Genomic DNA, 72,089 nt, shown 5'->3' on the forward strand with positions numbered 1-72,089 from the left:
CATTGTGTCTCTCTGGGATGTGGGCTGCATCATCCACTCTTGATGGGGTTGAGACAAACACACAGGGTTGGGAGCAGGTGCATAAGATACAAAAAGGTGGGGAAAAATTGCTGATGTATCAGAACATTCCTCACAATTCTTCTCCGGACACCCACACTCCAAGTGTAGTGCTTGGGGAAAATTATAAAATAAGTAAAGGGGGTCTTTCTATTTCCCTAAGAGGGCAAGGCTCTGCGCTAGGTTTTGTGGCGACTGAAGGATGAATCAGAGGCATTTCCAGCTCTCCAGAGTGTCACTGAGTGGAGACAGACTCGTGCATGGAATCACACGCAAGGCAGACAGTGTAAGTGATGTCATGGAAATACAACCATGCAGACAGATGCAGTTTCACCCTCATAGCTCTGCTATGAGGTAGGCAGACCCTGCCCTATATGAAGAAGTTGAGGCATAGAGAAGACGAGTAATTCGCCTGTGCCACAGCAAACAACCAAAGAAGGCGAGTGCCCACCCTAGGTCAGGGGCAGAGCCTCTCTGTGGGGACGGTCGGTTGGGGGTGGGGGTCACAAAGCCCACGTCTGATGGAGACGTGCTGTTGGGATGATGTTGAGAAAGGGTGGGAGTGCAGAGAAGCCCCAACATAGCAGGCACCTGCAAGGGGCGTTATTTAAGATTCCAGGGTCAACTTGGTGACAGCCCCATTTGGATTTGCACCTGTACTGCCTCTGAGCTCTGTCTTCTCCTCTGCAGATAGAGTAACCAGGGCACCTGTTGACTGGGGGCCTCACCAGCAGGAGCTCCTGGCAGCGGCTGCAGGGGGTAGCAGCACAGGGCAGACGGTGGAGGTGCAGGTGCAGAGGTCCTGGGGTAGGTCCTGTGGATGACACAGCACTTACAGAATATTCCAAAAACAAAATAAGAGAGAAGGCTGGTGATACCATGTGAAGTTAGAAAAAAGAGAGAAGGCTGGTGATACCATGTGAAGTTAGAAACAAGAGAGAAGGCTGGTGATACCATGTCAAGTTAGAAACAAGAGAGAAGGCTGGTGGTACCATGTCAAGTTAGAAACAAGAGAGAAGGCTGGTGGTACCATGTCAAGTTAGAAACAAGAGAGAAGGCTGGTGATGCCATGTCAAGTTAGAAAAAAGAGAGAAGGCTGGTGATACCATGTCAAGTTAGAAACAAGAGAGAAGGCTGGTGATACCATGTCAAGTTAGAAACAAGAGAGAAGGCTGGTGATACCATGTCAAGTTAGAAACAAGAGAGAAGGCTGGTGATACCATGTCAAGTTAGAAACAAGAGAGAAGGCTGGTGATACCATGTCAAGTTAGAAAAAAGAGAGAAGGCTGGTGATACCATGTCAAGTTAGAAAAAAGAGAGAAGGCTGGTGATACCATGTCAAGTTAGAAAAAAGAGAGAAGGCTGGTGGTACCATGTCAAGTTAGAAACAAGAGAGAAGGCTGGTGGTACCATGTCAAGTTAGAAACAAGAGAGAAGGCTGGTGATGCCATGTCAAGTTAGAAAAAAGAGAGAAGGCTGGTGGTACCATGTCAAGTTAGAAAAAAAAAATATAGCACAATAGGATCCAGGTTCTATTTGAAAAAGAAAGAAAAATCAAAAAACAACTTAGGAACAATATTAACAGTAACTTTTCTCTGGCTGATAAAACTCTTGAGTGCTGCTTCCTTCCTTACTCACTTTATATTTCCCCCATTTCATTCCATAGACACTGCGGTGTTGTAACCCAGGTGTGGAGCGGTCATTGAGTTAAAAGACACAGCACATTTCCTGGCAGGTGCCTCCTGACCCCCTCCCTTGTGTCTTCACCTCCCTGAAAAGTGGATGTTTTTGTACAGGTTGTGCATATCGGCGGCTCTGTGGCCAATCCAGTACTATCCTATCACATGCTGGGGACACGATGTGGTCAGACATAGCGTCGTTCTCATGGTCTCAAGTTCACATTGTCTCTCACACAGGTACTTGGATCTGGTATAGACGGCCACGGGCCTCCTGGATTTGGTATACAGGGGTCCAGACACCTTGGATTTGATATAGAGGGTTTTGGGCCTCCTGGATTTGGTAAAGAAGGATTCAGAGTTCCTGGGTTTGGTATAGAGGATTCAGGGCTCCTGGGTTTGGTGTAGAGGGATTCAGGGTTCCTGGGTTTGGTATAGAGGATTCAGGGCTCCTGGATTTGGTGTAGAGGGATTCAGGGCTCCTGGATTTGGTATAGAGGGATTCAGGGCTCCTGGATTTGGTGTAGAGGGATTCAGGGCTCCTGGGTTTGGTGTAGAGGGATTCAGGGCTCCTGGATTTGGTGTAGAGGGATTCAGGGCTCCTGGATTTGGTATAGAGGGATTCAGGGCTCCTGGGTTTGTTGTAGAGGGATTCAGGGCTCCTGGATTTGTTGTGGAGGGATTCAGGGCTCCTGGATTTGGTGTAGAGGGATTCAGGGCTCCTGGATTTGGTGTAGAGGGATTCAGGGCTCCTGGGTTTGGTGTAGAGGGATTCAGGGCTCCTGTATTTGGTATAGAGGGATTCAGGGCTCCTGGGTTTGTTGTAGAGGGATTCAGGGCTCCTGGGTTTGGTGTAGAGGGATTCAGGGCTCCTGGGTTTGGTGTAGAGGGATTCAGGGCTCCTGGGTTTGGTGTAGAGGGATTCAGGGCTCCTGTATTTGGTATAGAGGGATTCAGGGCTCCTGGGTTTGTTGTAGAGGGATTCATGGCTCCTGGATTTGTTGTGGAGGGATTCAGGGCTCCTGGATTTGGTGTAGAGGGATTCAGGGCTCCTGGATTTGGTGTAGAGGGATTCAGGGCTCCTGGGTTTGGTGTAGAGGGATTCAGGGCTCCTGTATTTGGTATAGAGGGATTCAGGGCTCCTGGGTTTGTTGTAGAGGGATTCAGGGCTCCTGGGTTTGGTGTAGAGGGATTCAGGGCTCCTGGATTTGGTGTAGAGGGATTCAGGGCTCCTGGGTTTGTTGTAGAGGGATTCAGGGCTCCTGGGTTTGGTGTAGAGGGATTCAGGGCTCCTGGGTTTGTTGTAGAGGGATTCAGGGCTCCTGGGTTTGTTGTAGAGGGATTCAGGGCTCCTGGGTTTGGTGTAGAGGGATTCAGGGCTCCTGGGTTTGGTATAGAGGATGCAGGGCTGCTGGATTTGGTATCAAATTTCCTGTCTCTTAGACTCTCTTTTTCTTTTTCCATTCTTCCAGCTTGCCTGGCTGCCTCTTCCCTGTATCTTACTCCAACAGGGGTCAGTGCTGGCCATGGTTATGTGGAGAGTTTCAAAAGCAGTCATTGTCTCACAGATGACCTCTCTTTCTTACCCTACAAGGACTCCGTGTAACATGAGGCATTCCTTTTAACATGTGGCATTCCTTTTAACACATGTTGAGGTGGTCAAAGAATACTTTTTGAAATAACTCATTTAATACAATATTTTATTTGGCAGACGCATGTTGATATTTCTCCTAGGAAACAAAAATTTGGACATAGGTTATTATTTCTCACTGTGGTTTTTAGCAGGCATAAGAATTGGGCATCTCAGAATAGAATGGAACACAGGAGCTTGATGAAATTTTAGAGACGGTCTAGCTCAGATGCTCTGCAGGAGACGAAACTGAGACCCAGAGAGCTGGGGTCGCACATCCAGTACTCGTGGTGCCCACGGAGGCCCAGAGTGTGGGAATCCTTCTGCAGCAATTCCGGCTCGTGGTCTAGTGACGTTCCCATCTCCCAGCTCCTACGGGAGGAAGTAAAATGAGGTGTTCATGAATTTCCCTTTTCTCCTGTGAATATGCTCTCAGGCTACAAGATTCTCTTGGTTTTCTAAAGGTTATGTTGATAAGTGTCTCTTTTTCAACATTTTAATTTGCATGTATATATGTGTATATATATGAATCTTAATCCATGGCTAGGCTCCTAAAGACAGCAGTTTTCTGTCAACAATATTTAAATAAACTCAAGCAGCTTCTACTCTCCCTCTATATGACAGAAATGCATTAAAAAATCTTTGTATTATGGCATTTTGCAATTCATATATTCAGTAGCAATAACAATTTTCCTTCACAGACACAGAAGGTTTATGCTTTCTCTACCACAATTTTCAGACTTTGCCGGGTAGGACTTCATAATCATAATGATAAAACAATCTCCCTGCTGTAGTCCATGGCACAAATCCTCCTGGAGACAGTTTGTGAGCCTTGAGGAGGGACTCTCATTCCAACAAATAGTGACAATTTTTGCTAAATAAAATATTGCCTTTATTTCATTGAGCTGGGAATGCCCTAAGCATGAGATGTTGCTGTCTTTCCTCATCAGGCACCTGGAGCCCCACTGATGGCTGTCTGTGTGCCTTTCTGTGGCCCAGTGACGACTGGCCCTTAGGGTTGGGGCCCAATGGTTTTCCTCCCATGGGCTCACCACAGTGTCAGGCAGCTGAGGACTTTGCTAACATGTCCTGTCCTCGTTCACAGAGTCCTTGGCTCCGTCATTGTGTCTGTCTAGGACGTGCAGGGATGGCTTAGGAAGAGAAGGCAGACAATGGACAGAACCAGACAAGGGGCCAAGCACAGGGCTGGAAAGTCACTCAGACAGATGAGCCTGTACCTGGGTCTCCTGATGTGTGTGCTCGAGGGTCTGGGAACCGAGGCTGACATGCCTGGTGTCAGGTTAATTTCCTTCTGTGTTTAATATCCTACCCCAAAATACATCTTTCAAGACTTTATTATTATTATCATTCTAGGACTTTTGTTGATGGGACATCTCTGTATGATCTTATGTGGCTCATTAAGGGATTCCTATTTATGACTTTAGCCATAGGGCAGGGGTATCACCTTCCTTTTCATTCTCTGATTACTCACTCACCCACTGAGAAATGCAGTGATTACATCCGGTGCCCCATAGGAGGTCAGGGCCACAGTTAAGGGATGGGGGAAGTAAAGTCAGGGGAAGAGGAAAAAGACGGATCCGTAAGACATGGGACGTGGCATAGAATTGTTTAGGAAATCCCAGTCTTCCTGAAAACTTATGTTGTTTTTAATGACACATTTATTGGAGACAAGCCGAGTGAACTGAAGGAACCTCTTTTCTTCTGCCTCCATTTTTTTTTTTTTTTTTTTTTGAGATGGAGTCTTGCTCTGTCCCCAGGCTGGAGCACAGTGGTGCGATCTCGGCTCACTGCAACCACCAACTCCCTGGTTCAAGCGATTCTCCTGCCTCAGCCCCCCGAGTAGCTGGGATTACAGGCACCTGCCACCACGCCTGGCTAATTTCTGTATTTTTAGTAGAGACTGGGTTTCATCATGTTGGCCAGGGTGGTCTCAAACTCCTGACCTTGTGATCTACCTGCCTTGGCCTCCCAAAGTGCTGGGATTACAGCTGTGATCTTCCTCCAATTTTTGTGGCTACTGCACAAATATGGATTTAGATGACAAATATCACGTATTAAAAAATCGTGAGACTTGGTCCTTCCAGGAGTTTAAAAAGATGCCGTTTTGAATAAGACTCGAAGGCACAGCTGGGGGTTGAGATGAGGTCACCATGCTGTTGCCAAAGTGATGTCTGAAGTTTTAAAATGGCACATCAGTGATGGAGCTGCCAGACTTAGCAAATAAAAATACAGGTTACCCAGTTAAATGTGAATCTCAGATAAATCACACATGATATTTTTTGTGCTATAAGTATATCCCATGAAATATTTGGGATATACTTATACTAAAATATTATTTATTATTTATCTAAAATTCAATGTAACTGGGCCCTTGGCAATCCTACCGATGACTATTTTATATAAGCGGAAACACAAACCATGAAACGTGTTTAGAGTAATGTCTTACCCAGAGCCAGGTCGTCTGAGCCCCAGTCCCTAGGAGGTGCCTCTGCTCTGTCACTCTTCACCGGCAGGTCACCCCTGGACCCGTCGGCTTTGCTGGCTTAGGGATGGGGTGTGTGTGGGTCAGGAGGCAGGAGGCTGGAGTATGAAAATGAGGAAGCCGAAGGTATTAAGCGGAAGGGAAAGGAGAACAGGACCGGGATCTTTTGCATCCCGTCTGGATGATCACGCTTGGGGGATTGATTCATGGATGGATTGATTCATAGGATCGTTTATGTATTCAGGGGTGGTTGAGGACCAGGTTCTGTGCCGACCGTCGAGTGGTGGAAGCCGATGTTGCATAGGGAGTTACAACCCAGTGTGGGCATCTCCTAGAGGAGGTTCAGGGGCCACTGAGCATGTTGCAGTGGGGTCATGCATGCCAGCTGGGGACCTGGCATCGAGTGGAGAACTGGTGGATGATGAGGACAGTGAGGGGCAGAGGGTGCCGTGGCTCTCCTAAAACATCCATGTGAATGCAAAGAAAATCACGCCAAGTTGGTCGGGCACGGTGGCTCACGCCCGTAATCCCAGCACTTTGGGAGGCCGAGGCAGGTGGATCACAAGGTCAGGAGTTCGAGACCATCCTGGCTAACACAGTGAAACCCCATCTCTATTAAAAATACAAAAAAATTAGCCGGACGTGGTGGCAGGCACCTGTAGTCCCAGCTACTTGGGAGGCTGAGACAGGAGAATGTCGTGAACCTGGGAGGTGGGGGTTGCAGTGAGCCGAGACCACGCCATTGCACTCCAGCCTGGGCGACAGAGTGAAAAAAAAAAAAAAAAGAAAGAAAAAAAGAAAAAAAATCACGCCAAGTTAATATCGAAATTAGACACAATGGCCCGGTGCCGTGCTGAGCCATATTGGAGACATAGGATAAAAAAAAAATCCAGTATCAGCAATTCTGTCTTTAAAATTGTGATATTTTGTCTGTCATGGGTTTTTGTACTAACTTTGGTTTTTAAAAACATATTGCATTAAAATGTAGTTGGCCTTTACCTTCATGACTGAGATTTTGTGGCCAGGGAGGCGGCTTGCTGGCCTCCCCACACTCGAGCTCCTGTTTGAATAGAGTCTGTGGGTTGTCTTTGGGGTTCGCCTGCCTCCCCAGACACTCTCCTGCTTCTCCATCTCTCAATGGTGGCAGCAGCAGGCTCTGAGGTAGATGCAGACGCCAGAGGTTTTATTTGCACAGGGCCAGGGACACGGCAGATAGGAAGTGAGCAGAAGTCTCGTGGCCTCTTTATATATGATATTTATCATCTAAATCCATATCTGCACGGTAGCAACAAAAATTTGGGGAAGGGGAAAAGAAGTTTCTTCAGTTAATTTGACTTGTCCCTAAGAAGGGAGTCATCAAAAGACAATATATATTTTCAGGAAGATGGCAGTTTCCTAAACAATCCCGCGCCACGTCTTGTGTCTAATGGATCCGTCTTTTTCCTCTTTCCCTGACTTCACTTCCCCGTCCCTTCACTGTGGGCCCCATGTCCTGTGGGCACGGGGTGGGCTCAGCACAGTTCTCAGCGGGTGAGTGAGTGATCGGAGAATGAAAAGGAACGCGATACCCCTGTCCTGCGGCTTAAGTGGTGAATGGGAATCCTTTAATGGGCCATAGAAGATCGTAAACAGATGCCCCATTTGTGACTCATAACTCCTCTAAATCCACCACTAGATGAGAGGCACAGAGCCTCGTCCTCCACAGCCGTGTGATGAAAGAATGAATGATCCCATGAGACCCTATAGCTTTGGACTGTCCCCATTCCAAGACTATCAAAAGTTTTAGAACAATCAACTCATTCATTCATTTGTTCAACAATTATTTGCTGGTCCCTGGCATTGGCGGGTTCCAATCTGGCTCTGGGACCATCTCCTCCTTCCTGACCCCATCACTTTCCCTTCTAGAGGCAGAGGCCGTTCTCCGTCCCCTTCCTTGGTCCTGGTATTATCCCAGCCAGGGCACTCAGGCCCTGTTTCTTCCTTCCTTCTCTTCCAGGCCTTGGCTGGCGGAGCAGGAGAGCAACAGGCCTTTGGCAATGGCAGGTTGACCTGCTGCTCTGCCTCAAGGGTGTGCTGGTTCTGGGCCCAGCAAGGCCACCCTCCAGGCCTGTCACCCGGCTCCTGCGTGGGAGTCGCCTGACCAAGCTGGAGGGCAGCAGGTGCAAGTCCGGCAGAGATAGGGTTATTGCGTTTGCTCCCCGTCAGCCCTGGCTGCAACACACTCCTGCGGTAGCAGGGTCACTCGCGTGTCCTTCAATTGTTGGCATGGATTCGGGCGCCTGGAGGTGGATGGACTGGGGGCTACAGCTGTGCAGCCTTGGCAAAGAGGAGAGACTCAGACCCTCAAACCCACAGCCACCCTTTCTTCAAAGTGGGGAGAAGAAAACACAAGGACTTGAGTGTTGATTTGGGGTTGGATTTTCCAAGAAGGAGGCAGGTTCATTCCAAGTGAAGAATTTAAAAGGGGGCTGAAAGAGGGCTTTCTCCCTCTGGAGATCGGGAAAAACATGTTCTCTGATTCAAAGGGCAGCGCTGCTGTGCACAGCTCATGCATTATTCATGAGCCATCCCACTTCTAGGTCTGACGGACAGTTATTTATAGCATATCATCCTTTTCACAAAATGACACTACCCAGGCTGCAGGCTGAAGTACATTTAAGGTAAGTGTCCTGAACTGGGTGGAAATCCTATTGATGTTTCAGAATATATATAATGTGTACTTGAAAATGACTATGTATAACTTGTATTTTGCCCCATTTCTCCACAGTGAAACAGGTTTTCCACAGCCAGACCCAGGAGTGAGCTATGGCTGCGAATGGAACGGCCTGACATCTATATCTGTTTTAAAGCAGCAGGAGAAACACCTCAAGCCCGTCCTGGCACTTGAGGGTGGCTGTGTGATGGGAGGCTGAGGAGACTTCGTTTTCCTGTTGGTGTAGTGTCTGGATTTTCTCTGCATTTCCAGCCTATTCACAAACCAGTGATGACAAACCAGGCAGGTGCGGCCAGCCAGTGCGGGTCTGCCCAGGCCACTGGCCCCCGCCTTCTGGACATTTTAGCCAGGCGTTAGTCACTCCACTGCACGCAGGTGCACTTCTGTGCAATGATGGCTATGGCCTCCATCCAGAGGAGGCAGAAGTCAGCGCAGAGCAGGTGACTCAGGCCTCAGAGGGGACCCAGGGACCAGGTGGGGGCAGAACCAGATCCAGCCAGCTGCGTCTCTGCCCGAGCGATAATTTTTAGAAGGGGGCATTGTGGCAACAAGTGGATTCTATGCATACAATACAGATAACGCTTTTTCAGAAAGCATTAAATAGCAACATTTTCTGGGCAGACAGCCTTCCACCAAGTAGGGAAGTCATACTCAGCTTTTAAAATGGAAAACAGCTATTGCATAATTATCATTTTAATCAGAGAATTCAGGGGAAATGGAAGAATCCAATTCACATCGATAGCCTTAGAATAGGCTAGAAGGTCATCTCTTTCCCGGATTGTTCAATGAGACTGATTTCAAGACACAGGCCAGCCAGGCATTCCTCCCGGTACCCTGCTGCAACCTGCTCACCCTGCCTGGGTTCACTGGTGTCCTGGCAGCAGCGTGGGTGCCGGGGCAGGCATCTGGAGATGGAGTCGGCAGAGAGCATGGCTCTGGGCTCCGCAGACCCGGCAGGAGCCCCGGCTGCAGAGAAGGAGATGTGGGGGAAAAAGCCTGCGCTAGTGTGGAAGTGGAGTCTCGAGCTTAGATTAGAAAGTGTGTTGACAGAAGGAATTCCCCATCGCAGTCCCATTCCTGGCTGACAGTTCTCCCAGCAGCAGGATCTGCGGGAGCGGGACTCCAGTGCACTCGGGTCCTCGGTGTCTGTCCTTCCAGGGGTATCCAGGTCTCAGAGCACAGGTGCACACAGGTACAGTGGCTCTGTGACACAAGAGGAGGGTCACTCACAGCGGTCCCACGCACGGCGCCGACCACACAGACCGCAGAGGACACGTGGCGCTCTGGGCCTGTGACAAGCACAGCAGCTGGAGCAGGTGTGTGTCCGAGCTGGAGCTGGGCGGCCCTGCCCTGAGGCTGCGGGAATAAGAGGAGACAAGGGGCGGGCAGGTAATCACCGAGGAGCTCTTCCCAAGAGCAGAGACGTTGCTGTTAGAATACAAAGCTGGTCCAGGAAGGGCACAGAGGGAATCGCGTCTCTGCTTGGCCACCCTGCTGTCCCTTTGTCCCTCTCTTACACAAACATCGTCCATCCCCCCGGGTGCTTCAGACTGGACCTGGTGCCCAGGGCCGCTGACCACAAACCCTAAACACACCCGGGGCCCCTCCAGCGCCGAGTCCCCCACGCTTCCTCACCCTGCTCAACACACATCTTCAGTCTTGCACTTCTCTCTCTCTTTTTTTTTTTTTAATTTTAGATGAAGGGAAAATGGTTTCACTCTATAAACCACTTCTTGTTTAGGGATATGTCGAAAACACAGTTAAAATTCATTCTCTTCTTTACAGTGAAAATTCCAGAACAGATGGAACACATCTTTTCCCACTTCAGAGCGCGAGGGGGGACGAGGAGAAGCATCCTTTTTGTCTCAGGAAGCTGCCTCATTAGTTCGGGGTCAGGATAAAGGGGAAGGATGAACGCATTTGTGTGTCAGGCTGCAGGGCACCCGCACGTGGAGAGAGTCTGCAGGCCGTCAGTCAATCACACCGATGTGAAAGCGAGGATGGAAGGGGAGGGAAATTACATTTACCTGTGTCCTGGCCACAGCCCCACTGCAGCCACGATGGGTGCTGGGGAAAGTCAGGAGGACTCGGGATGAGAAAGAGGCAGTAACTCCCAGTGTGTTCTGTCTGGGGGACCCAAGAATGTCTACACCATCACTTCTTGGTTCTCGCTGGATGTAGCGTGGGGCTCACTGGGGTCACACACCCTACGGGATTTTGAAGTTTCAAAGACCTCTGGGTTTTATTTGTCTCCTGACCTGCCCGTGTTCATCCAGGTGTTAATCTGCCACCATGCACTGCCTTGCAGCGCAGGAGAAGACCGCAAGGCCGCAGCACCCTACACCCCGGGGGACCCGCCGCACAGGTGTGAGGCCGTCGCACCGCGAGGGAACGGTCACTAGGTGTCGCCGTCTTCCTCGGAATGGAAGCCACGTTTCTCCTGCACCGTTGAAATGGACTGGAACAAAATTTTCTAGACTTCAAGGAAACCATCCTTTCTAATAATAATGAGATGGTAATTAGTAGGGGAAGTGGCATAAAATTATTTCGCCATTTAGTGAAACCATGATTCTAAACTACAGAAAAAACTGTCTTTTTTAAAGCTCATTCAGCCGGGTGCAAACCGCCTTGCTGGCGGGCGGCGCCTGAAGGTGACCTGGCCTTGTCCCCACCTCCATCCCCCCAGTTTCCTCTCTGTGGTGCACGTGGTCGGGGTTCACATCTCACCCCCCGTGCAGACCCCAGCAGATCCTGAGGGCAGCGTGTGGACCATGTCCGAAGGGTCCAGAGGAAGATCCCACACGTGTGCAATACAGACCCATGGCCCCTGGGAGAGTGAAGGACGGGCAGATGATTGGCAGCGGCCACTTCTCACACAAGCAACCCCTCTCTGTTTTACTGATGAGAAAACAGAGGCTTAGAGCGATTGTGTAACTTTCCCACAGCCAAGTTCAAACTCAAAGTGGGTTTCAAAATTTAGGTTTGTCCGGCTCCGAGACCTGTGTTCTCTGCAGGGCACTTAGAGGACTCCTGTGCTGACCTCTCAGGCAGCCTTCTATGAAGGGACGCGGAGAAGAACAGGAAGGATTTCCATTTCCTTTTTCTAGGAAAAAACCAAAAGGCAAGAGGTAGGAATTCAGAGCTAGAGTCGCTTTACGATTCAGTTCCATTGTCGAGATGGAGAGATTCCACGACCATGACAGAAAGTGAGACTATTTAGGATTTGCCAAATAGGATGTTTTCTGAACCAATCAACATAGAATGGAAATGAGTTGGGACAAATGGCAGTGCAGTGAGAGGAAAGGTGCGTCTTCCAGCAGCCCTGCCTCCCTCATCCTGGGAGGAAACGTCCGCAGAAGCCGGGCTCCCCTGTGCCTTCCCCAGCCCTGCCTCCATCCAGGGAGTACCATCAGCGGAGGCCGGGCTCCCCTGTGCCTTCCCCAGCCCTGCCTCCATCCAGGGAGTACCATCAGCGGAGGCCGGGCTCCCCTGTGCCTTCCCCAGCCCTGCCTCCATCCAGGGAGTACCATCAGCGGAGGCCGGGCTCCCCTGTGCCTTCCCCAGCCCTGCCTCCATCCAGGGAGTACCATCAGCGGAGGCCGGGCTCCCCTGTGCCTTCCCCAGCCCTGCCTCCATCCAGGGAGTACCATCAGCGGAGGCCGGGCTCCCCTGTGCCTTCCCCAGCCCTGCCTCCATACAGGGAGTACCATCAGCGGAGGCCGGGCTCCCCTGTGCCTTCCCCAGCCCTGCCTCCATCCAGGGAGTACCATCAGCGGAGGCCGGGCTCCCCTGTGCCTTCCCCAGCCCTGCCTCCATCCAGGGAGTACCATCAGCGGAGGCCGGGCTCCCCTGTGCCTTCCCCAGCCCTGCCTCCATCCAGGGAGTACCATCAGCGGAGGCCGGGCTCCCCTGTGCCTTCCCCAGCCCTGCCTCCATCCAGGGAGTACCATCAGCGGAAGCCGGGCTCCCCTGTGCCTTCCCCAGCCCTGCCTCCAGGAAGCTCTCTGAGCATTTCCTACAGACCCTGCCCCATGCTCTTCTCCTGCCGGTTTTCTCCACGTGGTTTTCTCCATGTGCAGAAACCATGATTCGGGTCTGGCGCGGTGGTTCACGCCTGTAATCCCAGTACTTTGGGAGGCCAAGGCAGGTGGATCACCTGAGGTCGAGAGTTCGAGACCAGCCTGACCAACATGGAGAAACCCGTCTCTACTAAAAATACAAAATTAGCCGGGCGTGGTGGTGCATGCCTGTAATCCCAGCTACTTGGGAGGCTGAGGCAGGAGAATCGCTTGAACCCGGGAGGCAGAGGTTGTGGTGAGCTGAGATGGCACCACTGCACTCCAGCCTGAATAACAAGAGAGAAACTCCGTCTCAAGAAAAAAAAGATGATTCGGAGCTGCCTGGAACATGGAACAGCCCAGCGAGTCGCTGGCTGCAGTTCTCAGACCCAGGCTCTGCCGATCTCATCCCAGGCTGGAAGAGTTGCCACCAAGGCGTGTGGGTGCCATTTGCTGCAAAAGTTCTTATGGAGAACCATGACACATAACTGTGACAGATTCTCATGCCGGGAGACCGCAGCGCCTCTCCACACAAGTGGGGCCTTCCTTCTGCACTTTTATTCTGCAGTTGGGCTCCCGCTCCAGGGGGCTCCGTGTTTCTAAGAACCACAGCCCAGCATCATTAAAGAAGGCATTATTTTGTGTTTAGTAGAGCACTAAATTGGTAAAATATAGTTGTGATTCTGGTAGTGAATATCCCTGTTGCCACGGTAACGATATTATGTCATGGGAGGCTGTCTCGAGTGCTTCTGGGAGCAGCCAGGTCTCTGTGAGCTCCTGTTTACTCTAAAGACTCCGGCAGCCCACATGTGTGCACGCTGAATAAAATCGCGCTTGCGGGACCACAGTGCGGGGAGGCACCGACTCTGTCATGCTGTCAATGCACCGCACAGTCACGAACATCAGCATTGACATGAAATGGACGGTTAGGGAGCTGCAAAGGACTCATGCTCCTCTGTTGCACGAATTTGTCTTTTCATATTCAAAGTACTTGTAAGAGCTCCAAGTTCCGCGTACTCAGCCACTAACCTCAGGCATCTGCACGGGAGACTTGGTACACAGGCTCACATGCATGCACGCACACAGGCACACGTACAAGCGCCCGTGTACACACAACAGTGTACACATGCGACACACATTCACACACATGTGCAGATGCACACACACAGATCAGTGTGAGGAAGAGTCAGGGGTTCATGGAACAGCCCCTGCTCTGCAAGCCATGTCTGGCCGTGTAGGGGAAAGAGACAAAACAACACGCTGGTTACCTTGGAAGAGGAAAGAAAGGGAGAGACCTGCAGGTGTTGGGCGCGACACAACCCAGAGCCACCCTCGTCAAGGGACCCTCTCCCTGCTTGATGCATTCCTTCCACCCGACATTCAGTGAACACAGGGAGGCTTAGTGTGAAGGACACCTGCAGTGTGTGTGTCTGTGTGTGTGAATGTGTGTCTGTGTACATGTGTGGTGTGTCTGTGTAAGTGTATGTGATGTGTCACTGTGTGTTCTATGTGTGGTGTGTGTTTATGTGTGTAATGTGCATGTGTACTGTGTGTGTGGTGTGTCTGTGTGTGTCTTTGTAGTATATGTATGTGTTGTGTGTTTGTGCATGGTGTGTATGTGTCTGTGTGGTGTGTGTGTGTCTGTGTGTATGTGTCTCTGTGAATGAGTGTGTGTGTGTGCATATGTGGTATGTGTGTGGTGTGTGCAGCAGTGTGTGTGTGTGCGCATATACACTGTGTGTGGTATGTGTGGTATGAGTGTGTGTGTGAAGTGTGTGTGTCTGTGTGGTGTGTGATTGTGTGTCTGTGTGAATGTGTGTGTGCATATGTGGTGTGTGTGGTGTGTGTGCGTGTGTCTATGTATGTGTTTGTGTGTGTGGTGTGTGTGTATGTGTGAGGGTGTGATGTGTGGGGTGTGTATGTGTGAGGGTGTGTGTGTGGGTGTGTATGTATAAATGTGTGCATCTCTGTGTCTGTGTATGTGTGTGGTGTGTATGAATTGTGTGTGTGCATGTGTGCCATGTGAGTGTGTGGGTCTGTGTGTGTGGGGGTGTGTCTGTGTCTGCGTGTGTGTGGGGTGTGTATGTGTGGTTTGTGTGTTGTGTATGAGATGGAGAGAGGCAGGCCAAGGCGGGGAGATTGAGGAGGAGGAGGGGCTGGTGGGTCGGTGCTGCCAGCACGATGCTAGGAGTGACCCGGGCGTGTGGGAGGGGTCCTTTGCCACCTGGACGCCATCGCATGCCCTGAATCTCATTTTTGAACCCAAAGCTCAGAACACTTCCTGGCTGTCTGCCCATCAGTTTCAGCCTTACCCTGAGCAGAAAGAGCTGCCGGGGTAGGGGGTGGGGGCGGGGGGGTTCTGCATTCTAATGGGGTGGGTACGGGTGACTTCAACAGTGAGTCTCAAGTTATTGTCTCTCTGGGAAAACACGCCCCCGTGACCTTCCCACCAGCACTGGGCACTCCAGGGGGTTTTGGGACAGGGCTTTCTGCAGGGTCTTGAGCAGCTGGCATCTCACCGACAGGTGTCTTCTGGAAACCTTCCGTGAAGACCTTCCCCTGAGGAAGCCAAGTCACCTGAGCTTTCTTCCTCATCGCTAAGTATAAACATCAGTGAAAAATAAGTGAATGTGGTAAGCTTTAAAATGGCAAACAAATGAGCCGGGCGTGCTGGCGCTCCTGTAGTCCCAGCTGCTCAGGAGGCTGAGGCGGGGGAATCACTTGAACCTGGGAGGCAGAGGTTGCAGTGAGATCGCACCACTGTACTCCAGCCTGGCGACACAGCGAGACTCCGTCTCAAAAAATAATAATAATAAATAGCAAACAGCAGAGAGCATTATCTTAAGGTTTTGAAAATACATACGTATTACTATTATGTTTAATACAGTCATACCAGGAGCACAGGTTAAATAATTCTGTGACTTCACAGGTATTCCCTGTTTCCCCTCCCAATGCCATTATGTGAATCAATAAAAGTGCAAATGGTTTTATCCATGGTGGCCCCAGAGTCTCGAGAAGCTGAAAAAATTCCTAAGTTGCCTACAGGTTACAGTGATTCACAGAGAGAATGGGCATCTTTTAAAGTTAGTAAGCTAAGAAGGAAATATATGAAAATGAAAGTTAGGAAATTAGATAATTTCTTAAGGTCATAGAGTACACCTGTGCCCACTGATAATATTTTGAATGAAAACGGAAACGTACATCCCAATTATCAATGTTTTTGTTCTCACAATGCCAAACATCTTGATACTTGGACCCACAACACTTTAGCTTCAGCGGCTTACGTTTCCCTGGCATGATGGGTGCCAGCCATGGGTCCGTCCCGAAACATGCTCCAGATCTGATGCTGAATGGCACTTTGGGCCCGGGCCACACCCCACCTTGTGTGGATTAAATGTGCTATCCCTTGTTGTTGGTTGTGTAAATTTTCACACTTTTTCATGCGAGAGAGCTTTTGGAGTAGGAGAAGTTCTGGCCTTTGAAAACGTACAATATCCTTTCTCACAGGTAAAAGCCAGAGGGTGCCCTGAAGCCCCTCTCAGGTTGTAAGGTTGTGGCATCCCCCTTTGGCGAATGAGGGGATCCCAGCCCAAGAAGGAGGGATTCCCAGGAGATCACACAGCTCCTCACCACCCCGCTCTCCTATCTCCTAAGTGTGGTGTGCTGAGGAGTCCACAAAGCTGCCTTGGGGATTTAACAAAAGCCTCTTCAAATAACACACAGGACAGGGCTCCCGGGTTAATCATCTTTCTTTGTCTAAGAAAGAAAGATCTTTCTAGGTTTTATATTCACACATATTTGTTGTGACTTCCTTTTGTGTCCATCAATCAAAGCTGTTCCCTCTCTTGGTTTTGGGTAGGTCATTACCCACAGGGCACTCGGTGGAGGTGAGGTGGTCATTGGCTTCTGTCCTGTTCTTCAGTGGTTTTTACTTAGTGATTACCAGCAATTTCACCATTACTGCAGGGCACAAATTTGTTTATTTTAGCACATTTTCTTAATAGTCTTAATCTGCTGTCAAGTCAATAATGTGCTCCCCAACTTCCATGATAAAATCTTCCCCCAAAAGAATCCCGATGGAGTGCTGGTCTCTAAGGACGTAGAGACACCAGAATGTCTTCTAAACCTTTTTGTCTTGTGTGCTGATGCTCAGAACATGGTCATTCGCAATCACTGAGCTTTGCAAAGCTTTTGCACGAGCTGACCTAATTCTTATCCCTGCTCCTTTGAAGAAGATGGACTTTTAGTTTGGTAGTGTTCGGTGCTACAGAGCCAGCCTCAGATGTACCAGGTGTTATAGAGCCAGCCTCGGATATACCAGGTGTTCCCATGTTCAACTGGAATGGGTGCTGAAAACCTGTTTACAAACGTGTTCCCCTCCTTGTTTCAGGGGACAGGTGTTCCCATGGGTTGACTGGCTCCTTCAAACCCTAACATTCAGTCTTTAAAGGCACTGTCTATGACTAAATGCCTTACTCACTAGTAGTAGCCCACTGAGTGATGGGGCTATGCTCCTCCCTCCTCCCATGGGCATTGGGACTGGGATTCTTAGATTGGAGCAGGGAATTTCTCATCAGTCACTGTGTAATGTGAAAACCAAGGGAAAGCCCAGTCCCTCCCAAACCCTGGAGCCCCAAGTCATGTGAGGAAGCTGAGATCTAATCAGAAGGCACTGGCGAGATTGTGTTAGACAGATGGGGTCACCCAACGTACAGGGTGGCCAAGGCAATGATCAAGGCCAAGGAGAAGTGAGGGACTAAATATCGCAGCACCAGGATTGCTGGGAGCCGGGTGTCCTTCGCCTACCTGGAGTTGATGCTTGAATGGAGGAAGCTGGGGCCTGGCCCCAGGGATGGCGAGTGTGAGAGGGTCAGCCCCAACATGAGAACCGCGGAGCCTCAAGAGAGGAACTTGGGACACCAGCAAGCCCCGTGCAGCGTGGGTGAGCAGCTTTCTGATTTGCTGGGGCCCTTCTTGTTGCCATGAACAGGAGTCCAGGAGTGACTGCATATGGTGTCCCAAGGAGCCTGGTAAATAAATGTGCGCTGGCTTCCTGGGAGTGAGTTATGAGGAAACGCTAAGGGCAAGAGGAGAAGATGGCTGGACATCCACAGCCCCTTGGTCCCGGGCTCTGACAGCTCCTCAGCATAATGAGTGGAAATGAAGGGCCTGGCATAGTGAACTGGCTGATTGGCTTTCTTCTATTCTTATTGCTAAATTAATATTGCCGTTAATGTTTGCCAATATTTCAACCTCGGTGGACTGGCATCTAACAGTCTTGAGCTTGCAGAGGCCATTTCTGTGCTGGAGTTTTGGTTTTCGAGGTGCATTCATTCATAAAAGCTGATGTTCCCCAGAAAGCAAGCACTGAGAGCTACTATTTCCTTGAGCATTCATTTTATTTAGGTTCTAGAAATTTATGTGATATCGGATGAAGAGATTCAAATAGTTTGTGAAGGAGTTAGGAATATACAACCTCTTCCTTTTGAAGACATTTATAAACCCACTGAACATATCCTGGAAGCTGGTCTGCGGACAGCCCAGTGCTATACACTGGGGGAGTGAGAGACAGCAAAGCCATCTCCCTCCTCTGCTGGAGGTTTTACCCTCAGAGGAGAGGCTCACATATTAAAGCCCTAAGACAAGAGAAATTAGGAGTGGCAATGTAATACTGTAAAGTACAATCAGAGCATGATGGAAATAGATAATAGCTTCATTATTTTTAATGAATGCATTGATTTAAGAATATACAAAGTTTCCTGCATGACCAGCTGAGTCTCCATGCACAGAGAACAAACCCTAAACAACACCAGTACTTCGTGAGCAGTTGCAGGGATATTCTTTAATGCTCCTCTAACTCACTTAATCTTGATTTGACCTTTCAAATGTAAAAGAGAGTTTTATTGTTCATTTGGATGTCTAGTAAATTCAATAAATAAAATGCAGAAGACCGATGCCTAGATGAGAAATAGAAGCTGATGACCTTTTTTTTTTGGCCCCAGCCATGGTGACCACACAGGACCGGGGGGTGCTTCTGGCTTTGGCCGTCCCAACGCCTTTGGGTCTGGATGAGCCCCAGGTAACCAAATGATGGACAATCGCTTTTATAAAGTGACAGTTTACTTCTGAGATCGCTGTTATTAAAATGAACACTGGATAGGGCTCTCACGAAAGCTAAAAGCCTTTGTTTGTTCTGGTCTCAGTTCTCAGGGACCTAAACGCGACACTGTTCGTGTCAACCTCCATGTACTTTGCCCAGTCATAGAAGATGCAAAACATAGCAAATTGTTTTTCTTTTGACCCTTGATCAAAAGGGGGAGCACAGCAGTCAAGAGTTTAGAAAAGTACTCTCATGTTCACACCTGTGTCCTACAGAGTTCTGCGATTTGGCAGGCAGGCTGTGGGAGTGGGCCCCTCTCCTCACTGAAAGACATTCTTGGTCCTCAAAGGTGAGGTCCATGGCTCCAGCCCTGCCTCGCCTCCCCTGGCCTCTATGTTGACTTTCCATTACGGATGGAGAACCGCTTCTGGAGTCAGAGTATTCGCAGGCAGTAAGGCTCATGAGAGCCTCAGTGCAAGACGAGCCATCTCCATGCACTGATGTGGTTTTTCTGAAGTAAAGTAAGGACTAATTTCCAAACTTCACGCAAACAAGGCAAAGATTTGCCAATGATGGTGGCAGTGAAACTGCGGGATTGTCAACATCAGATAGGGTGGACATGGGGGCCGGGAAAAGCCACGCAGACACTAGCTGTCTCAGGACCCATGTTGTCTGGATTTTAAAGGCCTATTTTTCAGCCTTGCTTGGTTTGAAACAGTTCATTTCTACCTTGAGCCTTTCCAGGGAGTCTAGCGACCAACTGACAACCTCAATAAAGATCCATTCCTGGGTCAGTAGCAATTCAATGATGGGTTGAGCTTCTGAAGTTACCAAAGCTTTCATTTCCTGTCCCTTCCCCACATGAACTAAGTATTCCTGGTCCAGTCAAGATTACACCAGACCTTCATGTCAGGGGCCCGGGACCTTCTTGCTGGTTAACAGGCTACAGTAGCTGCAGCGTCATTCTCTTAGGCAGTGTTTTTCAAATTTTGGATTAGGACCCATTTGGCTCATGAAATTAATGTACTGAGCCTCTGCAAGCAAGCACTGAGGAAGAAGAAAAGAAGGAAGGAACTGGAAGAGAAAATATTTCAATGCAATGCACATAATGATGCATGGTCTCCTAAACTTTTCCGTGTGTGTGTACGGGCTCGATCATGGTGTAAAAATCTATTAAAAGGTTATCATAGCCACTACTGTACTGCAATATATTCCAAGCAACATAGACAGAGGCTCCCACATCTGGATTTTTTTTCCTGTAAAAATAAGAAGAGGCCGGGTGTGGTGGCTCACACCTGTAATCACAGTACTTTGGGAGGCTGAGGTGGGTGGATTGCCTGAGCTCAGGAGTTTGAGACCACCCAGGGTAACATGATGAAATCCCCTCTCTACTAAAAATACAAAACAATGAACTGGGTGTGGTGGCACGCACCTGTAGTCCCAGCTACTTGGGAGGCTGAGGCAGGAAAGTCGCTTGAGCCCCAGAGGCGAAAGTTGCAGTGAGCCAAGATCGCACCACTGCACTGCAGCTTGGGCTACAGAGTGAGACTCCAACTCGAAAAAAAAAAAAAAAAGAAGAAGAAGAAATTGAGTCACAGATTTTGTAAAAAAAAATAAAATAAAAATATTTATTAAGATTTATATTTATTTGAATCACCTTTTAAAACGTCAAGTGGGAAAACGGGATTTTTTCCCATCAAATACGTTCCTTCCTTCCTCCCATTCCTCCCTCTCTCCCTCCCATTCTTTCTTCCTTCCTTTTCTGTATTTTAAAAAATATTTTTAATATAAGTAGTGTTTTTAGTAGTAAAACAGAGCCAACATTTGTATCCGTCCAGTAAGCATTTTCCTAGCAGGCAACATACAGGTCTGTGCTGTTTCCATTCTTAAAAAGATGGAATGAATAATACAGAGGCTAGAAGGAAGTCAGGCACGGGAGAAAGTGAATATTAGATTCAATTTCCTCTGTCGGGTTGCATGCCTCTGAGCTGCTGCGTTGGTGAATGAAGACCTCTAAGCTTTTTACTGCTTTCCCTTTATGAGGTTAAATTGTATTTTTTCAGTATTTCACCCCAATCATGTGCTGTAAATCTATTCTTACTTTAAGAAAGAACACATTTCACAATATATTTGCTTGACACAAGCCTGGGATTAGGGCAGTTTGCAAAGATTTGTTCTCCCTGATTTTTTTTTTTTTTTCCCTGTGAGTAAGTAACAATCTGGAGAGTAGTTAATGGAGTCGGTGACTCAGCTCACTTTGCCGTGGTTTCTGCTCTGTCATCAGCATGGATGTCTGGTCATTTTCGTAGAAACCAAGGAGAGTCCTGGAAGAAATGATGAGGTAGGTGTGGTCCTCCATCTCCGAGATGCTCCAGCCCAAATTTCAGTTTAAGATTATTGTGCTTTCACAGTTGCTCAGATAAAACAGTTTTCACTTCCCACAGACTCAGTGTTTAAAAATTAAGCTTCAGCAAGAGGAATAAATGTTTTCTTACACAATTCTCTAATTCAACTTGTTTTCTCTCTGTATAGAAAAACCCTGGAGCAAAATACTTTACCAAAAAAGGACAAAATAAGGCTTGTGACTGCAATTTAAAAATTGTTAAAGGACACCGTTTCATAGGGAATAAATGAGAAGTGGGTAATGACTGTTTCTTTGAATGATTCAATGCAAATTCCCTGGAACAGTAAATCTGGCCCAGTTTGTTTAAAGTAGAACATGTTTGACCTGAAACTTCTCGGAAATACAAATAGTTTGTAAGGTGAGATCTGATTTAATAGATTTCTCTTTCATTACTTTTATTCATATAAAAACCAGAGTATTGTGACGTTCAAAAATCAAGTAATTTGATATTAAAACCACAGCAATATAAACGACAAAAACAAGCCGTTCTGAGAGGCAAAGTAGCACTTGGTTTCCTAAGCCTGTAAAACTACTTGCGCTCGCTGGCTAGATTGAATTTTCGAAAACTACACAGTGATGTTTAGCTACTAGTTAAATGGTTTTTTATAGAAATCTAGTTAGAAAGTGCAATTGAGCTGTGTCTCTTCATTGCTATTTTCAGTTAAGAGCTTCTTCCAAGGGCCAGTCTGCACCAGGTGTAAGTATTGGAGCTAGTAGGGTGATCGATAGCAATTGAATGATTAGTTGAGCCTCTGAAGTTACTCAAGCAACTATTTTAATGTTACAGATTTAAGAACATTTCTTGCTGCAAATGTTTGATCACAGGAGTCCATAGCTGAATAGGTGTGAGGCTAGGAGTCTTTTGGATATAGTAACCTCCTTACTGTCAATCATGTTTTGCTATATATATAGTTACACATGGAACATAGCCATGTATAAAATGAATATTTGGTCCTCACAGTGAAGAGGAATGTGCAGTCATGCTTTGTAACTTAGACACCTTATTGTCATCATCATCATTTTTGCAAAGGGCTTTTATCCCACCTTTGGCTGGAGTCTGGTGTGCCCCCCAGGGTGATGGGCTTGTCCACAAATCTCTGGTCTTACTCATTTTCCTCTCATGGCTAAAGGCTCAAACATCACATACGGAGGCAACAGACACAAGGAGGACAGTATCAACCAGCATTTGTGAATATATGTGTCTAAGAAATAATAATCACAGAGCTTCGTGTTAAGTCCATACTTTCCGCAGAGCTGCAAAATTTACTAAGTGTTTTTGCCTTATTTGATTCTCACAAAAATCCTATGAGAAGAGCAGGCAGACACCCCCGTTTATAAATGAGGAAATGAGCTGGGCACAGTGGCTCACTCCTGTGATCCCAGCACTTTGGGAGGCCGAGGCAGGTGGATCACCTGAGGTCAGGAGTTTGAGACCAGCCTGGCCAACATGGCGAAACCCTATCTCTACTAAAAATACAAAAGTTAGCTGGATGTGGTGGCACATGCCTGTAGTTCCAGCTACTCAGGAGGCTGAGGCAGGAGAATCAGTTGAACCCGGGAGGCGGAGGTTGCAGTGAGCCGAGATTGCGCTACTGCACTCCAGCCTGGGTGACGAGAGCGAAAACTCCGTCTCAAAAAACAAATAATAATAATAATAATAATAATAATAAATGAGGAAACGGTTGCTCAGCACTGTTGGGGCATGGCCAAGAGCACACAGAGATGGAGCTGGGATTGTTTGGAGGTTTCTGGTGATAAGTCCGAGCTCTTGTACCACCACATCCCTATAGGACCCCCAGGTTTTCTGAACGGTATAAATGATCTCACAGTCAGGAAGCAGGACACCATAGCTCAGCTGAGCAACCGGAGAGCAGGCAAGCAGTTAGCCAGTTTGCTGTCACCCTCTTAGCCCTCTGGTTCTGGCCCTTGTGAGTGAATGTGAATAGGAAGAAGGTGAAAGGAAAATGATCCTAATAACCCATAGTAGTTCCCCATCCAAGCACCCTTTCTCTTCAAACCTCCTAAAGCTTCGACAACCACCTGGTGCTCATGATCTCCTCTCTCATCTCCTCAGAAGACACGGTTCTTGGGTCTTCTCTCTCTTATTCTTCAGAATGAGTCTTCCCTCCAGAAACTCCTCTGAGATTTGGCTGTGGTCTCCCACGCCCTGTCAGGCAGCGACTGCAGGCTTCTGTGGTTCTCGTTTCCAAACCTCAAACCATGAGAGACATGGAGGCTCTTCGAAATGATGGTGACACCGCTCTCCTGGGGAGGGCTGGACACGGATCGTCCTTTCCCAGCTCCGCTTAATCTGAAGCAGGAGGATCTGGCTGAGAGATGGGATGAATTTCAATCTGGTTCTGCCGGATACAAAATCGACTGAGAAATGATGCCACCAACCAAAATGGTTTCTGAAGTTTGGGAATGCAAACATCTTTTTCTTTCTTTTGGAGATTTTCAGATAATGGAGTCTGGTCCCTCTATCCATGGGCCATCTGCACCTGCAGTTCACACCCCACATCCCAGGGACGGAGGCATCTACAGCACAGCACCCACTGCAGGAACAGCACAGATTCCCACATCTACAGCACAGCACCCACTGCAGGGACAGCGCAGATTCCCACATCTACAGCACAGCACCCACTGAGGGACCGTGCAGATTCCCACATCTACAGTGCAGCACCCACTGCAGGAACAGCACAGATTCCCACATCTACAGCACAGCACTCACTGCAGGAACAGCGCAGATTCCCACATCTACAGAGCAGCACCCACTGCAGGAACAGCACAGATTCCCACATCTACAGCACAGCACCCACTGCAGGGACAGCGCAGATTCCCACATCTACAGCGCAGCACCCACTGCAGGAACAGCACAGATTCCCACATCTACAGAGCAGCACCCACTGCAGGAACAGCACAGATTCCCACATCTACAGCGCAGCACTCACTGCAGGAACAGTGCAGATTCCCACATCTACAGCGCAGCACCCACTGCAGGAACAGCACAGATTCCCACATCTACAGCACAGCACCCACTGTAGGAACAGCACACATTCCCACATCTACAGCACAGCACCCACTGCAGGGACAGCGCAGATTCCCACATCTACAGCGCAGCACTCACTGCAGGAACAGCGCAGATTCCCACATCTACAGTGCAGCACCCACTGCAGGAACAGCACAGATTCCCACATCTACAGTGCAGCACCCACTGCAGAAACAGCACAGATTCCCACATCTACAGTACAGCACCCACTGCAGAAACAGCACAGATTCCCACATCTACAGTACAGCACCCACTGCAGGAACAGCGCAGATTCCCACATCTACAGTGCAGCACCCACTGCAGGAACAGCACAGATTCCCACATCTACAGTACAGCACCCACTGCAGGGACAGCACAGATTCCCACATCTACAGAGCAGCACTCACTGCAGGAACAGCACAGATTCCCTCATCTACAGCACAGCACCCACTGAGGGACAGTGCAGATTCCCACATCTACAGTGCAGCACCCACTGCAGGAACAGCGCAGATTCCCACATATACAGCACAGCACCCACTGCAGGAACAGCACAGATTCCCACATCTACAGCACAGCACCCACTGCAGGGACAGCGCAGATTCCCACATCTACAGCACAGCACCCACTGAGGGACCGTGCAGATTCCCACATCTACAGTGCAGCACCCACTGCAGGAACAGCACAGATTCCCACATCTACAGCACAGCACTCACTGCAGGAACAGCGCAGATTCCCACATCTACAGAGCAGCACCCACTGCAGGAACAGCACAGATTCCCACATCTACAGCACAGCACCCACTGCAGGGACAGCGCAGATTCCCACATCTACAGCGCAGCACCCACTGCAGGAACAGCACAGATTCCCACATCTACACTGCAGCACCCACTGCAGAAACAACACAGATTCCCACATCTACAGTGCAGCACCCACTGCAGAAACAGCACAGATTCCCACATCTACAGTACAGCACCCACTGCAGGAACAGCGCAGATTCCCACATCTACAGTGCAGCACCCACTGCAGGAACAGCACAGATTCCCACATCTACAGCACAGCACCCACTGCAGGGACAGCGCAGATTCCCACATCTACAGAGCAGCACTCACTGCAGCAACAGCACAGATTCCCTCATCTACAGCACAGCACCCACTGAGGGACAGTGCAGATTCCCACATCTACAGCACACCACACACTGCAGGAACAGTGTAGATTCCCACATCTACAGTGCAGCACCCACTGCAGGAACAGCACAGATTCCCACATCTACAGCACAGCACCCACTGAGGGACAGTGCAGATTCACACATCTACAGAGCAGCACTCACTGCAGAAACAGCACAGATTCCCTCATCTACAGCACAGCACCCACTGAGGGACAGTGCAGATTCCCACATCTACAGCACAGCACACACTGCAGGAACAGTGTAGATTCCCACACCTACAGTGCAGCACCCACTGCAGGAACAGCACAGGTTCCCTCATCTACAGCACAGCACCCACTGAGGGACAGTGCAGATTCCCACATCTACAGTGCAGCACCCACTGCAGGAACAGCGCAGATTCCCACATCTACAGGACAGCACCCACTGCAGGAACAGCACAGATTCCCTCATCTACAGCACAGCACCCACTGCAGGAACAGCGCAGATTCCCACATCTACAGCGCAGCACTCACTGCAGGAACAGCACAGATTCCCACATCTACAGCGTAGCACCCACTGCAGGAACAGCACAGATTCCCACAACTACAGCGCAGCACCCACTGCAGGAACAGCGCAGATTCCCACATCTACAGCACAGCACTCACTGCAGGAACAGTGTAGATTCCCACATCTACAGTGCAGCACCCACTGCAGGAACAGCACACATTCCCACATCTACAGTGCAGCACCCACTGCAGAAACAGCACAGATTCCCACATGTACAGTACAGCACCCACTGCAGAAACAGCACAGATTCCCACATCTACAGTACAGCACCCACTGCAGGAACAGTGCAGATTCCCACATCTACAGTGCAGCACCCACTGCAGGAACAGCACAGATTCCCACATCTACAGTACAGCACCCACTGCAGGGACAGCGCAGATTCCCACATCTGCAGAGCAGCACTCACTGCAGGAACAGCACAGATTCCCTCATCTACAGCACAGCACCCACTGAGGGACAGTGCAGATTCCCACATCTACAGAGCAGCACTCACTGCAGGAACAGCACAGATTCCCTCATCTACAGCACAGCACCCACTGAGGGACAGTGCAGATTCCCACATCTACAGCACAGCACACACTGCAGGAACAGTGTAGATTCCCACATCTACAGTACAGCACCCACTGCAGGAACAGCACAGATTCCCTCATCTACAGCACAGCACCCACTGCAGGAACAGCGCAGATTCCCACATCTACAGCGCAGCACTCACTGCAGGAACAGCACAGATTCCCACATCTACAGCGTAGCACCCACTGCAGGAACAGCACAGATTCCCACATCTACAGCGCAGCACCCACTGCAGGAACAGCGCAGATTCCCACATCTACAGCACAGCACTCACTGCAGGAACAGCGCAGATTCCCACATCTACAGTGCAGCACCCACTGCAGGAACAGCACACATTCCCACATCTACAGTGCAGCACCCACTGCAGAAACAGCACAGATTCCCACATCTACAGTACAGCACCCACTGCAGAAGCAGCACAGATTCCCACATCTACAGTGCAGCACCCACTGCAGGAACAGCACGGATTCCCACATCTACAGTACAGCACCCACTGCAGGGACAGCGCAGATTCCCACATCTACAGAGCAGCACTCACTGCAGGAACAGCACAGATTCCCTCATCTACAGCACAGCACCCACTGAGGGACAGTGCAGATTCCCACATCTACAGCACAGCACACACTGCAGGAACAGTGTAGATTCCCACATCTACAGTGCAGCACCCACTGCAGGAACAGCACAGATTCCCTCATCTACAGCACAGCACCCACTGAGGGACAGTGCAGATTCCCACATCTACAGTGCAGCACCCACTGCAGGAACAGCGCAGATTACCACATCTACAGGACAGCACCCACTGCAGGAACAGCACAGATTCCCTCATCTACAGCGCAGCACCCACTGCAGGAACAGCGCAGATTCCCACATCTACAGCGCAGCACTCACTGCAGGAACAGCACAGATTCCCACATCTACAGCGTAGCACCCACTGCAGGAACAGCACAGATTCCCACATCTACAGCGCAGCACCCACTGCAGGAACAGCACAGATTCCCACAGCTACAGCGCAGCACCCACTGCAGGAACAGGGCAGCTTCCCACATCTACAGTACAGCACCCACTGCAGGAACAGCACAGATTCCCACATCTACAGTACAGGACCCACTGCAGGAACAGCACAGATTCCCACATCTACAGCATAGCACCCACTGCAGGAACAGCACAGATTCCCACATCTACAGAACAGCACCCACTGCAGGAACAGCACAGATTCCCACATCTACAGTACAGCACCCATTGCAGGAACAGCGCAGATTCCCACATCTACAGCACAGCACCCACTGCAGGAACAGCGCAGATTCCCACATGTACAGCACAGCACCCACTGCAGGAACAGTGCAGATTCCCTCATCTACAGCACAGCACCCACTGAGGGACAGTGCAGATTCCCACATCTACAGTGTAGCACCCACTGCAGGAACAGCGCAGATTCCCACATCTACAGGACAGCACCCACTGCAGGGACAGCGCAGATTCCCACATCTACAGAGCAGCACCCACTGCAGGAACAGCACAGATTCCCACATCTACAGTACAGCACCCACTGCAGGAACAGCACAGATTCCCACATCTACAGTGCAGCACCCACTGCAGGAACAGCACAGATTCCCACATCTACAGTGCAGCACCCACTGCAGGAACAGCACAGATTCCCACATCTACAGTGCAGCACCCACTGCAGGAACAGCACAGATTCCCACATCTACAGCTCAGCACCCACTGCAGGAAGAGCGCAGATTCCCACCTCTACAGTACAGCACCCACTGCAGGAACAGCACAGATTCCCACGTCTACAGAACAGCACCCACTGCAGGAACAGCGCAGATTCCCACATCTACAGAGCAGCACCCACTGCAGGAACAGCGCAGATTCCCACATCTACAGAGCAGCACCCACTGCAGGAACAGCACAGATTCCCACATCTACAGTACAGCACCCACTGCAGGAACAGCACAGATTCCCACATCTACAGTAAGCACCCACTGCAGGAACAGCGCAAATTCCCACATCTACAGCTCAGCACCCACTGCAGGAAGAGCGCAGATTCCCACATCTACAGTACAGCACCCACTGCAGGAACAGCGCAGATTCCTACATCTACAGGACAGCACCCACTGCAGGAACAGCACAGATTCCCACATCTACAGCACAGCACCCACTGCAGGAACAGCACAGATTCCCACATCTACAGATCAGCACCCACTGCAGGAACAGCGCAGATTCCCACATCTACAGAGCAGCACCCACTGAAGGAACAGAGCAGATTCCCACATCTACAGTGCAGCACCCACTGCAGGAACAGAGCAGATTCCCACATCTACAGGACAGCACCCACTGCAGGAACAGTGCAGATTCCCATATCTACGGTGCAGCACCCACTGCAGGAACAGTGCAGATTCCCTCATCTACAGCACAGCACCCACTGAGGGACAGTGCAGATTCCCACATCTACAGTGCAGCACCCACTGCAGGAACAGCGCAGATTCCCACATCTACAGCACAGCACCCACTGCAGGAACAGCGCAGATTCCCACATCTACAGTGCAGCACCCCCTGCAGGAACAGCGCAGATTCCCACATCTACAGCACAGCACCCACTGCAGGAACAGCGCAGATTCCCACATCTACAGTGCAGCACCCCCTGCAGGAACAGCACAGATTCCCTCATCTACAGCACAGCACCCACTGAGGGACAGTGCAGATTCCCACATCTACAGTGCAGCACCCACTGCAGGAACAGTGCAGATTCCCACCTCTACAGCACGGCACACACTGCAGGAACAGCGCAGTTTCCCACATCTACAGTGCAGCACCCACTGCAGGAACAGATTCCCACATCTACAGCACAGCACCCACTGCAGGAACAGATTCCCACATCTACAGCACAGCACCCACTGCAGGAACAGCACAGATTTCCACATCTACAGTACGGCACCCACTGCAGGAACATCGCAGATTCCCACATCTACAGCACAGCACCCACTGCAGGAACAGTGCAGATTCCCACATCTACAGCTCAGCACCCACTGCAGGAACAGTGCAGATTCCCACATCTACAGTACAGCACCCACTGCAGGAACAGCGCAGATTCCCACATCTACAGTGCAGCACCCACTGCAGGAATAGCGCAGATTCCCTCATCTACAGCACAGCACCCACTGAGGGACCGTGCAGATTCCCACATCTACAGTGCAGCACCCACTGCAGGAACAGTGCAGATTCCCACATCTACAGCATGGCACACACTGCAGGAACAGTGCAGTTTCCCTTGCGTCGCCCAGCATGTGCAATCCCCACTGCATGGAAGTCACCTGCACAACGCTGGAGTTGCCAACGGTTTGTGTTTCTAAGTTCCACTTGGGAGTTAGATCCCATCTTTAATAATAATAGTTAAATCCCTGTTTCGTTCAAGTTTAAATGTGTATAAACTCTGAAATTCTATTTTTATAGATAGCTACAAAAGCTCACAAAATGTATCACTTCAAATCCCTACATGTTATGTCTCCTGGGCATACAAACTACATTGATGGTAATGAACTACCAGAGTTTAAATCTTATGTTTCTTCTAAATAATGAACTCCTGTTTGTCAACCTATATTTTCACTTTTTTCTATACTCCTGTGCAGTGTATTTAAAGAAAGAAATATAGAAAATAGTGAAAGACATAGAAAAGAGTGGTCTATCACCAACCTTCCCCCTTCCTCTCTTGTATATTGGAAATCTCCATCTATGTAGCCCAATTACATCTCTTCATTAGTCTGATTTGGTGTTACTCACTTTTAAAATATAGTTGTTTGCAAAGTCTGAAAATTATCTTGAAAAATGCAAATTTTTTAATGTGTACAATTCTATTTGTGCTAAATAAATTTAGACCTTTCTTATATTCAACATTATTTTTGGAATTCTGTCCTCAAAATCTTCCTTCAAAAACAGTTTTTCTGTGCATTTCCACTGAAAGTACCCTCACCTCTCCTCAGGCTGAGCTCAGTCATTCTGCACTTGGAAATCTTAGCCGATAGATTAAGAGAGGTTTAACCAAAATGTACATATGACTGAACAAATTTTCCCATCACCGTAAGAATGTTTATCAACCTTTATTAAAAATAGTAGTGTCTAAAATAGTGAACCTAAGGTAATGATGCTTTTACATGCACCATGATCTTTCAGCCAAAAAATATTTTCACATGAATGACAACTTGGTTAACAATACCTGTAGTGTATTCTTTTTTTTTAAAGTTATTTTAAGGAGAGTTTGTGATCTGATTTCATATTTGTATCAGTTGATAATTTGGAAAAATTGCTTTAACATTTGGGATTCACCTGATATGGAAGACTTGTAACTTCTCATTTAAGAGTTGCTCGTCTCTTTCCTTATGAACACAACATCATGCTGTAGAGTGAGAGTGAATGGTAGGGGTAAATTCGCCCCTCCACTCATCCACCCACTCATCCACACACCTACCCACCCATCCACCTATCCATCTATCAATCCATCCACCCATCTACCCACCTATCCAACCATCCACCTATTCCCCCATCCACCCCTCCACTCATCCACCCACTCATCCACACACCTACCCACCCATCCACCTATCCATCTATCAATCCATCCACTCATCTACCCACCTATCCACCCATCCACCTATTCCCCCATCCACCCCTCCACTCATCCACCCACTCATCCACACACCTACCCACCCATCCACCTATCCATCTATCAATCCATCCCCCCATCTACCCACCTATCCAACCATCCACCTATTCCCCCATCCACCCCTCCACTCATCCACCCACTCATCCACACACCTACCCACCCATCCACCTATCCATCTATCAGTCCATCCACCCATCTACCCACCTATCCAACCATCCATCTATTCCCCCGTCCGCCCCTCCACTCACCCACCCACCCACTCATCCATCTGTTGGTCCATCATCTTCCTATCTATTAATCTACCCATGGACCAAGCTCTTCAACTTTTTTTCAACACTGCAGAGGATTTTGCTTATTTTGTCATTTAAAAATATAACCTAAAAGAGAAATAGCAGAGGAGTGCTGAAGGTTAGAGAGCTAGAATCAGAATCAAAGTCTCTGGCTGATGAAAAATCAGCCCATTTTTCATCAAGTCTAATAAAATAATTTGAGTACTTCTGCTTTCCTGAAATAAAGAAAAATTTGATTTTCAACAAGCTACATGTTGATAATAAAGTTCATAAATCCTCTTCCACATTAAAAGGACACAATTTGAAATGGAGACACAATGGTCAGCTCTTAGCTATCTACATCCCGAAGATTTATTTCCAAGACCCGTAAAAGAGCGGCACCCTTTGGCTCTTGCAAACACAGATGTCGATCATCACACAGCCTGCCTGCTCATTGTTGGTTACACAGAACAATCTCCTCTGCTGTTTTTAGAATCTTGAGCTACTTCTGTTATTTTTTAAAAGAGTCAACAGCTATTTCAGTTTTGTTTTTTTAGGAACAATTTTCATTATATTTTACTCTCATGAACTTTAAAAAAATGATTTTGAAATGTTCCAGTCTGCCTATGGGCTGGCATCAAGAGTCAGCAAAGTCACAGACCTCCCACACTGTGAGATCAGACTAATGCTTTGTGTAATTAGCCAAGGGATACAAAATATTTACAAAAGAGACCTGACTTTGCAGACAGGCCCAGATGCAGTCTACTTCCATCCAGCTTCTGGTGGTCACGAAATTTAGAGCAGAGACATGCAAAATTGCTGTTTCCCTCATCTGTGAGCGGCGGGGCCCAGCCAAATCTGAGCTCAATGTTTGTGGCAAAAATGACCGGGGGCCAGGAGCAGTGGCTCTAGCCTGTAATCCCAGCACTTTGGGAGGCCAAGGCGGGTGGATCACCTGAGGTCAGGAGTTCACGACCAGCCTGACCAACACAGTAAAACCCCATCTCTACTAAAAATACTAAAATTAGCTGGGCATGATGATGGGCACCTGTAGTCCCAGCTACTCAGGAGGCTGAAGCAGGAGAATCACTTGAACCAGGGAGGCAGAGGTTGCAGTGAGTTGAGATAGTGCCACTGCACTCCAGCCCGGGTGACAGAGTAAGACCCTGTCTCAAAAAAAAAAAAAAAAAAAAAATCTCTAGATGTGCAGACCTTACTGAACCATTCAGGAAACAAATACACAATGCATTTGCTTGTATTTAGAGGAAAGCTTATAAACATAATGTTTTCTGTTTTCTTAAGCTGAGACTTGGGTAGGAACACAGTGGGAGGGAGCTGAGTCCACAGCCAGGAGAGCCTGAATCTACTGCTTGTGGCTTTCCAGAGTCCCAGGGAACTGTTTCCTCCAACTTAGCCTCTGGCTTGGAGTTGATGCCCTTTTCAATGAGGTATCCTGAGGAGCAAACCCATTCCTTCAACCTGAAGTGCCTCTCCTTGCTACTAAAATAGACTCAAGTAGATTGCAGTTTATAGCATTTTGTAGGTTTTATTTTAAAGCCCAGTTGACAAGGTTTTAGGAATTAAAACAGATGTGACTATAGAATTTTGATCCTAAGCATCTACTGTTGGTCCTCCCAGGCTGATACAGCTCTGTCTGTAGAGAGTCATCCCTGGTCTAGCCCTCACTTTGAATGACTTGGTTTTATAGATTAGTCCACAGTCTCAGATTTAATTAAGCATACATTTCAAATGAATAGACATACATTTAATGTACACACATACATGCCTTTAATGTTCAGATTTGGACTGGGTGTGGTGGCTCACACCTGTAATCTCAGCACTTTGGGAGGCCAAGGTGGGCAGATTGCTTGAGTCCAGGAGTTTGAGACCAACCAAGGCAACGTAGCAAAAACCCTGTCTCTACTAAAACTACAAAAAATTAGCTGGGCATGGTGGCACATACCTGTAATCCCAGTTAATCAGGAAGCTGAGGTGGGAGAATCACCTGAGCCAGGGAGGTTGAGGCTGCAGTGAGCTGAGATCACACCATTGCACTCCAGCCTGGGTGAACAGAGCACAACCCCATCTCAAAAAAGGCAAAACAAAACAGAAAACACACAACCCCCCCCAAACACACAATGTTCAGATTTGGTGGAACATACATACATACAGGACATATGAGAAACCTCCAAGCTGTGTGGAAATCAACACGTATACCGAGAAACTTTCAAACCAAAGAGGGCAAAGCAAGGGAGGCTGCGGCCTGTGGAGAGACCAGGCTAGGACTGCCAGGCCCCTGGGGCCTTGGAGGCACTCGGGAAGGGTGGGTTTCCTGAGCTTGCTCTCCAGAAAACCTTTCCTCTTCCTCCCAGCCCAGGTGAAGCAAATCTCTCAAACAGGATGGCCTCAGGGTGAGCAGAGCCACTGGGCCGCAGGGGATCTTTCCTGGACTGTTGGGGGAACTGACAACCTCCTCAGGGGCACGATGGGAGTCCCTTCTTTGAAAAGATCCCAGTGATTTGGTTTTTATATCTGATCTCTTTAGAAGCTCTTGCAGCAAAGACTATCTTATTAAACAAACTTTTAATGCTCTTTTCAAAGCCCAGGTTATTCCTTTAGTCTTGTGTGTGTGTAAGGAGTATCTTACCTTTCTCCTCTTCTTCATTTTCTCTTTTATTCCATACACTCTCTTTTTGCAAAGCGGTTTATATATGTCCTTATGCTTTCTGATGATTTTGGGAGGAAGATGAAAATATCCTCCATCAGAATCCGGAAGAGAAGAGGGAAGCAGAGAAGGCTCAGCTGTGGACACTCAGGTCCCCCCAGGGCTGAGGGGAGCTCTCATTCCTGGTCTTCCTCATTCCCCAATTTTTCTAGGCTTCTGGTTACCATGGTTACTCCTTGTCTGGTGGCATGAGGAGATGTCAGAGACCATTTTAGTGTCTATTTTGCCTCATTTTTTATCTTCATGAAGGATGGGTAAAGAAATACTGTCCTGAACTCAACAAAACCTTCTTGGGATCAGGGCTCCACCCTCAGACTTGGAATTCTGTGATGTTAACCCCTTCTGAGAGGTGATGAAATGTGTCCTTTTAAACTGTCTTCTGGAAAGAGATGTAGGAGGGACCGGAGAGACTATCTGCAGCAAGGCTTTTGCCAGAATAATGTTAACATTGAATGTGCACAGGAAGAGACCGGCATGAGTGAAACTGTGACGCAGCTGTCTACTTTCCAGCTGTAAGGTGAAAATGCACCTTCCCGCAGGAGGCCCTCCCTGGCCCGGCCTGGACTCACCTCCCAGGCGGCGTCCTTCATGGAGGAGGAGCTGAAGTCTGCATGGCGGTGGCTTTCATCCTTGTTTACGGGTCTTAATTCGTTCCTCAAGTGCACACTGTTCAAGGAAAGGATGTGTTGTCTCTGCAACCATGGTTTTCTCATTCAATGCCTACCCCAGGACACACCAAGGGAAGGACGGAGCCGAGACCCAGGCAGGCTGGTGACAGCAGTGCAGACACATTTCCAGGTGGAGGGTTTGCAGCCTGCTCTAACTTAATGTTCCCGGTCCCACGCTCCACTCCCAGTCTGAAATGCATTTCGAGGAGAACAAGTAAAACCTGCCCTCTTAGAGTTCAAAGAAGTTTCCCGGAGACAGCTGAGGCCGATAGCTTATTGTTTAGGTGAGAACAACAGAACAGAGAGGCAGAGGGATTCCGGAGGTTTGCGGAGCGGATCGGTGAGGGTGAGCCCCGAACCTGTCTTTGCTCAGTTCCATAGTCCACAGCCTCCTTACCTACTGCAAGTGTCCAGAAAAACCCGCTTAGAGGACAAGAGGCTCCGGAAAGAAGCCTGCTCAGCTGCGGTTACTAGTCCTGTTATAAGTTATGTGTCTTGAGTGGACCATAAATTTGCACTAAAAAGACTCTCTTTCCTGTACAATCCATGCTTAGCCCTAATTGGCTGTAAAATTCATTCATACCCACCTTGTGTGTCACTCAATTAAAATAACTAGCAACACCACAGGACTCGGGGGCTGCTGGGAAAATGCAGGCACCCAGTGGGCTGGGCCTAAAGATGTACATTTTTCTCCCAGTGATAGCAGCTCCTGGGAAGGAATCGAGGAAAAACCGGTGGCGTCTTGTTCTGAGCATCCGCATATACGCTGGAGGGGTTCTCAGCCTCCAGGCATTTCCGGCATCACAGGGCAGGACATCCTTCAGCTTATCAGAGTCTACCAGTGAGAAATAACACCAACCATGCAGAGGAGCCGTGGACACCAGCATCCTCATCAGACTATAGTCCTCCCTCTGTCCCTTTCGCTGGTGTGGTCCTCCCAAGTTCTGTTTTAGCTCCTAACTTCTGTAAGCTAGCTCTTCCCATTCAGTGATTAACGGAGATGCACCCTAAGTCTCCTGGCCATGTTTGCTTTCAGCGATTGTGTTTTTAAAATTTTAACTATAGACCAGCGTGGTGGCTCAAGCCTGTAATCACAGCACTTTGGGAGGCCGAGGTGGGCAGATCACGAGGTCAGGAGATCGAGACCATCCTGGCTAACATGGTGAAACCCCGTCTCTACTAAAAAACATACAAAAAAATTAGCCGGCAGTGGTGGTGGGTGCCTGTAGTCCCAGCTACTCGGGAGGCTGAGGCAGGAGAATAGCATGAACCCGGGAGGCAGAGCTTGCAGTGAGCCAAGATCGTGCCACTGCACTCGAGCCTGGGCGACAGAATGAGACTCTGTCTCAAAAAAAAAAAAAAAAAAAAAAAAAATCGAACGGTAGAAGTCTTCCTAGAAAATGGAAAATGACAAGAGAGTGTGCTTTATCCTGGTGTGAAGTCCCTGAGATTTTAATGGAGTCCTAGAGACCCCATGTTATCAAGTGCTAGCAAAATGGCTGTGCTCTTAGCCAAGACAAAACGGACCGACTGGATCCCAAGCTATGTAGCTGGGTTAGCAAGAGGCTCAGATAGCATCCTTCACTGACTGCCTGCAGAATGATGTGACTTTTAGCAACCAGGTGTCAGAAATCATGGGGGATTCTTACACAAGCGGTGGGGGCTGGGGTCGCCCAGAGCGGGGAAGCAGGGAGCATTTCCACCTGGGTCTTTGCTTCACTCTTCTGCACCTTCCCAGGCCAAGGGACAGAGGAGAGACAGAAACACACACCTGCCACAATACCTGGTGCTTCACCTACATTCCCACCTAGCCCTCTCAACCCTGCTGCAGAGCAAGGATTGTGGTCTTAAACAACAGGTCAAGCTTCGTGGTCACAGAGCTGGCTGTGCACAATGGATGCCACCAAGAATGGCAGTCGCATGTGATCAGAAACTGATGAACAGCTAGTGACAAGGTGGATGTTTCAGAGAGAGGGGACGTACTGTCTACGCTTTGTCATCTCTTGTTGTTTCTCGGAACAAAGGCCTGACTTAGTGCAGCTTCTGCTGGGTAGAGCTGAGGAGTCACACAGCCTCTCCCAGGCCATGTCTGCTCCGAGGCAGTGCAACGCTGTCCTCCCTGTTTTCCTTTCTTTTCTTTTCTTTTTTTTTAATTTTTTCATTCTTTTTAAAAACTTTTATTTTAGGTTCAGGGGTACACGTGCAGGTTGTTATATAGGTAAACTTACGTCATGGGAGTTTGGTGTACAGATTATGTCATCATCCAGGTACTAAGCATAGTACCCGCTGGTTATTTTTTCTAACCTCCGCCTCCCACCTTCCTCCCTCAAGTGGGCCGCAGTGTGTGTTGTTCCCCTCTTTGTGCCCATTGCTTCTCATTATTTAGCTCCCCCTTGTAAGTGAGAACATGTGGTATTTGGTTTTCTGTTCCTGTGTGTTAGTTTGCTAAGGATAGTGACCTCCAGCTCCATCCATGTTCCTGCAAAGGACATGATCTCATTCTTTTTTTGTGGTTGCATAGTATTCCATGATGTCTATGTACCACATTTTTTTGAGGGTTAACATGGTACATTTTAAGTTATGTGTATTTTAACACAATATAATTTTTTTGAAATTTCATAAAGAAAATACAACCCATATTTTAGTTTCTGGGTCTGAAACCTATTTCTTTTTAAAATTATTATTATTTAAGTTCTGGGGTACATGTGCAGAATGTGCAGGTTTGTTACAGAGGTATACACATGCCATGTGTGCCACATTTTCTATATCCAGTCTACCGTTGATGGACATCTTGGTGGGTTCCATGTCTTTGCTATTGTGAACAGTGTGGATAGTGGTGTTCCTGGCATCGTGCTCAGCGCCCGTCCACATTTCATTAAATCCTCACAACCACTCTCTAAGCCAACAACTGCCCACTGCTCTCTTTCGATGGAGAAGCTGCAGCCCAGAGAAGCTGAGCATTATGAACAGACCACCTTGATGGTGAGGTGGCAGCTGGGGGTGGGCACAGCCAGCCCACCCAGTGCCTGTCATTGCTCCTAAGGTCACTGTGTAACTATGATAAGCACAGAAAGATATAAGGAAGGAAGCCAAACTCACCCATCGCCCCCCAACCCAGAAGCGGCTGCTCTTCTCTGAGGCTTGAGCTTTTCCGCTCTGGGCGTCTCCTGTTGCAGTCACATAGGAATGTGCACGTGTGTATTAGCATACTGTGGTCCCTACAATTCTCAGTGCAGAGCATGCTGTCCTGGTTTTCCGCTGGATGTTAAATCATGAGGGTTTTCCCACGTTGTTAACCGGGTAATATCACTAGCCCCATTTTCTGTCGAAGACAGCCGCATCTCGGAGAGGTCCAACGCTGGTCATGTGGCAGAGAAGGAACAAAGTCAGAATCTCAGCCCAGGTGTGCTGACTCCTAAGTCTCTGTCTGTCCTCCCTTATTAGGTTTTCAACAGCGTCATCAGCTCTTGGGAGGGGGGAAGAGAGCACGTGTCCATTTTAGGTCCTTCCAGAAAGACCTGGGTGGCGCTATCGTGCGTCGGCAATGTGTTTCTTTTGACACTTCCTTGCTGTGCCCTGCAAACCTTGAGTGTGTTTTCGGAGATGATCCTTTAGAGACCTTGTCTCTAAAAGAGAGAGAAATGAAACCATCCAAGTTCATGATGCTGTGTTGAAGATAAAATCACGAGGTGCTGTACGGGTGTGTAACAAGTTCTAATCTGTACTGGGATGTCTGAGAAAATGCCATTTAAACAGACACCTGGAGGGAGGGTGGACGGCTGGCCCAGGGGGTCCCCGTAGCTGAAAGCAGTGTAACTACAGGCCTTAAGGAAGGGGCATGGCACACCCAAAAAGCACAACACCCCCACTTTAGGGTGGCAACACCACTGCTCCGGGACTTGGCGTTTCTGTGACTAAACTCTGGCTCAGCAGAATGCAGTGGAAGGGGTTGAATTTGGAGATGTGGTCTGGGCACAGCGAGGCCTCATTGGCCTGAAAGCAGACTGCAGAGGGCCATGCTTGTGGGAAGTGAGGCAGGCCTCAGGGCACTAGAGGACATGATCAGCCTTGTCTGCTCCACCCCCGCGTCACTCCCCCTTGAGGAGGAATGGCCGTCAGTGAGAACCGGCTCCTAGTCCTGGTACAGAAATTAACCACGTATGCCGTCTGGGGCCAGGGAAAATCTAACAAAAGCTTACACAGTTCCCTGCACCACGCTAAGTACCTCCTACACAGGATCCTATTTAATTTTCACAACCACTTAGACGAGGCGGTTACTTTTACCATCCCTATTCCCTATTTTCCATAGGAAAGCTGGGTCTGGAGAGCCTGAGACCTCCCGTCTTGTGAGCCCTCCCATTCAGCATGAAGCAGGGCCGGGTCTGGAAGCCAAGTCCACCTCGAACCCCATGCTCTTGGCCAGATGGTCCATGAGGTCCCTTTTGGCTTGTTTTGGTTCAATTCCAAATTAGAGCCCACCCCGCTGGTGTCTCTCTTGGTGAGGGTTAATTAGAGCCCGCCCCGCTGGTGTCTCCCTTGGTGAGAGTTATTTCAGTGCTGTGGGTGTTTTTCAGGCAGCCTGGTAAAGTGACCTATGTCTGTCTTCCTGGTTCTCCATCCAAACCTAAACAAGGGGACGGAGGTCTCTCCTGAAGATTGGCAGGAAAGCAAAACTCCTCAGAGAGGCCTGAACTCAAAAGTGCTATTCTTTTTAAACAAAGGTTGGATAAACTCACAGTGCACATTTAAAAAGGTTAAATCTGATATAGCCGGAGCAATATTTGTTTAACTACACTAAGTGAAAGATGATTTGGCTGAGGGACCAGGGAGAGACCTTTTATTTGATCTGATTTTACATAAACATTTCTGCACACAGAGGCTCCTGGACCTTATCATAACCATCATTGGATGTCCGCTCAGGGGATCCTTCATCTTCGCTCCAAATGTCATTTCTTAGATGCTGACTCCAGAGCCCCCGGTGATAACTCAAGTTTATTCCTTATCAGATGCACCCAGCTGTAGACACAATACCTGGAGACTGGCTTAGGTAGATTTTTTTTTTCTCCAACAAAAGTTTGCAGACGGAAAGACGTGTATGAAAATGCTCTGCAGTGGAGGGGCTATCGAGAGATGATTTTTAATCGTCTAAAGTGACGAGCAGCACTTGGAAGAAGGCGTCTCTCTTGCACATTTCCCTTTGCACTGGCTGCATGGGAAGCCACAGGACTAGTGATGTAGAGAAACTCACCTTCAGCAAGTGTGAAACTCGTATGTGCTCTAAGGGACCTGAGGAAATGAACATTTCTTCAAATAAACCATAACTCAACGGATCAGAATGATCCATTAGCCTGCTTTTTGCCTGCTTGTTGCATATTTAGGAAGCAGAGCTCAACCTCAGGGAAAACAGGTCGTGTTAGGGGCTGATGTAAGAAACCATGTCGAGTGTATTTCCCCAGGTTGGTGTTTATGGTGTAGACTCCCGCTCCACATGTAATTTAAAGGTTGATAAGATTTATATTGGGAATGACAAGGCAAGGTACTGGGTCATCTGAAATCATTAAAGGGATGTCGGCGTGGGCTCACTGACTTCTGTTTATTGAGACAAGGAATAAGGAAACAACCTCATATTTTGTATAAAGAATTTCACAAGCCAATGGGAACAATTCAGTAATGCTTCTTTAGCCAAGGCACTATGACTAGAATACCCGGCTCTATTAAGTTTATAAGAAATCAAAGTTCAGGAGAGAAGTTAGAGCTTTGCTGCACCGCACAACTCTGGAAGCTCCTGGAATATTTTCTTAGAATAAGGAGAAGGAAGAGAAGGAAGAGGCAAAGCAAAACTAAAGTACAGTCGGTAGCCTTTGCAGTGCAGGAGCCCACAGTTGTGATGTGCGGATCTGGCTTCTCTAGGGGCGGGGCTCAGGCACTTATGAATGAATTGGCTTAGAAGCCTCTACTGTGAGGTTCTGGGTCTGTTTATCAAACCCATGCCGGAAACGTCGGAGTTGTTAATAGCTTTGGAGTGAGACTTACCAGGGTTCAAACCTTAATTACATCAGCTGCTAGCTGGGTAACCTTGGCAAGTTACCTAAACTAAGCTGGGTAACCTTGGCAAGTTGTCTAAATGAAGCTGACCTCTGTCAACCTAAATAGCAAAGAAGGAAACTATCTAAAGGACAATGGTGTTTATTCGGGCGTAGGCATTAAGATGGGCATGTGTGTGCCATGGTAAACTAATTGCTTATCCAGAGAAGTAAAAAGAGATAATTTTTTTTTAAGAAAATGAGGATTGCAGAATTGTTTTGAGATAATTATCCTGGGCCACAAGGATCAATAACAAGGGTGATGCCTGTCTGAGGCTGGACAGGCAGTTGCTGGCAGATGTCCTGGCAGAAGTGGTTTTTTGTGAAAAGTTGCAATGCCTCACTCATGAGAGCCCTCCCTCCATGGCCTTCCCCAGCGTGTCAGGGTTTTAACACAGGGAACTCCATTTGGATTCTGAAAATGTTCCCTCATGAGGTTGCATGAGGACTAAACGCAACAGTGGGTATGAAGGGCTTGGCATAGTACCTGGCTCGTGTGAATTACTGGTTAGAGAAGAGATGTAGGAAGTCAAATAGGGTAAGTAAAAGAGGACTTGTCAAAGACTACCGGATTCTTTGTAGTATGAATTCTTCTTTCTCCAACTTTGTAGCTTGGGACTTCTGTCTTGGCAAGTACAACACTTTGCAATCCTCCTCACAGCTAGGAAGGGCACAGGACTAAATTCTGACCAATGGACAGGACTGCCTTAAAGGAGAGCGTAAAAGCTGCCCCCTGCTCGTCCTCCTGGCTGCTGTGCGGAAGTGCTGGCTGGCACCTGGGCAGCCATTTTTTACCATGAGGCAGAGCAGTGAGTGAGATGAAATGAAAGAGTCTGGGACCCTGATACCCGGGAAGCCATCACCCCAGCCCAGCCCTACCACCTCCAGTCTCGTAGCTGTGTGGGGGAGATACCCTTCAATCTCCTATAAGTCATGGGTTTTTCCTGTTTGTTACATTCAACCCAGCAAAATTCTAGCTGATATTCAAGATCCCCGAATTAGGTAGTTCAGCTGAGCTCAGGAACTGGAAGAGCTGATGTAAGTGGTGAGGTGGAGGTGGCCTCAGGAAGAGGTGGAGCTGATGACGGACACCCTAGGAGAGGAGACTCTGTGAGTTTCTCTTCCTGTCCAGGTGAACTCACTCCTGATGCACTGGCCATCTTGTTTTCTGAAAACTTCTTTCTCTTTGGTCCTATTTTAGACTCAGAGCAGTTTGGGAGGCAACTGGTTTTATTTGCACAGTTATCACCTGTTCCAATGAAGAAGAAACACAAAGATGTGCTTCTGTGATTTGAAAGTTTATCCAGGATTCAGGCTTTTTAGGAGTCTATGAGTGGTATTGCTTGGCTGAAATTCTCCACATTGCCACTGGTTACTTATTATCGTTTCATCCACATCAGTACTTCTCAAACTGCTGAGCAGTAGTGTCACCTAGGGAGCTTTAAAACATTCTGAAGCCCAGCCCATACCCCAGACCGGTTAGATCACAAGTGGAGAAGCTGGGGCCCCAGCACTGGCAGTTGTTAAAGCTCCCCGGGTGGACCCACCGTGCGGAAGGTGGGAGAAGCAGCAAATGCAATTCTTAGTCTCTAAGTGTGGTCCCCAGGCCGGCAGCAGTGAGAGTTTGTTGGAAACACAGACTCTCAGGAGCTACTGAATCGGAATGTTGTGCCTTCCACAAGCTCCCAGGCTGTGTGCTTCGGTGCCAGCAAGATCAGGCTGCAGGGGGCGTTGCGCTGGTTCCTGGTGAGCGCCATGCCCTTCACGGACTCCCCTAACTCCCCACCTGCCAGCGTTTCTTTCTGTTTGTCTTTCAGGTTGGTTCCTTCACCACATGGACGTTGTTTGGTCCTGCTGGCCATTAATTCTGCTGCCTTTCAGGGAGCAGAGTGCGACTTTTGCCTTCCTTTTGCCACTTGCCAATCATTTTTTCTTCTTCTCCTTCCTGTTTTGCAAATTGTGGCCACGACACACGACCCAGAAATGACTCCTGGGCGGTGGCACCGCCTCCTCCTGACCCACTCATCTAATGGCTTCCCCTGGCCGCTGGTATTGTTAGGAACAGCCACCCTGGGCCTCCAGCAGGGCCCTCACAAAGTGTTCTGTTTAGGGAATCACTGAACAACAACAGGATATCGTCCTGGCCTTTCTCAGAACCTTCTCTTTGTTTCGTGTTTCAGCCCTTCCTCTACAAACCTGTTCCCAGCAGAGCCAACCCGTAAAGTCAAGTTCTCCACAACAAGGCAGAGTCAGTTTTCTGATGGAATGTAAATGAAACAGACCTAAGTTAATGACATACAGCATATTTCTTTCGGGCTGTGTTGATACCAGCAGCTATACCCTGAGCAGAAGGAAGTTCCTACCTGCCACCACAGCCTGCTGCTTGCCGGCCACACGGCTGGCACCATCCCCTCCGCAGGGTCATTCGCAGCTGCCCGTGGTCACACACTCAGCAAAGTCCTGAAAGCCTCAGCGCACTGGGGTCAGCTGGCCATGGGGGTGTGTGGGAGGTGCCACAGCAAGCCCCTCCTGACCCTAGGTGTCCCTCCTTCTGACAGCAGAGGAAAGGAGAGCCTTGGGCTGGTTTCAGGGCTGGGTGCAGCCCGGGCTACACATATTTTTGAGAGGAGATTTGGGGGCACAGCTGGGGACTCCTTAAACCACCATCTCTCTCCTTTGTGAGCCTGAGTACATGGAAGACCCTACCGACTACAGCTCACCTTTCGGATTAGGGGTTATTTACTTCCAGGTCATTATTTTTAAACTTTTCAAATTAGAATATAATACTTGGTATAGATTTCAAAAATCAAACTTCATAGAATTAAAAGTGAAAAGTCATCATCCATTTCATTCCGTTTCTTTATTTTTTTTTTTTTGGTCCCAGTGTAACCATCGCAAGTATTCATTCATGCACTCAACAGTATTTATCAAATTCCTACTGCATGCCGTGAACTGCTATAATTATTGGAGACACTCAACAGTATTTATCAAATTCCTACTGCATGCCGTGAACAGCTGTCATTACTGGGGCTGCGGTGAACAAAGAAGTGCCCCTGTGACTCACACCTGAGGGGTGGCAGTGGGGGTGGCCATTGAAGGTAGGCCAGCAAGTCCATGAACATTTCAGGGGTGACAATGTGGGAGGGGTAGCAAGTGAAGGGTCAGATGGTCAAACGAGGGCTGCTGCAGAGACGGTAGACCAGATGGCTTCTGAGTTGCCACTGGACACCGTGAGTTGACCTGTGTCCCCATGGAAACACTCATTGCATTCTGTGTGTTTATCTGAATATAAATATGCACTTGTCCACCAAGAGATGAATAGATAAACAAAATGTGGTCTATCCATACTATGCAATATTATGCAGCCTTAAAGAGGAAGGAAATTCTGGCACATGCTGCCACACGGACGACCTTGGGGACATTTTGCTAAGAGAAACAAGCCAGTCTCAGAAGTGCACTGACTTATGGTTCCAGTTAGAAGAGGTGCTTAGGGCAGTCAAAATCACAGAGACAGAAAGTAGAATGAATGGTGTTGCCAGGGGGAGGGAATGGAGGAATGGGGATTTTATTTAGTGGACACAGGGTTTCAGTTTGGGAAGATGCAGAGTTCTGTGGAGGGATGGTAGTCACGGTCGCACAATGTGAATGGATGTCATACCTCTGAGTTGTCCACTTAAAAATGGTTAACATAGCACATCTTATGAAGTACATATTTTACCACAGTAAAAAATTATCAATCAAATATATCTTGAACACTTTTCTCTATTCATACTTTTAATTTAATTTTAATTTTATTTCATTTACTTTTATTTTTGAGGCAGGGACTCATTCTTTCACCCAGGATGAAGTGCGGTGGCAGGACCATAGCTCACTGCAGCCTCAATCAACTCCCGGAGCTCAAGCAATCCTCCCACCTCAGCCTCCCAAGTAGCTGGGACCCCAGGCATGTGGCACCACACCCAGCTAATATTTTGTATTTTTTGTACAGATGGAGGCAGCGGGGTGGGTGGGTCTCGCCAGTTGCCCAGGCTGGTTACGAACTCCTGAACTCAAGCAATCTGCCTGTCTTGGTCTCCCAAAGTGCTGAGATTACCGATGTGAGCCACTGTGTCTGGCCACAAGTATTATTACTAATATACCATAATTATTTATGTCTGTATTTCTTTATATCACAGGACTAACACATGTGTATGGGATAATCTTTTAAACTTGATGCTCTTCTGCCCCTCTGTATCTCCTGATTTTTCTCAGTTATGTGACTGTGTTTAAACTTCCAACACTTATATCATTTAGAAGTTTCTCTGATGAAAAGCCTCCCATGATTCCTAGTCTCATGCCCTGGAAAAAACAGTTTTAACAATTTCTGTGTCTGCTTCTCGATTGCCCAGCCTTACTTGGTGTCTGCTGATGCTCGTTTAGAAGAATTAATAATCCAATAGACTTACCTACCAGCTGCTAAGCGAACCTCTTGTTCTTTTGTTGTTGTTGTATAGATGAAGGCTTCCTATGTTGCCCAGGCTGGTCTCAAACGTCTGGCCTCCCGTCCTTATGCGCCAGGACAACAGGACTGAGCCACCGCACCATCCAAGTCTCTTGCTTTTTAATAGCTTTCTTATTTTTCTTTTATTCATCCAGGGGTTACTTTGTGAATTTAAATAATTCACTTAAAATAACATTTTGAAATTTATCAACTTTATCTACTGTTGTATGAGATATGAGGAACTTAGCAAATGGACTCATTCTTCATTTTCTTCTTCCTCTCTCTCCTGATTTTTCCAAGTTATGTTATTATTTTTAAATTTCCAAAGCTTGTGTCATTTAGATTGTTCTATAAATATAATTAAGCAATCAGTGGTTGTCTAAATGTGGTTTCTTCTTAAAATGTATACTCAATAAATACATTTCCAGTATCATGAATATATAAATACTTTTCATTCTCGGAAAAATAATTTAAAAAAGTCTTGATGTCCCAAGCCATTAGGTTCTAAAATGTGTCTTTTTGTTCATGTATATTGTCATAAAAGTGAATAAATGTGATTTTTGATACCATGTATATGTGGAGAGTGTAGTGGAAATGCTTTTGGTTGTGGTGGTGGTGGTGGTGGTGGGGTGGACAGGAAAGATGGCCTCATTTATCTGCATAAAAGCTGATCAGTTAAAAGTTCCTGAAAAGAGAGCCTGAGTCCTGTGGGTGACACTGAAGTCTCCTCCACTTTCCTCTGCGGCTCTCAGGCCTCCGTCCCTTGGCCTCCTTGGCCTCCCTCTCCGGGCGCGTGGTCCACTCACGTAACTGCTCTCTTCTGTTCAATCTCTTTTATCTCAATAACACTCTGTGCCTGCATGCCACCTGGCTGATCTTGAGATCCTGTGACTCGAAGGCTTTCCTTCCCTTATTTAAGGTGAGGGCTTAAACTTTGGATCCTGACATTTTGTAAAAGTAGAAACATTTTGGTTGTATTAAAATATACTTCAAGGCCAGGCGTGGTGGCTCACGCCTGTAATCCCAGCACTTTGGTAGGCCAAAGCGGGCAGATTGCCTGAGTTCAGGAGTTTGCGACCAGCCTGGGCAACACGGCGAAACCATGTCTCTACTAAAATACAAAAAATTAGCCGGGCATGGCAGTGTGCGCCTGTAGTCCCAGCTACTCAGGAGGCTAGGACAGGAGAATTGCTTGAACCCGGGAGGAGGAGGTTGCAGTGAGCTGAGATCGTGCCACTGCACTCCAGCCTGGGCGACAGAGTGAGACTCCGTTTCAAAAAATAAAATGAAACATATATACTTCAAAGGCAATTTGGTAAGGTGGGGTAATAGATTTCCGGTCCAAATTCCTGAGCTGGGTGTTATTTCTCAGGACAGATTGGTATTCCTGAGTTACCCGTCAGTTCATGTCACCTTACATCCCTAATAACCGGGTTGCCTTTTGTCTTGGCCTGATCGGGGACACTGGGCTTCAGACAGACCCAAGCTTCTCATAAGGTTGGGACAGGACCGTGCCACAGTCATTCCTTACCCTCCGTATTCAACAGGTCTGAGTGGGGGAATAGTGCAAGTGAGTGCAGATGCAAAGTCAGCAATTCCATTCCGTCTGCACTGACTTAATGCTCAGAGGCCTGGGGTCGTGGGAGAGCTCCTGATGTGAAATGGGTCAAGACCCATGCCCTGCATTCTGCCCAGTGCCTGGCATGTAGTAGGCAGGAAACATGTGTGTGGAAGGAATGAATTAATCTCGTCTAAGTTGCAAAAGCACTAAAAATAAACACACACGTGTTCTGGTATCAGAATACACACATAGGAGCTTCCTAGATAAATGCAGAGGTGCACAGTCCCAGTCCATTTTCAGCTGCTGTAACAATATCCCACAGACTGCCTGGCTAGAAAACAACAGACACCCGTGTCTCAGGGTCCTGGAGGCTGGAAGTCCAAGTGTGCAGGCAGGATCAGGGTCTTGCGAAGATCTACTTCCTGGTTCATGGATGACGCCTTCCTGCTGTGTCCACAGGGTGGAAAGGGAGAGGGAGCTCTCTTGAGGCTCTTTCATAAAGATGCTGATCTCTTTAATAGGGCTCTACCTTGAGACCTAGATGAACCCTTCCAAAAAACCCCACCTCCTAACACCATCACAGTGGGGTTACGATTTCCATACATGAATTTTAGAGGGACACAAATAATCTATGGCATGGACCATGAAATATTATCACCCTAAATGTGACCTACTGAATACACCCATTGTTGGTCTGTCACTGTCTATTAATTTTTTTTTTTAGACAGTTTCTCACTCTGTCACCAGGCTGGAGTTCAGTGGAGTGATCTTAGCTCACTGCAACCTCTGCCTCCTGGATTCAATTGATTCTCCTGTCTCAGCCTCCTGAGTAGCTGGGATTACAGGTGTGTGCCACCACACCTGGCTAATTTTTGTATTTTTAGTAGAGACAGGGTTTCACCATGTTGGCCAGGCTGGTCTCAAACTCCTGACCTCAGGTGACCCACCCACCTTGGCCTCCCAAAGTGCTGGGATTATAGGCGTGAGCCACTGTGCCCAGCAAATCTCTTGTTAATTGATCCCTACACATTATTAAGTGGAGTCCAGGCTGCTCTAGGTCTACTCTGTCCTTCAAGTACTCGCTGGTGCCTTCCTGGAGTTACTGCTCACTGGGACTAGAACTCAGGTGAGCGTTGAAATCCTTGGACACGTGAGTTCTGCTATGAAATCTTTTATTCTCAAAGGGGCTACTGTTAAGCATTCCTATGACGATAATCTTCTGCTGTTGCATGGGCCCATTTGGAGACCTCATGAACAGTTCTGACTCAGACACAAGGACATTGGCCTTACGGGTGTCAAATGGCTCACCAGTTTACAAGATGAGTAGACTCAGTTAGACTTTGAGATCAGCTCAGCTCATGAAGAATTTGTCAAGCTTCCTGTCGATTTGCATCACTTCATGGATCACCTGGTCTATTGGGACTGCTGTTATCCAAGATAGTTTTTAAAAAATTGAATCAATGGGAAAGTCAGTGTTTTTACATACATGTGATCTTCTTCAAAAAAGAGCAATGTTCTAGGCAAAGCAGGCTAATGTGTTTGTTGGCAGAAAGAGTTAGAAGGTAGAATAAAACTGAGAAAAATGTCTTGGCAGCTGGGTCTTCAGGTCGGAAGCCGTATTTGAGCACAGCTGCGTATCTGGACACAATGCTAGGTTTTGGCCGGCCTCTTTGAACTAGGCTTGATTTGAAAGTCCTAACCCCGTAATGTGGTGAAATCTTCGGCTCCGCTGCCTTCTGTGTCTGCAAAGGAATGAGGTGCCCAGGCTCACTCCAGCATAGAAAATCTGCGGGGATGGTCATTGGGTCAGGAGCCACGCACAGCCACAATTAGATAAAATAATTTGCATTTCAACTGCAGGAAGTGGAATACTGCCATTCATCAGAGAACGGTTTTTATTTATTTGGGGTTTCAGGGATTATTCATGAGGGTACTCTGGGAGTGCTTTCAACAGTGAAAAATTACATAGGATATTGAAATAGCATGGGGAAAATGAATGCTGTTTTATCACAGGTTTGCCTGTTTGCTAGTAATAAAAACAATTTTGACTAATTCAGAGCTGGCCTTATTCTCAGAATCTCAGCTTTTATTTACTGTTTGAAGCAGTAACATTCAACCTGGGTTCAAAATGAGAATTGATACACACGACTTTATTATATGCTAAAATATTATTAAGCTGACATTGGCTTACTCAAAGGCTGTATAATTTGATCCAATGGTTACTTTCTAGCTGAATAGATACCATTTTATTCCTCAATTAGAACACTGAAAATTTGAAATGTCTTTCATTCAGAGACCACCTTCTCCCTCCACTTTAAGTCAGAAGGATTTTGCTGCCATGGTGCAAGCCCTGGGCTCTGACAGAAGGATTTGTTTTCAGAACTATTTTTTATTTGGGAACTCTGTGTGGCCTGATTAAGAAATTTAAACGTTACTTACTGAGTTCACCTCTGAAGGGAAACATCTCATTTTAATGAGGCTCTCTGGAGGCGTGAGGGTCATATTGCCCAACTTTGGATTTTATTTTATGCTTCATGCTAAAAATAGCACATTATCTTTTCATGTATCCATGGCAATCACAGTGCAATGCCCTTTAAAAATGACAAAGCGTCATTAGGTGACCGAGAGCAAAGCCCGCGTTTCTTCCTCATAGCCTGGCCTGTGATTCCGTGAGAGGCATGACTGCTGCAGATGAGTCCCTTCTCCCGGATTCCCCTTGCCTGCCTGTTGCTTTCCCCTTTACCTTCTCCACTTTCCAGCACAACCTTGGAAAGAAAGGACCCCACAGTCTTCATTGCTAGGAACCAGCAAGCGAGTGTTCACGGAAATGCGGTCAATTAGGCTGGTAGGAGGGGTAAAAATGACGGGTCTTTCAGCGCATGAAAGCAGGGATTTAGAGCGCATTGCACGGTGTTCCCAGGCTCTGGAGTACTGTTCCGATCTGTATGGATTTAAATATTCAAGGCTGAATAAGGATGGAGGTTTCACTGAATAATGAGCCAGCTCACTGTAAACCCAGCAGAGTTTTCATCCAGCCATGTAATGCTCTCCCACGCTGGCTTTCAAAGTTCCCTCATCGACTGGAAGAAGAGAGGAAGGAGAAGACCTAGCAAAACCCCAAGGTATTTAGATTAGCCAAAGGGAGCATCACTTTGCTTAAGTGGAGTGAATTGTTTTCCTCTAGTCATTCTTTCACGTGTAGGTGACTGTTCTCACCGCTAATGATTATGCAGCTATGGAGATTTCAGCCAGGAGCCCATCCACCAAGCCTGGCTGGCATTTGAGTTATGATGGAAATCTGGTGATTTTCTGTTGCAGTCATTTGTTGTTACAACGCACACAGATTTCACTCATCGCCAAGTGATTTCATGAACAGGAATGGAAACATCGTTGGCCCTTATCACAGAGAGGTCCTGGTGGGCAGGGATGTGGCCTGCGGCTGTGCCAAGTGCAGTGTTTGCTGGAAGGTTTCCTTGCTGCACTGTAGCCACTCTGCTTATGAGCATCCAGGGACAGGCTGCAGACAGAAAGGGGGAGAGAAGAGTACAAGCTAGAAAGGACCACTTGGTGGGAAAGCTAACAACAGGTAAGAGGCCACAACCCATCGAATGGATTACCCTATTATTATCGACATGGCCTCCTCCTACTCTATCACCCGTGATGATAGCGAAGGGGCTGACAGCCCGTATTCCTCGTTGTTTTACTATCTTAGCAGAAGCATACTGCTTGCACAATTTCTGTTCTCTTCACATTCACACCTTAAGAATTAGATAATAGGATGAGAGGGAATGAAGGTGAAGTCTTTTGAATTATTAAAGGATGCTCTCAGCCTAATACAGGTATGCTATCTAAAGAACAGCCACAAGTAAAATATTTGCTTGTAATACATTCCTTTTTAAAAGAATTGTTGTTAAAGATAGGCATGGGAGGCACAACTCACTTAAATAATACTAATTTTAAGAAATTGTCATAAAATAAAACAATTCCCTAAGCCTACTCTCTACTTACATTTTGATCAACTAGACCTACTCTTCTCTCCCTCTCTCATTTCTCTCTCTTCCTCACACACGTGCATGCGCGCACACAGGCAGAAACACACGCACAATCCTAGTGCCCGAGAAAATCCAATTATTACTTCAAGCTAAACTGAAGTTATTTAAAACAGATAAAAGCTTTTCTTTGGCATGACGCTATTATAAAAGCTTTTGTTTCCAGGTGGCCTTTGGGGGTGATCACAGTGTGATAAGAATCTTTTGGTATTCCACTGATTTCAGTCTCTTTTGTTAGAGTTGCGGAACTTGAACAAACTTTTTCCTCCTATTGTATACCACAGTGGGTTTCCTGCATATTCAACTCTGGGGATTTCTCAGGCATGCCTATGTTCTCTTCCTTGATTCTTTGATACCTGAGGACTCTGCAGTTTTAAAGAAAGAAGATGCAACTTTCCTACAGATAAGTCCACAAAAAACTGTTCTTTCCTTCGTCCATGTTCTTTAAAAATATAATTTATCTCCTAAATTCCCCTTTGAATCAGTCTTTTATGAAATACATTTTAGGGGAATACTATTGTGTTACATTTTCAATAAAAACACTTGGCCCTATCACATGCCTTTTATGTCCAATGAACACAAAGAACAAAATTTCAGAGTGAATAAATGATATGGATGAACCATGGATTGCCACTAAATCCATAACATTATTTCACTTGCTTTATGAATCTCTAAGCACAAAAGTAGCCCCACAGACAAAAATAACACTATTTAGAACATGCTACGTTTCTGAGGCACTTAATGTTTGCCAGTGATCTTTTTATTGCTCTTATTTTATCTTGATAGTACCAGGACCAGCAAACTGTGAACCCAAAAGTCTCAATCAATTTAGAAAGTTTATTTTTGCCAAGATTAAGGATGTGTCCACGACAGCCTCAGGAGGTCCTGATGACATGTGCTCAGGGTGGTCGGGGCACAGCTTGGTTTTGTAACTTTTAGAGAGACATGAGATCCATTGATATGTGTAAGATGTACACACTGGTTTGGTCCAGAAAGGCGGGACCACTTGAAGCCAGGAGGGGACTTCCACGTCAGAAATAGATAAGAGACAAAAGGTTGAATTTTGAGTCTCTGATGAGCCTTTTACTGAACACACAATTTACATGTGAGAGGCGGGCAGAGGAACAGTCGCTGATGCCTTAGTCTGGCTCAGTGAATCAATAGGCAGAGGAAGCGATCATGTATGAATTTGTCTCAGGTGTGCAGAGGGATGACTTTGAGTTCTGTCTGTCCTTTGTCCACAGGGAATTTCCTGTGGGCAAATTGTGCGGGAGGCGTGTAGCTTCTTACCTTCGTAGCATGTTATTTAGGAAAAAAATAGGAGGCAGTTTTGCCTGACGCAGTTCCCAGCTTGACTTCCCTTTGGCATGGTGACTTTGGAGTCCCTAGATTTATTTTATTTTATTTTTTTCACAGAACATAGTTTAGGACACTGTTAGCCTAATTCACAGAGAAAGAAATGAAAACCCCAAGAGGCTGCTTGACATCACAGCATGAGTCCAGGGCAGCTCCAGAAAGAAGGAGCAGGGGAAACGAGGAGAGGATGGGGTGTGGGTGGCAAAAAGAGCAGGTGCCGCAGGCGACGAGGCGATGGTGCCAGTGACGGAGGAGTGAGCGATGCCGACATAAAAAGGCGCATGACGATGAAGAGCCAGCGTCATGGCCTCCACCTGCACCTGTGTATGTTATTCAATCACAGTAGACTCAGGATTCCCACCCTAAGTATTGTCTTCACTGAGGGCTGGGAAGAACTTAGGAAGGCCTGTGGCACTTCCCACGCCCCTGGAAGGGACACCTGTATCCACACCTTACTCCCTGTCTTATTCCCTCCCTGTGCTGGGCCGCAGAGCCCCACGGAGCTGGCTTTGCCTAGCACCAATCATCCACACTGCGCTCTAAAGCCACCGCAACCAGCCAGCCCACCTTGCATCCTTGTTACCAGGGTCTCCGTGCCACGTCCCATACCTCGCCAGTGCTCTGACCCCGGTACGGTTCTGCTCAGCCCCAACTCTGACCCAAACTCCCTCCTGGAAGACGTTCCCTGGGCCACATGACATTTTAGGCTGTCAGCACTCCTTCTCCCACAGCCTCACCCTTGTTGATTGGGGTCCAACACTGGCGTTGAATGTAAAAGAGTGGCGGGATTAGGAGGGGAGCCTCTATGAAGAGAGATAGAGGGTTGAAAGTTCTCTCACCATGTTTCAAACACTTGACCTTTAATTCAGCAGCAAAGGAGAGTGAGAGGGAGCAGCAAGTAAAGTGGGAGGAGCACGGGGCGGGGAGTGGAGCCCCGGGAGCTGGGTGAGGAATGTGATGGGGTGGGGGTGACCAGGTGTATCCTACGGTGCTGAGAGTCAGGGAAGGGGAGGACTCCACATTCACTGTTGGTTTAGGCACACGGATGCCCTGGGAAGTCTGGCACAAGCTGTCCCCAAGGACCAGCAGAGGTGAAATCAACCAGAGTGGCTTCAAAAGAAATCGGAGGAAAGAGACAGAAACAGCAAGCCTGGGCAGCTTTGGGGTTGCCGATTAATTAGAGTAAGTCACGGTAGCTTCTCTCACAAGGAAGCCAACATCTCTGTGGCTAAACACTAGATTTTATTTTTCGCTCAAGTTGATCAAGTCTAATGGGGTGGGAATTTGGGTGGGGGGTGGTGGTGAGAAATCCCTGTTCCACAGAGTCTTGTAAGGACAGCTTCCTTCAAATCCCCCCATCTCTAAGGTCCTCTCCACGTGGCTGACACACAGGGCCATGCTCTGCTGGTGCTGGCGTTTCATGGGCCGGGGAGGAGTTGGGTCACTCCCAGGAGTGTTTCATTACCAGCACTCAGTCACATGGCCGGCCGTAACCGCAAGTGACGTCTAGAAATGCGTCACTAACTTGGAGGGACAGTGATGGACAACTTTATGTCAACTTGACTAGGCTAAGGGGTGCCCAGGTTGCTGGTAAGACATTATTTCTGGGTATGTCTGTGGGGAAGTTCCTGAAAGAGACCAGCATTTTAATTGGTGAACTGAGTAAAGCAGGTGGCCTTCCCCAGGGTGGGTGGGCTTTACCCAATCTGTGGAGGGCCTGAGCAGGACAAAAAGGCCAAGGAATGGATACTACTCTCTCTGTGTGTCTGACAGACAAAGCTGAGATATGGCTCTTCTGCCTGTGAGCTGGGATCCTGCTGGCAGATCATCTGGGCCTCTCACGGTGGATGGTAGATTTTGAGGCCTCTCACGGTGGACAGTAGATTGTGGGGATTTTCAGCCTCTGTAGTCACATGGGCCGATTCCTTAAGGTAAATCTCACCCTAGATAAAGGTATGGCTCCCACCAGTTCTGTTTCTCTGAGAGCCCTGACTCTACACACGGTCAAGAGTCTTGGTAGACATCCAGACCATGCCTGCCCTGGGAGAACGGAGTTACTAGCTGGTGGGGAACGCGGTGTAGAGAGGGTGACTTTATAAAAAATTGGAACATGATAGATGGGTTTTGATGCTGATAGGAACGATTCAGCTGAGGGATGCCTGTGGGTCATGAGGCCCCCAGTTGACTGAAAGGGGGAAATTTAATGGTGGGGGGGGAAGAGAGAGCTGCTGCAGACATGTGCTTGAATTAGTGAGGGGTACGGGACCCAGGGCATGAAGCCCCACAGCAGTGGCTCAGGCAATAGCGTCGTGGGTTTATCTCTGGCAAGAGGAGAGCAGGTGGAAGCAAGTCCTAGTTGGGTCCTGATGGGGCCAGTGAAGACTCTCTTCTCATGGGTCTCGGTCATCCCTGATCAGGATGAGGGAAGTGAGGGTCATGGAGTTACCAGGGGAATGGGCTGGCGATGAAATTGGGCTGAGAAGGAAGAGGAACTGCCACCAACTTCTCCCACAGCGACGCCACTTGGTTTTTGAATGGATGCCATCTTTTAAAGGATGCAGCTTTCTCAGTATTTGCTCCCTCAACCACGTCCCGATTCCAACCCTCCACATTTATGTCAATAGCATCATTGTTTACATTTTTATTTTATTTATTTTATTTTACTTATTTTATTATGAGACAGGCTCTCATTCTGTCACTCAGGCTGGAGTGCAGTGGCGCGATCGTGGCTCACTGAAGCCTCAAACTCCTGGGCTCCCTCGATCCTACTGCCTCAGCCTCCCAAGTCACTGGGATTGAGTTAGCTTTCATTTAAGACACAAACTTAAACATTATTCTTGAGTTTTCTCTCTCAGACCCAACATCAGTCCACTGCGGTCCAGCAAGCCTCACATCCTGCAGGCGTCCCCAGCTGAACTCCCCCTCTCCCCTCACCCCGGTCCCAGTTGCTGGTCCCCTCCCCCTCCTCCAACTGCCCTCCTGGCCACACCCCACATTTCCTGGACCAACCAAAGTGATCCTTAAAAAGATGGCATCATTTACATCATGCCACTCCCTTTCTCAAAATTATTCACCATCTTTTCTTCCAACTAGGAGCTCAAACCCGAAACAAGCACGCCCCAGGTTTTCAAACCCAAATCCCTAAACAAGCACGCCCCAGGTTTTCAAACCCAAATCCCGAAACAAGCACGCCCCAGGTTTTCAAACCCAAATCCCGAAACAAGCACGCCCCAGGTTTTCAAACCCAAATCCCGAAACAAGCACGCCCCAGGTTTTCAAACCCAAATCCCGAAACAAGCACGCCCCAGGTTTTCAAACCCAAATCCCGAAACAAGCACGCCCCAGGTTTTCAAACCCAAATCCCGAAACAAGCACGCCCCAGGTTTTCAAACCCAAATCCCGAAACAAGCACGCCCCAGGTTTTCAAAGCCACGTTGGCATTTTCAGCGGCAAACTCCCCCACCCACCACCCACCATTCTGCTTGGGTTGTCAGAAAATTGGCCAAAATCTCTTATTCATTCTACTATTTTAAAATTCCTATGTTCACAATGATATGATCTAAAAATGCAGATTATATCCATTTTGCTTGTTGTTTTCCTTCCAATCTTTTTGCTTCTTTTTCTCACCTTGTCCTTCCGGGAGCCCCTGCAGCTGATGCTGATGTCGGAGTCTTGGGTGTTCCTTCTCGTCTCGCTCCTGACTTGAGGAGGCAGATTTCAACATGGAGCAGCAGGTAGGGTTCGGCTGCAGCTTTTTGTTTCGTCTTTGTTCTGTTTTGTATCCGAACTCTGTTAGCTTTTCGACCTTCCCTTTTATCTGGAGCACGTGGATCCATTCTGTGTTTCAGGGTGGGGTTTTACTCTTCTGCTGAGAGTGTGGCCTTTTCTGATCCTGGCTTTAGGAGAGGAGGACTTCCTGTTGAAGCCCCCACTTTCCCATGTCTCCAAACTTTAAGAGATCCTGAAATTCCAGTTCACCTTTCCTTGGTTTAGCTGGCATCCTTGGGACAAAAGCTGGGCTGTGCTTGGCCACACCCTCTGTGTTACAGGCTTATAGTCTACCCTGATAATCGCTCTCTATCACATCCGCTAGTCAGTCATTTTTAAATAGGCTTCTTAGAGTTCCTTCCGCGTTCTGTTACTCTCACAGGGAAAGCTGATCTGAGCAACGTGCCGTGCCCCAGCACTGAGAAGCTCTCTGCTTAGCCCCAGAACCTCACTGCTGCTCTTTCCTGTCTTCTTCTTAAAAACAATGATTGTGAGTCTCTATCTCTCAGAAGACCATTTTCTGTATTTTACAATGAGATTTCAAGAAAGAGAAGAGATAGGTTGGTGTTATCCACTGTCTTTGCATAAATCCCAGCCCCTGTGTTTGCCCTGCACCGTGATGTTCTCCTCCTGGCCCAGAAAAACATGTGGGGGGAGATCACATAATAAAGTGGGGGATTGCCAGCTGAACAGAGACTCAGAAAGAAAGCACTTAGAAAAGTGTCAGGTGAGTTCTCCCTAGCACATTCAATTACATGTTGACATCTCAATAAAATAAAGTGATTCAAAGTTTACTGATTTTAAAGAAGCATACCCAAACGTATACACTGAAAAGTGTTGTTTCCTTCAAGATAATCCCTTTGGAAGGGTGCATACTTCCAAAATGAGGCAATGAGAATTACAAACAAAATATTTTGGGGCCTCTCTCTCTTTTTTTTTCTGAGAAAGAGTCATGCTCTGTCACCCAGGCTACAGTGCAGTGGTATGATCTTGGCTCACCTCTGCGTCCCAGGTTCAAGTGATTCTCCTGCCTTAGCCTCCCAAGTAGCTGGGATTACAGGCACCTGCCACCATGCCCAGCTAATTTTTGTATTTTTAGTAGAGAAGGGGTTTCACCATATTGGCCAGGCTGGTCTCAAACTCCTGACCTCAGGTGATCCGTCCACCTTGGCCTCCCAAAATGCTGGGATTACAGCTGTCTCTTTTTTTGAATGCTAGCCATGTATCCTATGACGGTGGAGTTGATTTTTTGAAAACAGTCAACATTAGATTCAGTCAAGTATGGTGAATAAGAAATGTTCAATTAGTATGTCATCATTTTTGATAACTCTGTGTGTGTGTGTCTGTGTGTGTGTGTCTGTGTCTGTGTGTGTGTATCTGTGTGTGTGCGTGCAATTAAAGAAACGCAGTTATTGGTGGTTTCTTTTGTAACTGGAGGTATTTCTAAATGGGGGTTTTATTAGATATTGAGAGGGTGTTTGGAAATCCAATGGAGATGACTAGTTTAGCTTCTGGAGTGACTGATGCTAGTCCTGGACCCCTCAGTCGTGACCCTCAGAAGGAAGTCCAGGATGACTGGTTTAGCTTCCGGGGTGACTGACACTAGTCCCAGACCCCTCAGTTGTGGCCCTCGGAAGGAAGTCCAGGATGCATAGGGGCCTTTCCACCCCCTTGCAGTTCTGAGCACTCTTACGATGGCCCAACTGCTTCCTGGATTTTTTGTTAACTTCCTGTTCTTTAAACAATCTCTTCTTTTCTTATATCTTGCCTTGTTCCAGGAGTAGTTTCCTGATAAGAAAATCTCACTGAACTGTCTCAATTTCTAGACTCCTGTTTTGTGAGACTGCTAGCTTCCTAAAATTGTGTCAGATCAGCTCCCGGGAGAGGTAAACATTATTAGCAGGTGCACTGAGACTGTTATCTGCTGACAGCATCCAGCAGGAAAATGAGACAAAAGGAAAAAGGATGTTTATTTAATTTTAGTGTAAAATTGTATAAATAAATGAAGCCATGGAGAAATTAGATATCTAGAAGCAAAAGAAGAAACCTCAGCCTCACACCTTATACAAAAATTAGCTAAAAATGGATCATAGATTCAAATATAAAACATAAAACTATAGATTTAGACAATAATGTAGGGCAAAAGCTTCAAGACCTAGAGTTTGCAAACATGTCACCAAAACCACAATCCATAAAAGAAATAAATCAATAAATTGGATTTCATCAAAAAAGGCTTTGCTCTTTGAAGGACCCTGTTAGCCTTAAGATCATGTGCAGAGAAGGACCCTGTTGAGACAAGATACAGACTGGAAGAAGATATTTGCAAACCACATATCTGACAAAGGATTATTATCTAGACATGTAAAGAACACTTAAATGCAACAGTAAAGCAAACAAGCCAATTAGAAAATGTGCAAAAGACATGAAGAGACATTTCACTAAAAAGGACATGTGGATGACGAAAAAGCACGTGGAAAGATGTTCAACATTACTCGCTGTTAGAGAGATGCGATGAGTTCTTATTACACACCTATTGACTCAGCTAAATTAGAAAAGAGTGACCATACCAGACGCTGGTGAGGACATGGAGAAACAGGATCATCCACACATTGCTGGTGCGGATATCAAAGGTGCAGGCCACTCCGGAGAACAGGCAGCTCCTTACAGACTAAACATACACTTCCCAGTAGGACCCAGCAGCTGCTCTCCTGGCCATTTATTCCAGAGAAATGAAAACTTCCATTTGCAGAAACAACTGTGCATGGTCGCTTATGGCAGCGTTATCTGTAATAGCAAAAAAATGGAACTCTCCAAAATGCCCCTCACTCGGTGGACGGGTAGGCAAGCTGTGGCCATCCACACCCGGGAATATTACTCAGCAAAGACAGCAGCAAGCTACAGGTAGATCTCAAGGGCATTATGCAGAGTGAAAGAAGCCAACCCCAACAGGTCCCATACTGTAGAATTCAATTCATATAACATTATCAAAATGACAAAGTGATAGTGATAGGAAACAGATTGGTGGCTGTCGTGAGCTAGAGATGGTGGAGTTGGGGAGGGGAGGAGGGTGTGACCGTAAACATGTAAGTATTCATTTTCCAGAGTTACCATAACACATGATCACAAACTGGGTGGCTTAATACAATTGGAATTTATCCTCTTACCTTTCTGAAAACTAGGAGTCTGAAATCATGGCGTGGGAAGGGCCACACTCCCCCTGAAGGCCCTAGGGGGGATCTGGATCCCTCTTCCCCTCTCCCAGCTTCCAGGGTCCGCTGAGCGTCCTTGGCATCCTTGGCTCCTAAATGCATCCGTCCAGCCTCTGCGTCCATCTTCCCATGGCCTCCCCCGATGTGGACTTCTGTGCCTCTTCCCCACTTCTCACGAGGAGACCAGTCGTTGGATTTGGAGCCCGCCGGACTCCAGTATGACCTCATCCATCTTCTCTTGATTACATCCATAAAGACCCTATTTTCAAATAAGGTCATAATAAGCATGACTGGGGCCAAGGACTTCACTCCAACCTATTGTTTTGGGGGACACAATTCCACCAGGTAGCTCCAGGGAGATCTTAATGGTGATAAAATGTCCTGTATGTCCATCACAGAGGTGGCTGCACAGATGTGCACAGGGGGTAACATGGAACCAGGCACACCTTGTACCAGGGACAGCTTCCTGGGTTTCTGTTGTGCTATAATCATGCAGGATGCACCCACTGGGAGAAACTGTATAAAGGAGACACAGGACATCTCTGTAGTAGCTTTTCAACTTCGAATGAATCCATAAATATTTTAAAATACAAATTTTAAAAAGCAAACAAAAATATCTCACTTCTACGTTCCCCCTCTTGGCTGCATCCACAGGTCAAAGTAAGTCACATAATCCCTGCTGTGTGGGAGACACACACACCCCACAAACAAACACACCCCACATCTATGTCATTTGCAGGCTGACTTGAGTTTTAAAACAGTTCTGGGCACGAATGTGTGGTTATCTCTGTAGGAGCAGACAGGGCTTTCTTCCAGCCAGAAAATTCACAGTTCAATTGAGGAAATGATGAACATCAATTGAAAAACAATTCCAAAATACTTCACAAAATTGCCTTTCATGGTTTTTCACTTGCTTATTTGTTTTTACACTTGGCCAATGGGTCAGACCCCATTTCCCCGAGTGATCAAGAATAACTGAATGAGCTGAATCTTTGAGAACAATTAGAGCCCTAGAGTCCTGTCAACTCTGCTAGGAAACACGTGATTCTTGGTGAGTCCAGTGTCTTTCAGTGAAATTTGGTTTTCCTTCAAAGCCATCCACATGTATTGTGTTTAGAAGCCTGAAGGAAAGGCTGGGGGATTTGGCATCCATGTGCTCACCACAATAGTTTATGGTGTCAGCTTATTTTTGATGTGGATTTTCTTTTGAAGTGCCTTGGAGCTATTGATTCATTTTGGAAAGAAAACAAAATAACCAACACATTTATATTCCATTTTGTTTACTAATATGTTAAGGCAGTCACTTTTACTGTAGACCTAACAGAAACTCTTTTAAAACCTCATCATGTGGAAATTAAAAATATGGCTTTAGCAATAAACATAAATGCAGAACAGCTTCATTGAAACATCTCTGAACCTGCTGGCTACCTTAGCTGTCGGGGTTGGATGGCATGCAAAGTGACATATTTATTTCCTGTCTCACTATTGATGACTGTTGCATAGGATACATACTTTATTCTTTGTTAATGTCATACACTCAGGCTAAAGGGTTGAGACCTTAATAGGTAGTCTTCCTGAGCTCTGATGTTTCGACTGTGCAAGCCAAACTCACAATGTGGAAAATGGAACATTTTATGAAGTTCATACATTTTCAAAATTGCTCCTACAATGATGCCTTTGTTTTGTGTTAGGACTGGAATGATGGCTTCTATCTATTCCAAATAACTCCAATATCGCCTCAAGTGAAGAGGAAAGCCTCATATTTCAAGGCCACTGACCGGAGCCCATTCACATGCCACAAGGAGATGGATGCCGTTGTTTATTTTACAGCAAAGGAAACAGTGATGTATTGGAGTCTCATCACCCCGTCTCTCCATCATCATAAGCCAGTCTGGCTTGTGTAGCAGGATTAAAATGTTATGTCTCCCAGTGAGCTAGTGAATATCAACACTTTCTCTCTTTCTGTATGTGTGTCCCTTTTTAGTGGATAAAGCCATTTGTTGACAAAAGTATTGACATTTTTATGGGATTGTTTTTGGAAAAGGATAACATGTAATTTCAAATTCAACATATGGTAGTGGTCAAATTGTGTTCCTACTGTGGAAAATGCCTGAATAATAACCTACTGCATTCTCTTGGCCAGTACACAGAGCACAACTTGATGAATTTCACCAGTTTCCCTTCATCTCCTCCTTTGGCTCCCATCCCATTCTGCAAGAGTTGATAAATCTCATATCCCCTGAAGATTATTACAGTTCCTAATAGTCTTATGACATCAGAAGGAAGCCAGGCTCAGTGGCACAAAATACATCTAACAAATGAAATCACATAAATAATTGAGTTTTCACAATTTAATTTTTATAGCTTTTTTTTTTGTTGTGGTTGCTGCTATTATTTATGGGGCATAATAAGGACTGTTGGTTTATGCTGCAGTTAAAAAAATGGGGAACATTTTAACCTCAAACATGTCAATGTTGTTACTACCCTTCCCTGTTGACCATGCTCAGCTATTCAATTTCAGCCTAAGGTTGTACATGTGTTCATAAATTATACCATCAGAGAGGCAAATGCAGAAAGAAAAAAATTAGCTTATTTTCTTATAAAAAATATTTTTCTCTCTTTAAAAATGAGCCTGGGGCCAATTTTACGCATCTGTGTTTCAAAGTAACCTGCATCAACTTGGGATCATCAGTAACTATCTCTCCAGAATCCTATGGCTCTTAAGAACAGCAACATATCTATTAAGCCCCCTGCATGCCAGGGCCTCTGCTCAGCGCTGGGGTGGATGTCAGGCAATTATGATGCATGCCCTTGTTCTCAAAGAGTTAACCCTTCATCAACACACACCCATTCAGTAGGTAATTGAGAAAGGAACACAGAAAGTCTATTTGACACTATGGATGTAAAGATTGGCCTGGGATTTGTTTTATAATAGCTTTAAATTATTTCCTTCCTTCCTTCCTTCCTCCTTTCCTTCCTCCTTTCCTCTCCTTTCCTCTTTCTTTCTTTCTTTTTCTTTCCTTCTTTCCTTCTTTCTTTCTTTTTTGACAAGGTCTGGCTTTGTAGCCCAGGCTGAAGTGCAGTGGCACAATCATAGCTAACTGCAGCCTTGATATCCTGCACTCAAGTGATCCTCCTGCCTCAGCCTCCTGAGTAGCTGGGACCACAGGTACACATCACCATATCTGGCTAATTTTTTATTTTAAATTTTTTTTTCATAGAGACCGAGGTCTTGTTATGTTGCCCAGGCTGGTCTTGAACTCCCGGCCTCAAGCCATCCTCCCACCTCAGCCTCTCGAACATTGGGATCACAGGCATGAGCCACCACACAGGAACCCAAATAAAAATATTTGTGGTAGCCAGGTGCGGTGGTGCGTGCCTGTAATCCCAGCTACTCGGGAGTTGCTTGAACCCAGGAGGCGGAGTTTGCAGTGAGCCGAGATTGTGCCACTGCACTCCAGCCTTGGTGACAGAGTGAGACTCTGTCTCAAAAAAAAAAAAAAATTGTGGTGAGCATTACATAAAATGTTAGATTTACAATGTAATTAATGGAGATGTCATACTTAAAGTTATGTTGGGACAAGTCTGCTGTGTCACCATAATTTCTCAAACCTTAGTTGATTGAAACCAGGTCTAAAAGCTTAAACAAATCCTAACGCTCAGTTCTTCTTATAGAGAGATCTGAATTGCTTTTCCTCGAACATCTTATGGTAGGGGCAATGCTAGTCCCTGGGAGTACAAGGCAGAGCCCAGCATACACTTAGTAGGGTCCAGTCTTCCTAAGAATGGCGGGGAAGGGGACGTGAAGGGCACTGACATTCACTGAATGCCTGGCAAACCTCTGGAGACAGATATCAGTCGTCTTGCCTTTCACACACACACGGAATCCCCCAAACTTAAAGAACTCAAGCAAGAGTTCATCGAGTCTCGTGAGTATGTGGGTGGGTGGACAGTGGTCCTTCTGCCGGCCTTGCGTGTTGGGGCCCCAGCAGGGGTCCCTCAGTTCTTCTCCGCATGTCCCCGTTCCTCTGATAGACCAGATAGCTTTTTCTACATGGCTCTGAGGGCCCCAGGAGAGTAAATACGTGCTGGATCTCTTCTGGGCTTGGCCCAACATTGGCATAGGACCGCCTCTCCTGCCTCCATTGGTCAAACCAACTCACAAGGTGAGCCGGGGTTCAAGGCGGGGAAACAGACTCCACCGCCGGTGGAAAGAGGGGTGTTCAGGTGCTGGAGGGGGTTGTTGGTGCCATCGTTGCAGACCTACTCATATCTGCCTCCATAGCACCCCTGTGTCATCTTCACAGCAATCATCTAAAGAAAGGGGTTTCGTTATTTTTATTTTTGGTCTATTTTTTAGATGAGAAAACTGAGGATTAGAGATATAAAGAAATAATTACCTGAAGTTCTCTAAACATTGGTGGGAGTATTTGTTAAAAATCAATGGGCTTCGGATAAGGCAGACTGGCAATGAAATGCCTTTCCCATTTACTGCCTAGAAAACTGAGGGCAGTGTATTTATCTTTTCTATAGAGTAAGGATAATGCCTATCTCGGAGCTGAGCAGGAAGGTGTACATGAGCTGCTCAGCCTGGGGCCTGTAAGTAGCCAGTCCTCAGGGTTCACATATGACTGAAGAACACTGAGTTGGTGGCCAGGAGCTGTGACTTCCAGTCTCAGTCAGTTACTACTTGACTGTTAAAATTTGAAGAAATAATTTGAAGTCCCTAAAATAAATGTTTTAATTTATAAAAATGGGCTGGGTGCAGCGGCTTACACCTGTAATCCCAGCACTTTGGGAGGCTGAGGCAGGTGGATTACCTGAGGTCAGGAATTCGAGACCAGCCTGACCAACGTGGTGAAACCCCCTCTCTACTAAAATTACAAAAATTAGCCAGGTGTGGTGGCATGTGCCTGTAATCCCAGCTACTTGGTAGGATGAGGCAGGAGAATCGCTGAACCCAGGAGGCAGAGGTTACAGTGAGCTGAGATTGTGCCATTGCACTCCAGCCTGGGCAACAAGAGCGAAACTCCATCTCAAAAAAAAAAAATATATATATATATATATACAAATGAAAATATTTGATGACCTTCAAGATTCCTTCCTTGAACAGGTTTTTAAAATCAGTTCTATTTGCAAATTTATAAACAACCAGGTTACCATGGTAATTAAAATCAGAGTGGAAAAGAGAGATGAAAATTAGCATAGTGTGTAAAGAACTATTGCCAAGTCGAAACAACAGAAAATAATGTTTCAATAGATATATGGGAAAATTGTCAAGAATTGTCATAATAGACAATTAATGAAAGAATTGCAAGTGGTCAGACCCCCAGTGGAAACATACCTAACCTGAATAATAATCAAAGATATTCAAATATAAACAAAGATGAGCTATTAATGTTCATTTGTTAAATTGTTAAATGTGGCTGGTGTGCTGGCTTACATCTGTAATCCCAGAATTTTGGGAGACTGAGGCAAGAGGATTTCTTATTTATTTATCTTTTTTTTTGAGACAGAGTCTCCCTCTGTCTCCCAGGCTGGAGTGCAGTGGCGTGATTTCTGCTCACTGCAAGCTCCACCTCCTGGGTTCACGTGATTCTCCTGCCTCAGCCTCCTGAGTAGCTGGGACTACAGGTGTCTGCCACCACCCCTGGCTAATTTTTTTTGTATTTTTAGTAGAGACGGGGTTTCACCGTGTTAGCCAAGATGGTCTTGATCTGCTGACCTCGTGATCTGCCCTCCTCGGCCTCCCAAAGTGCTGGGATTACAGGCGTGAGCCACCATGCCCAGCCAGATTTCTTAAGGCTAGAGTTCGAGACTAGTCTGTGCAACATAGAAAGATCCTTTCACTATAAAAAAATACAAAAATTAGGCAGGTGTGGTGGCACACACCTGCAGTCCCAGCCACGTGTTAGGCTGAGGCGGGAGTAGTGCTTGAGTCCAGGACTTGATATGAGCTCTGATTGCCACTACACTCCAGCCGGGGCAACAAGGCGAGACGCTGTCTCTAAAAACAATGTTGGTGGTATAGCATCAAAATCTTTCAAGGGATCAGTTTGGCAATATTTATCAAAAGCATTAAAAATTCACCTTTGACCCAATAATTTCAGCCTTTAGAAATGTAGAGATGTGTGCACCAATGATAAACACATTTATTGCAGTGTAATTTACAACATTTCAACCCAGAAAGCTACTTAAATATTCAAAAAAAGATGGGGAGCATTAAATACATTATGATACATGTGATAAACAGCAAAACAGCCCTTAAAGTCTGTACTTTTAATAGTATTTCATACCCTGGGGAAACACTTGCCACAGGATAATGATGAATAAAAGAAGAAACCCAAACTAAAAATTGAGTGTCATTCCAACTACAGGAAAAGATAAACATGTTCCCAGAGAAAAATCCTGAGAAAAAGCAACACCAAAATCTTGAGAATGTCTATTTAAAAAACAAACAATTGCATAGCTGACGATTTTTATCTTATTCTGTGTATTGTTCTGAATGTTCACAATTGTAGCAAACCTGCAAACTTTGTGATGAACAACAACAGCAAAACCACAGAAAATGCAAAAACAAACATGTCTTTTTTCTTCAGATATTCTGTGAATCTCTTGAGCATCACAACTTTAGGGACCACCTGCTGTGCCCCCCTATAGCAGTTCCTAGCACCGCCCCTCCTAAGCCGGGTTAGGATCACACTGAGAAACCACACCCAGAAACCTGGTGAATAGTAGGTTAATAAAATAAAGGTATAACTAGGCTTCCTTGGAGGCAAAACTACAGGTGCCTTTCATTCTTCTTCAGTCCCAAATGCAAATCATTTCTCATGTTCTTTTTAAAATGGATTTTAGGCTGGGCGAGGTGGCTCACTCCCATAATCCCAGCACTGTGGGAGGCTGAGCTGGGCAGATGGCTGAGCCTAGAAGACCAGCCTGGGCAACAGGACGAAACACCGTATCTACAGAAAAATCAAATCGATCAATAAATAAAATGGATGTTATTTTTCAGAGCAAGTTTAGATTTGCAGAAAAATTGCAGAGCAGGTACAGAGAGTTCTGATGTCCAACCTTCCTCCTGTGCGTTGTTCTGGTTTCACATGTTCGTGTTGTAATTGAGTGCGTGCGCACTCAGTAAATGCGAAATGGTTTCATCACAACCGCACCGATGCAGTGCCTAAAAGAAACACCGACAGCCGATTTTGCTTCTCAAAATCGCTGCATTCAGGGTTTCCGCCGTCACCCTGCTGGCAGTGAACTAGAGGACCCGTCCCACCGGAGCTGGTCCATGGAGAGGTGCCACAGCCTGTGAGCCACGGCAGAGCGGAGAAGCCTGGGACCCCTGTCACCTCTTAGAGCAGCGCCTCACATGGCAGAAGGAGCTGCTTTCCGAAGAGCTAAAGGTTGCCATAAATATTTATAAGAGACCTGGCATTGCTGCGCTGGAGAGCAGTGTGTTATGATAAAAGTCACAAATGGAGCTGAAAAAACAGTGGCTTCTACATGACAGCTACTTGTGTGTGTATGTGTGTGTGTGCACGTGTGTGTGGGGATACATATTTGCACACATGTGTGTTCAATCTGTGGATACGGTACCTACGTGCACTTCTGTACCTGGTTTCTTCCTTTTTCTACACATACATTATTTATCTGTTTTTTAAAATTCAACTTTTATTGCTCCTTGTCCTGCCGGTGGCCCTGGCAACATGCCACGCCGGACTCCAGCTTAGTTTCCTTGTTGCCTTGCAGCCAAACTTACGCAGTGTGCAGACGGAGCTGCTCAGCGGGGAGGGGCAGCGAGCAGGTGCCACGTCCGCACCGGGTGAGGCGTGAGGTGAGGGCTCCCCTGCGCCGCCCTGGTGTCCAGGCGGTGAGGGCTGCACGGAAACGTGGACTTCGGCAGAACATGTGTGCGCCACGGAGCGGCTGCGTGCAGCCCGCAGGTGAGACCGTCCGCATAACTCTGCCAACCGTGGAGTATCCAAGTAATTTTTAACTACTAATAATGAAAATACAAAAATTTGCTGTTTGGGAACTAACAAACAATTAGAGTGGGCTTAATCAAATGGCCTCTAGAGTAATGGCACTCTCCTTTGCTTTCTGGTGTGATTTCCTGAGAGTCTGTGAGCCAGGAGGAGTTTGGAGGAAAGACCTGCTGAGATGAGCAGCTGCGGCCTGAGCCTTCCTCCCCTCCTCCCCTCTGGGCTCTTTCTCCCGTCCAGGCGGACGCTGCACCTGCACTGACCATCAGAGCCAGATCCAGGGGACAGTCCCAAGCCTAGTCCCCTAGGCCCCCACGGCCACCGTCAACCTCAGGCCCCTCTGTTAACACCTTCCTTTGCTTGGTGTCGGGGACACAGCAGTCCCTGGTTTCTTCAGCAGGTGCACCCTCTGCACACATGCTACTCACCTTGCTCCTCCTCCTGCTCTGACACCGAGGCTTCTCCATGCTCCACCACCGAGAGGGCTTCCATTAAAGTCTACGCCCAGGTCACGTCCCCGTCTCCCCTGCTCCCCTGAACAGCACACCTGTGTCCGTTTTCCACTAGACAACTGCACAATTTTGTTTCGGACTCAGAGGGGACAAACTCCCATTTTTCCCCTCCATCCAGGAAAGCTGGACTTGGTCTCCCCAAGTTAATAACCAGGGTCCCCCCTCTTCCAGTTGCCCAGGCCCAAATACTCAGAACAGAGGGACCGTCAGGCTGAGTGGTGTCCCCCAAAATTCATACACAGAGGCCTGTTCCCAGGGCTGCGAGATGTAGCTGCGTCTGGAGACCGGATATTTACAGATGTGATTTGGGTAAAATAAGGCCGCATGGGTAGGCCCTCACCCAGGAGGACTGGCATCCTTATAAAAAGAGGCAGTTAAGACCCAGATGCACACAGAGGGATGGCCCTGTGAGGACACAGTGAGAAGGCAGCCCCTGCACGCTGACACCCTGACCTCAGATCCAGCCCCCCCCAGAAGGAAAGAATGAGTGTCTTCTGGGGAAGCCGCCTGGTCTATAGCCCTGGGCACTAACACCAGCCTCTCCTTAAAAAATGACTAAGGATTTCAGGGTTGCCCAGCAGAGCACCGAGCCCAACACAGGGCCCTTCTAGAGGCAGCTGCTGGGTTCTGTTGTCAACACAATCATCCCTGCGATCCTTTCTTTTTTACTCATTTTGCTTTATTTTTTAGAGACGGGGTCTTGCTCTGTCACCCAGGCTGAAGTGCAGTGGCGTGAACAGGGCTCATGGAAGCCTCGACCTCCCCAGCTCAAGTGATCCTCCCTCCTCAGCCTCCTAGGGTGCTGGATTGCAGGTGTGAGCCACGGCGCCCCATAGGCACAATCCTTTTAAATCTCTGGTCAGATTCCCTCGCTTCTCCTCTCAGATCTTCTTGGTGCCTTCCCACCTCACTCCAAGCAAAACACAAAACCCGTGTCACAGTCTGCAAGCATTCCAGTGGCGAGTCCCACCAGCCCCACCCCACCGTCTACCGGCTCTGTCCCCACCAGCTTTTTCCAGCCACTCGCTCTGCAGGGGACGTCCTCCATTGCACATCCACAGGCCTGTGTCCTTCCTTGCGCCACTCCTCAAATGTCATGCTGCCCTCCCGTAAGGCATCACCGCCCCCGCCAACCTCTCCTACCTCCTGCCTCATCCTACCATTCTCCTGATTCATCTTCCCCTAGGACACATCCCATCTGACATTTTATATATTTATTTTCTGATTATCTGACGGCCTCTGGTGGAAGGTGACTTCCAGAAGGTGGGGATTTCTAGAATATCTTCTTGGAATGTATGCTCAGTGCTTAGAAACTTGCCTGGCATTTAGAAAGTGCAATAAATATTCACAGAATATAACCAGAATCTACGGTCTAGCTTGCAGTCTATATGTGGCCGTCCACAGTGAACAGCATTTTTTTCAATGAGTTTTCACTGTGATTATTTTAAATCGTTGCTCCTTTCTTTCCAGCTATGTGGCTGGGCATCTGGAGGCAATGGCAGTACACCATGCGTGCGGATTCTCCCCAGGCAGGACCTGAGTCCTGGGAGGCCAGGCTGCCATGTGCTGGCCCTCACCTGGGGTGGGCAGGGGGTCCCAAAGGTGAACCCAGGTTCCTGCCTGCTGGTGTTGACACAGGTGCCACCTGTCCCCACTCCCAGGCCTGAGGGCGGGACTCAGAACCCAGGGCCTTGTCCACACCCCTGTCTCCAGACCCACTCAGGCAGGAAGAAGGGAGAAGCCACAGGCTCCGGGGTGGATGCAGGCAGCTATGCAGCCACAGCAGGGATGGGCCTCAGTAGATGTGGGACCTCAGCAGGTGTGGGACCTCAGCAGGCATGCGGTCTCAGCAGGTGTGGAATCTCAGCAGGTGTGGGGTCTAGGCAGGCGTGGGATCTCGGCAGGCCTGGGGTCTCGGCAGGCGTGGGGTCTCGGCAGGCGTGGGGTCTCGGCAGATGTGGGGTCTCGGCAGGTGTGGGACCTCAGCAGGCGTGGGGTCTCAGCAGGTGTGAGACCTTAGCAGATGTGGGGTCTCAGCAGATGAGGCACGTGGAGCTTTGTCCAAGGCCATTGGGCCCTTTCCTGAGATGAAGCCTCTCTGTGGCCTCCACATGTGCAGATCAGAAAGGTCCCTTTCTGGCCTCAGGGCTGGCCCTCCAACAGCGGGGTAAGCCCTGTTTTCCTGTATGAAACCCCTTTCTCTGTACAAGGTCAGTTTTCCTGAGTCAATTCCAACTGATACAGTTGCATAGTCTGAGCAGAACACAGCAGCTCAAGTCTACCCAGGTGCCTGGCATGGAGCACCCACTAGCCCAGGAGCAGGTGGGGCCTCAGGCATGAGCTCTGAGCTAGGCCATCTTCCTGGAAACCCCAATTCTCTGTTCTACCACTTACAATAAGGTGGCACATAATTCACCATTGCAGTGGGTCATTGTCCGCAAACCAAAGCATCAGAGGCAGCAGTTTTAATCTCAGGGCTACTAGTGGATTACTTTGGACATATGATCTCATTTTTAAGGTTATTTTTTTCTAAAATAGAATAACACTACCTGCTTTTCTTTTGAGAAAGTTGTTACAAGCAGTAAATTAATTTGAGTAATTATAAGGCAATTTGGAAATTCCCACACTCATTCAGATTTCCTTTGATACTAGGGAATAAGATGATGGATGCCCACAGCATTTGGTTATAAATTCAGATTCTGGGGTTGGGCGTGGTGGCTCAAGCCTGTAATCCCAGCACTTTGGGAGGTCAAGGCAGGTGGATCACAAGGTCAGGAGTTCGAGCCTGACCAACATGGTGAAACCCCATCCCTACTAAAAATAAAAAAAATGAGCCAGTTGTGGTGGCACGTGCCTGTAATCTCAGCTACTTGGGAGGCTGAGGCAGGATAATCACTTGAACCCTGGAGATGGAGGTTGCAGTGAGCCGAGATCATGCCACTGCACTCCAGCCTGGGCGACAGAGCAAGACTCCGTCTCAAAAAAAAAAAACAAAAACAAAAACAGAATTCAGACTCTGGCTTTGTCACTTACTACTGTGAACCATGAACAACCTCCTTCATTTCCCTGAGCTTTGACTTCTCCAGCTGCAAAAGAGGAAGAATTGTATTTCTAGGATATGAGGAGGATCAAAGGGGTGAATCTGTGAATGGTATTGATAAGATTTGAGAGGATCAGATGAGGGAATCTGTGAAAACACTTAGGATGTCTATCGAGTAGTAAGACCTCTTATGTATAAGTTATGATTATTGCAAAGTAAAGACAAATGACATACAGTTTGCTTCACATCAGCTGGTAAAGATGCAATTACTATTCAGATAGGGAATAAACAGAAGCGGATTAATTATTGTAATGTAAGTTATTTTAACGTCTTAGTACATGGAGTGTCAAAAATAAGATATCCCTACTTCAAATGAAGATACTTCCAATTGAAGATGCTGCTTCAAATGTTTCTAAAAAACCGTAAACCTCCAATATTTAAATACAACGTAAAAGTTATCAAAGGAACTTTAAAGCCATCATCTCCTTTATTCCTCATGAGAACCTCACAAAGTGAGAGGTACACAGATTATATCGTCCCAATTCAGAGACGAGGAAACTGGGACTCTGGAAAGATGTCTTAAACAAAGGTCAGCGGAGCTAAATCGAAGGCCAGTGCCTTTCCAGGGCTCCAGGAAATTCCAAGCTCAATTTAAGGCTTGGCTTGAGAAAGCTCACTGCGAAAATGTGAATATCTCCTGGAGGTGGACGCTATTTTTGCTCATTCAAGATGGTATTCGACTTGACGTGTGTGTGTGTGTGTGTGTGTGTGCACGTTCCTGTGCTGGGGTGGGGCACTGGAGGCACAGACTGTTTTTAGGGAACATTCCTTTGGATGAATGCATCTTCACATGCCTCTCTGGTAAATGACGGGTTGTTTCTATGCAATGAACTCTAAACAGGGAGCGCGCTGTGAACAATAGCAACATAAATCACAGTTACTGCTTTTCTACTCTGCAATCTGGGGGAAAGGACATTTCTCAGTGTGCTTTCCTTGACACACATCAGTCTCTGTGTTTACTGTTCAAAAGATGTGATCGGGTGAAGCCCTGAAGCCCTTTCACATTGAAGGGGCTGAGTGGCAGAGGGTTCAAGACGTTATAACTGGAGAGGACACATTTGGAAATGATTGTTCTGTTACAAAATGCTGCCTGGGAAACATGCTCTGTTATGTATTCACTCTTTTTTTTTTTTTTTTTTTCCAGTTTAGAAACCCATTTTTGGAGCAAGCAAGCAGACTGAATGGAAGTGGTGAGAAAATTAATCAGCAAAATCTTCTGA

The 72,089-nt window shown here is 47.4% G+C and overlaps 1 long non-coding RNA gene across 1 annotated transcript; it reads right to left on the reverse strand.

Annotated features, from left to right (window-relative positions):
- Positions 1-3,416: 3,416 nt before the first annotated feature.
- LOC107976893 (uncharacterized) lies at positions 3,417-34,929 on the reverse strand. Its single transcript, XR_001721185.3, has 3 exons — positions 34,024-34,929; positions 33,340-33,437; positions 3,417-3,735 (listed from the first exon to the last, which is right to left on the reverse strand). It is a non-coding gene; the product is annotated as an uncharacterized LOC107976893 (long non-coding RNA).
- Positions 34,930-72,089: the final 37,160 nt, after the last annotated feature.

The sequence above is a fragment of the Pan troglodytes genome, chromosome 8, assembly GCF_028858775.2.
Source record: "Pan troglodytes isolate AG18354 chromosome 8, NHGRI_mPanTro3-v2.0_pri, whole genome shotgun sequence".
Taxonomy (NCBI): Eukaryota; Metazoa; Chordata; class Mammalia; order Primates; family Hominidae; genus Pan; species Pan troglodytes.